This window comes from Chiloscyllium punctatum, chromosome 20 (assembly GCF_047496795.1).
Source record: "Chiloscyllium punctatum isolate Juve2018m chromosome 20, sChiPun1.3, whole genome shotgun sequence".
NCBI lineage: Eukaryota > Metazoa > Chordata > Chondrichthyes > Orectolobiformes > Hemiscylliidae > Chiloscyllium > Chiloscyllium punctatum.
In genome coordinates, this window is record NC_092758.1 from 10682198 (window position 1) to 10754286 (window position 72089).

The 72089-nt window shown below is 44.4% G+C and overlaps 1 protein-coding gene and 1 long non-coding RNA gene across 2 annotated transcripts in view; one reads left to right on the top strand and one right to left on the bottom strand.

The window, feature by feature from the left end:
- Nucleotides 1-13215: 13215 nt before the first annotated feature.
- Nucleotides 13216-38114, bottom strand: LOC140491877 (uncharacterized). Its single transcript, XR_011963445.1, has 2 exons — nucleotides 37449-38114; nucleotides 13216-15697 (listed from the first exon to the last, which is right to left on the bottom strand). It is a non-coding gene; the product is annotated as an uncharacterized lncRNA (long non-coding RNA).
- Nucleotides 38115-56520: 18406 nt separating this feature from the next.
- The window catches only part of dctn4 (dynactin 4), a 45326-nt gene continuing 29757 nt past the window's right edge, over nucleotides 56521-72089 (top strand). The window contains 2 exon segments of the mRNA XM_072590308.1: nucleotides 56521-56685; nucleotides 67527-67597. Coding sequence (XP_072446409.1) covers nucleotides 56551-56685; nucleotides 67527-67597 — 206 coding nt within the window. The 5' untranslated portion in view covers nucleotides 56521-56550.

Consider the following 72089-nt stretch of genomic DNA (forward strand, 5'->3'; position numbering starts at 1 on the left):
AGATGGGATTTTACAACAATGACGATCACCATCATTGCTTCGACTTGTAGTGTTTGTGAATTTAAATTCTATCAGCTGCTGCAGTGGGATTCGAACTCATGCCCCTAGAGTATTAGCTTGAGCCTCTGGTTTGCCATTTCCAATGTGATTAGATTCCCTACAGTGTGGAAGCAGGCCCTGTGGCCCAACAAATCCACTCCGACCCTCTGAAGAGTAACTCACCCAGACCCATTTCTCTCTGACTAATGCACCATGGCCAATGCACCTGAGCTGCACATCTTTTGGAGTGTGGGAGGAAACCGGAGCACCCGGAGGAAACTCTCACAGACACGGGGAGAATGTGCAAACTTCATATAGACAGTAACCCGAGGCTGGAACCGAACCTGGGTCCCTGGCGCTGTGAGGCTGCAGTGCTAACCACTGAGCCACCGTGCCACCCTGTATGCTACAGAGTTACCCAGACTACTTACATTTTATGTCTCCTTACTTATTAGAAGTTGTTTCTCCTCAACATTCAGAAACCATTGACATTTTTCTCAAGTACTGACTTGTCTGAGGTAGTGTTGTGCAAAACAGTTTTCCCCAAGCCCTGAGGCAACAATCTCTGTGAGAACATGTGATCAGGCAAGGAAACCTTCCAAGCAAGTGTACAGAGGCCGCTATCCGGATGTGGAAATATCTCGCTGATCCCTTCACTGTTGCTGGGTCAAAATCCAGGAACTCCCCTTCCTGAGCGCTCATGCAGCAGTTCAAGAAGGCAGCTTACCACCTCCTTCTCAAAGGGCAATTAGGGATGGGCAGCAAACCCCAGCCCAGTCAGTGACACCCAGAACCTGGGACAGAATTGGAAAGGAGAAATATTTGTACCTTGCTCAACCTGGGATGCCCTGAAGGACTCCACAGGCATGGAAGGGATGTTTGAAATGTAAATTCCAGGAACAATTCCTAATACATAAGAGCAGGAGTTTAGGCCATTCGGCCCCTTTGAGCCAGTCCTATCATTCAGTGGGATCATGGCTGATCTGGTGGTGGTGTCAACTGCATGGTTCTCTCTGGTCTGATAACCAGTGAGGCCATTATTTGTCAAGAATGTATCTATCTTGGTGCTGAGCCCGAGTCGGGGGCTGGGGATTTTTTGATTTGAGTTGAACAGTACAGTGAAAAGTTTTGTTTTGCACACGCAAGCCACACCAAACTGCATTAGGGTAATAGAACAGAGCGAGGAACACCATGTTATAGCTGCAGAGACATAGCGCAACATTAAATTAAAAATTTGAGAGGTCCATTCGGAAGTTTAATAACAGCGGTGAAGAAGCTGTTCTTGAATTGTATTTTTGTGTGTTTGAGGTTTTGTATCTCCTGCCTGATGGTGGAGGTTGGAAGAGATTTTAACCGGAGTGGGGGAGGTCTTTGATTATGTTGGTTGCTTTCCCGAGACAGTGAGAAATGTAGATGGAGTCAGTGGGTGGGAGGTTGGCTTGTGTCATGGTCTAGGCCGCATTCACAACTCTCTGTAGTTTCTTCCAGTCCTGGGCAGAGCTGTTGCCATACCAATTCATGATGCATCCAGATAGAATGCTTTCTATGGTGCATCTGTAAAAATTGGTCAGTGTCTTTATGGACGTGCTGAATTTCCTTAGACTCCTGAGGAAGGGAAGGCATTGTTGTGCTTTCTTTACCATTGCGTCAACGTGGGGTTGGACCAGGGCAGATTGTTGGTGAGCTTTGCTCCTAGGAACTGGATGCTGTCAACCATCTCCACCTCAGTGCCATTGATGTAGACAGGGGCCTGTCATCCTTCTTGTTTCTTGAAGTCAATGACCAACTCCTTTGTTTTTCTGACATTGAGGATCATGCAGAAAGATCCAGGCTAGAGGAAAGGCTGTAAATATTGTAGATGACACCACGTCCAGTCTAGAGGAAGCAAAGCCCTTTGTACACAAGTGGTTAACTGAAAAGAAACCAGTCCAGCTATTTTCAAGTCAATCTCGGCAGACATGTTTCGTCACCACCCTGGACCAAGTGTGACTCAAATCCAGGCCTCCTGGCTCAGAGGTAGGGACACTGCAAGCCCATTGTACCTGTATTCCCAGGTGGTCTCCCACCCCAAGTACAAACCAGAATCAAGCACAGAGAATGCTGGAGAAACTCAGTAGGTCAGATAGAGAGAGAAACAGAGTTAACATTTCAAGTCTGGCTATGACCCTTCTTCATAATTTATGTACTAACCAGGTTTACCTTGCTCTCAGAGGAGAGGACCCATCCTGATGAAGGGCTTTTGCCCGAAATGTCGATTTTCCTGCTCGGATGCTGCCTGACCTGCTGTGTTTTTCCAGCACCGCTCTAATCTTGACTCTAATCTCCAGCACCTGCAGTAGCCACTTCTGCCGAGGACCCATTCTCTCCCATTCACACCTTTGTTTACACCCATTTGACATTACTTTTCTCTTTTGTCACCATTCTGTTCAGAATTAAGAGGCTACTAATGACCATGAATATATGGTTGATTATTCAAAAAATAATCATCAGGTTCACTCAAACCTTTAGCAAAAGTAACTGCCGTCCTTCCCTGGTCTGGCCTCCATGTGACTCCAGACCCACAGCAATGTGGTTGACTCTTAACTGCCCTCTGGGCAATTAGGGATGGGCAATAAAGGCTGACCCAGTCAGTGACAGACATAACTTCTTTGTCTTCTGCACTGGGAATCTGCACTATCAGTTCCCTTAGTCTCTATACTGTCTCCGTCATTAATATTAAAAAAACCCATTTAACAGCTCCTTTCAGTTTTGAAGAAAAGTCACATTGGACTCAAAATGTTAGCCCTATTTCTCTCTGCACAGATGCTGCCACGCCTGCCGAGTTTATCCAGCACTCCCTGAGGTTGTTACAAACCAGGCCTGGATCTGCTTCGCCTCCGAAATCAGACATTTTCAGACAATGAGGTCCACAGTCTAGCACGGGGATTACAGCAATCCCTCAGACTCCCACCTTTGGGATTACAGCAATCCCTCTGTCACCCCACACTGAGATCACAGCAATCCCTCAGATTCCCAGCATTGGGATTACAGCAATCCCTCAGATTCCCAGCATTGGGATTACAGCAATCCCTCAGACTCCCAGCATTGGGATTAGAGCAATCCCTCAGATTCCCAGCACTGGGATTACAGCAATCCCTCAGATTCCCAGCATTGGGATTAGAGCAATCCCTCAGACTCCCAGCATTGGGATTAGAGCAATCCCTCAGATTCCCAGCATTGGGATTACAGCAATCCCTCAGACTCCCAGCACTGGGATTACACCAATCCCTCAGACTCCCAGCACTGGCATTAGAGCAATATCTCAGTCTCCCTGCATTGGGATTAGAGCAATATCTCAGACTCCCTGCATTGGGATTACAGCAATTCCTTGGACTCCCAGTATTGGGATTAGAGCAATCCCTCAGTCCCAGCAATGGGATTACATCAATCCCTCAGACTCCCAGCACTGGGATTACAGCAGGTTGAAGCCAGCAGGTCTCAAGGTGATCACTGCTTTGCGACTGTAACAGTGCTGCCTGCAGATGGGGTGTATTGAATGAAGGTGGGGACATTGACGTTTCACACAACAAAAAAACATGACCTGCGCTGACCAGCTCAATGTGGCTCAGAACATCACATTAAACCAAGGGTATGGTATTGGTGGGAAGGTAGGATGGGGCTGAGCCGGAGCGGGCAAGAGGGCTGGTTGGTGGTCAGTGATTATCCTTGCACTGGGGTCTAAGAGAGACAAAGTTGTCCTGCTCCCATGCAGAGTCTGCGGTTACGGTCAGATGACAACATTCAGTGCTGGTGCGAAGCCTTTGACAGACCAATAGCTCTCTGCCAGCAAGAGGCTGTCTATCCCAGGAATCCACTTACACACATTGAACCGGCATCTTGGTAAGGTGGTGGAGAAGGCTGGGGCAATGAATGCAGTAGAGCTTACATTGCTGTAGCGCCAGTCACCACCTCAGCATGTTCCAAAGTATTTTCCAGCCCCAGTGGAGTTGTTTTTTAAAGGTTTCGCTGCCATTCTAATGTCGGGAAGGGAGCACATCAATTACAGACAGCAATCCAGCAAGAGCCGAGACTTTAAAAGGCACAGGCAGTGATCCAACAGTCACAGGAATGCTACATTGTGGAAACACCGATGAGTTATTCCTAAAGCCCAGGGAAAATATTAATCAAAGGTATTATGTGACTGGCTGTGGGAGCTTGCTGTGCGACACTGTTATTTATGTTATAACAGTGACTACCCAGCAAAATGATAGCGTTGGCTGCAATGTGATTTGGGAGCATTCTCCATTCATGTCAGCTGCTATACAAATGCAGCCATTAGATTTCTCTCCAGCCAAAGAGAGTCTTGTGGTCAGTGTGAAACTGATTAATCCAATAAGCAGGTTACTGCACGGACTCTGGTTTCTAATTGAAAGGGGCCACTTGGGGGAAACTACAACTAAACAGAGCAGCTCTCTGTCAGATAAAACTGTGTCTCCAATCATGCTTAAAACTGTTAAACGACATATCTGGAATTTTGAAAGGGTCAGGAATTACAATTGGTATCCACATGCATTGTGTGTTAAGGTCCTAAAATTGTGGCTGTGTCAGAGATAGGAATGGTGGAAACGTCAGATATTGCCAGGTCAGAATGACAGTGTGAACCAGCACCACTGGGGATTACAGGCCTGGTATCCAACTGGAACTTGGAAGTGTGTTTGGAAGGTGCTATCAAAGCAGCTTTGGTGAACTTCTGCAGTGCATCTTGTAGATGGTACACACTGCTGAGTGTTGATGGTGGAGGGAGTGGATGTTTGTCGATGTGGAGCTCTGGGAAGCAGGGCCTAAACCACAACACAGCTGCTGGGTTTAAAACCTAACCAATAAATCTGGAACCTAAAGCTTGCCTCAGTGTTGGTGAGCATCATGCTTCCACTGATTATCACCAAAACCCATCTGATCCACTCATGTCCTTTAGGGAAGGAAATCTTCCATCCCTACCTGGTCTGGCCTACATGTGACTCCAGGCCTCCAGCCCCCAGCAATGGGATGGACTCTTATCAGTCATCTCAAACAGCAAATAGGAATGGTCTTATCAGTGTTAGCCACATTATATGACGGAAGGATTTGCCACTCTCCCCATAAGAGTGGGGACATTATTGTATGGGACTACTCAAAGGGCAGGGTGTTCCGGACTTTCCCATGAACACTGTGTGTGTGTGTGTGTATATGTGTAGATGTGTGTGTATATGTATGTATATGTGTGTATATATGTGTGCGTGTGCATATATGTGTATGTATATGTGTTTTGTGGTCATGTTTTGTGTATATTTGTATGTGTGCATGTGTATATTTGTATGTGTGCATGTGTGTTTTGTGTGTATGTGTGCGTGTGTGTTTTGTGTGTATGTATGTGTGCGTGTGTGTTTTGTGTGTATGTGTGTGTTTTGTATGTGTGCGTGTGTGTTTTGTGTGTATGTGTGTGTTTTGTATGTGTGCGTGTGTGTTTTGTGTGCGTGTGTGTTTTGTGTGTGCGTGTGTGTTTTGTGTGTGCGTGTGTGTTTTGTGTGTGCGTGTGTGTTGTGTGTGCGTGTGTATGTTTTTGTGTGCGTGTGTATGTTTTGTGTGTGCATGCGTGTGTGCGTGTGTGCGTGTGTGTGTGCATTTGTTTTGTGTGTGTGTGCGTGTGTTTTGTGTGCGTGTGTGTTTTGTGTGCGCGTGTGTGCGTTTTGTGTGTGCATGTGTGTTTTGTGTATATGTGTGTGCGTGTGTGTTTTGTGTATATGTGTGTGTGTGTGTGTTTTGTGTATATGTGTGTGCGTGTGTGTTTTGTGTATGTGTGTGTGCATGTGTGTTTTGTGTATGTGTGTGTGCGTGTCTGTTTTGTGTATGTGTGTGTGCGTGTCTGTTTTGTGTATGTGTGTGTGTGTGTTTTGTGTGTGTGTGTGTTTTGTGTATGTGTGTGTGTGTGTTTTGTGTATGTGTGTGTGTGTTTTGTGTGTGTGTGTGTGTTTTGTGTGTGTGTGTGTTTTGTGTGTGTGTGTGTTTTGTGTATATGTGTATGTGTGTGTGTGTTTTGTGTATATGTGTATGTGTGTGTGTGTTTTGTGTATATGTGTACGCGTGTTTGTGTTTTGTGTATATGTGTACGTGTGTGTGTGTATTTTGTGTATATGTGTACGCGTACGTGTGTGTTTTGTGTATATGTGTACACGTACGTGTGTGTGTTTTGTGTATATGTGTACGCGTACGTGTGTGTGTTTTGTGTATATGTGTACGCGTACGTGTGTGTGTTTTGTGTATATGTGTACGTGTGTGTGTGTATTTTGTGTACGTGTATATGTGTACGTGTGTGTGTTTTGTGGATATGTGTACATGTGTGTGTTTTGTGGATGTGTGTACGCGTACGTGTGTGTGTTTTGTGGATGTGTGTACGCGTACGTGTGTGTGTTTTGTGGATGTGTGTACGCGTACGTGTGTGTGTTTTGTGGATGTGTGTACGCGTACGTGTGTGTGTTTTGTGGATGTGTGTGTGTTTTGTGTACGTGTGTGTGTTTTGTGGATACGTGTACGTGTACGTGTGTGTGTTTTGTGGATACGTGTGAGTGTACGTGTGTGTGTTTTGTGTGTACGTGTGTGTGTTTTGTGTGTACGTGTGTGTGTTTTGTGGATACGTGTGTGTGTTTTGTGTATGTGTGTGTGTGTTTTGTGGATACGTGTGTATGTTTTGTGGATACGTGTGTATGTTTTGTGTATACGTGTGTGTGTTTTGTGTATACGTGTGAGTGTTTTGTGGATATGTGTATGTGTGTGTGTGTTTTGTGGATATGTGTATGTGTGTGTGTGTTTTGTGGATATGTGTGTGTGTACGTGTGTGTGTTTTGTGGATACGTGTGTGTGTTTTGTGGATACGTGTGTGTGTTTTGTGGATACGTGTGTGTGTGTTTTGTGTATGTGTGTGTATGTTTTGTGTATACGTGTGTGTGTTTTGTGTATACGTGTGTGTTTTGTGTATACATGTGTGTGTTTTGTGTATACGTGTGTGTTTTTTGTGTATACGTGTGTGTTTTTTGTGTATACGTGTGTGTTTTTTGTGTATAAGTGTGTGTTTTTTGTGTATGCGTGTGTGTGTTTTGTGTATGTGTGTGTGTGTTTTGTGTATGTGTGTGTGTGTTTTGTGTATGTGTGTGTATGTTTTGTGTATACGTGTGTGTGTTTTGTGTATACGTGTGTGTGTTTTGTGGATATGTGTATGTGTGTGTGTGTTTTGTGGATATGTGTACGTGTGTGTGTGTTTTGTGTACGTGTGTGTGTTTTGTGGATATGTGTGTGTGTACGTGTGTGTGTTTTGTGGATACGTGTGTGTGTTTTGTGGATACGTGTGTGTGTTTTGTGGATACGTGTGTGTGTTTTGTGTATACGTGTGTGTGTTTTGTGAATATGTGTGTGTGTGTTTTGTGTATGTGTGTGTATGTTTTGTGTATATGTGGGTGTGTTTTGTGTATACGTGTGTGTTTTTTGTGTATACGTGTGTGTGTTTTGTGGATATGTGTATGTGTTTTGTGGATATGTGTATGTGTGTGTGTGTTTTGTGGATATGTGTACGTGTGTGTGTTTTGTGTACGTGTGTGTGTTTTGTGGATATGTGTGTGTGTACGTGTGTGTGTTTTGTGGATACGTGTGTGTGTTTTGTGGATACGTGTGTGTGTTTTGTGGATACGTGTGTGTTTTGTGTATACGTGTGTGTGTTTTGTGAATATGTGTGTGTGTGTTTTGTGTATGTGTGTGTATGTTTTGTGTATACGTGTGTGTGTTTTGTGTATACGTGTGTGTTTTTTGTGTATACGTGTGTGTTTTTTGTGTATACGTGTGTGTTTTTTGTGTATGTGTGTGTGTGTTTTGTGTATGTGTGTGTGTGTTTTGTGTATGTGTGTGTGTGTTTTGTGTATGTGTGTGTGTTTTGTGTATGTGTGTGTGTTTTGTGTATACGTGTGTGTATGTTTTGTGTATACGTGTGCGTGTTTTGTGGATACGTGTGTGTGTTTTGTGGATATGTGTATGTGTGTGTGTGTTTTGTGGATATGTGTACGTGTGTGTGTGTTTTGTGTACGTGTGTGTGTTTTGTGGATATGTGTGTGTGTACGTGTGTGTGTTTTGTGGATACGTGTGTGTGTTTTGTGGATACGTGTGTGTGTTTTGTGGATACGTGTGTGTGTTTTGTGAATACGTGTGTGTGTGTTTTGTGTATGTGTGTGTATGTTTTGTGTATACGTGTGTGTGTTTTGTGTATACGTGTGTGTTTTTTGTGTATACGTGTGTGTGTTTTGTGGATATGTGTATGTGTTTTGTGGATATGTGTGTGTGTGTGTTTTGTGGATATGTGTGTGTGTACGTGTGTGTGTTTTGTGGATACGTGTGTGTGTTTTGTGGATACGTGTGTGTGTTTTGTGGATACGTGTGTGTTTTGTGTATACGTGTGTGTGTTTTGTGAATATGTGTGTGTGTGTTTTGTGTATGTGTGTGTATGTTTTGTGTATACGTGTGTGTGTTTTGTGTATACGTGTGTGTTTTTTGTGTATACGTGTGTGTTTTTTGTGTATGTGTGTGTGTGTTTTGTGTATGTGTGTGTGTGTTTTGTGTATGTGTGTGTGTGTTTTGTGTATGTGTGTGTGTTTTGTGTATACGTGTGTGTATGTTTTGTGTATACGTGTGCGTGTTTTGTGGATACGTGTGTGTGTTTTGTGGATATGTGTATGTGTGTGTGTGTTTTGTGGATATGTGTACGTGTGTGTGTGTTTTGTGTACGTGTGTGTGTTTTGTGGATATGTGTGTGTGTACGTGTGTGTGTTTTGTGGATACGTGTGTGTGTTTTGTGGATACGTGTGTGTGTTTTGTGGATACGTGTGTGTGTTTTGTGAATACGTGTGTGTGTGTTTTGTGTATGTGTGTGTATGTTTTGTGTATACGTGTGTGTGTTTTGTGTATACGTGTGTGTTTTTTGTGTATACGTGTGTGTGTTTTGTGGATACGTGTGTGTGTTTTGTGGATACGTGTGTGTGTTTTGTGGATACGTGTGTGTTTTGTGTATACGTGTGTGTGTTTTGTGAATATGTGTGTGTGTGTTTTGTGTATGTGTGTGTATGTTTTGTGTATACGTGTGTGTGTTTTGTGTATACGTGTGTGTTTTTTGTGTATACGTGTGTGTGTTTTGTGTATGTGTGTGTGTTTTTTGTGTATGTGTGTGTGTGTTTTGTGTATGTGTGTGTGTGTTTTGTGTATGTGTGTGTGTTTTTTGTGTATGTGTGTGTGTGTTTTGTGGATACGTGTGTGTGTTTTGTGTATGTGTGTGTATGTTTTGTGGATACGTGTGTGTGTTTTGTGTACGTGTGTACGTGTACGTGTGTGTGTTTTGTGGACGTGTGTGTGTTTTGTGGATATGTGTTTTGTGGACGTGTGTGTGTTTTGTGGATATGTGTTTTGTGGACGTGTGTGTGTTTTGTGGATATGTGTTTTGTGGACGTGTGTGTGTTTTGTGGATATGTGTATGTGTACGTGTGTGTGTTTTGTGGATATGTGTGTGTGTGTTTTGTGTGTGTGTGTGTTTTGTGTGTGTGTGTGTGTTTTGTGTGTGTGTGTGTTTTGTGTGTGTGTGTGTGTTTTGTGGATATGTGTATGTGTGTGTGTGTGTTTTGTGGATATGTGTATGTGTGTGTGTGTTTTGTGGATATGTGTATGTGTACGTGTGTGTGTTTTGTGGATATGTGTATGTGTACGTGTGTGTGTTTTGTGGATGTGTGTGTTTTGTGGATGTGTGTGTTTTGTGGATGTGTGTGTTTTGTGGATATGTGTGCGTGTGTGTGTTTTGTGGATACGCGTGCGTGTGTGTTTTTGTTTTGTGTATACGTGTACGTGTGTGTTTTTGTTTTGTGGATACGTGTACAGGTGTGTTTTGTGGATACGTGTGCGCATGTGTTTTGTGGATACGTGTGCGCGTGTGTTTTGTGGATACGTTTGCGCGTGTGTTTTGTGGATACGTGTGCGCGTGTGTTTTTGTTTTGTGCGTGCGGGTAGTGTGTGTGTATGCGTGTGTGCGGGTAGTGTGTGTGTATATGTGTGCGCGTAGCGTGTTGTGTGTATATGTGTGCACGCGTTGTGTGTATACGTGTGCGCGCGTTGTGTGTGTATACGTGTGTGCGCGTTGTGTGTGTATACGTGTGTGCACGTTGTGTGTGTATACGTGTGTGCGCGTTGTGTGTGTGTGTGTATACGTGTGTGCGCGTAGTGTGTGTGTGTATGCATGTGTGTGCGGGTAGTGTGTGTGTGTATGCGTGTGTGCGCATAGTGTGTGTATGCGTGTGTATATGTGTGCGCGGGTAGTGTGTGTGTATATGTGTGCGCGGGTAGTGTGTGTGTTTATGTGTGCGCGGGTAGTGTGTGTGTATGCGTGTGTGCGCGGGTAGTGTGTGTGTATGCGTGTGTGTGCGGGTAGTGTGTGTGTATGCGTGTGTGCGCGTAGTGTGTGTATGCGTGTGTATATGTGTGCGCGAAGTGTGTGTGTATATGTGTGCGCGTAGTGTGTATGTGTGCGCGCGTAGTGTGTGTGTATATGTGTGTGTGCGGGGCGTGTGTGTGCGTGCGCGTGTAGTGTGTGTGTATATGTGTGTGTATGTGTGCGCGTGTATATGTGTGTGCGTGTATATGTGTGCGCGTGTATGTGTATATGTGTGCGCGTGTATATGTGTGCGCGTAGTGTGTGTGTATATGCGTGCGCGTAGTGTGTGTACATGTGTGTGCGTAGTGTGTGTGTGTACATGTGTGTGTGCGTAGTGTGTGTACGTGTGTGTGTGTACATGTGTGTGCGCGTAGTGTGTGTGTACATGTGTGTGTACATGTGCGCGCGCATAGTGTGTACGTGTGTGCGCGCATAGTGTGTGTACGTGTGTGCGTGCATAGTGTGTGTACGTGTGTGCGCGCATAGTGTACGTGTGTGCGCGCGTTGTGTACGTGTGTGCGCGCGTAGTGTGTGTGTGTACGTGTGTGCGCGCGTAGTGTGTGTGTGTATGTGTGTGCGCGTGTAGTGTGTTGTGTATGTGTGTGCGCGTGTGGCGTGTGCGCGTGTATGTGTGTGTGTATATGTGTGCGCGTAGTGTGTGTGCGTATATATGTGCGCGTAGTGTGTGAATATGTGTGCGCGTAGTGTATGTGTGTGTGTACGTGTGTGTGCACGTAGTGTGTGTGTATACGTGTGTGCGCGTAGTGTGTGTGTATACGTGTGTGCGCGTAGTGTGTGTGTATGTGTGTGCGTGCGCGCGTGTAGTGTGTGTATATGTGTGTGCGCGTGTAGTGTGTGTATATGTGTGTGCGCGTGTAGTGTGTGTGTATATGTGTGCGCACGTGTAGTGTGTGTATATGTGTGTGCGCGTGTAGTGTGTGTGCATGTGTGCGCGCGTGTAGTGTGTGTATATGTGTGTGCGCGTGTAGTGTGTGTGCATGTGTGTGCGCGTGTAGTGTGTGTGCATGTGTGCGCGCGTGTAGTGTGTGTGCATGTGTGTGCGCGTGTAGTGTGTGTGCATGTGTGTGCGCGTGTAGTGTGTGTGTATGTGTGCGCGCATAGTGTGTGTGTATGTGTGCGCGCGTATTGTGTGTATATGTGTGCACGCGTATTGTGTGTATATGTGTGCGCGCGTATTGTGTGTATATGTGTGCGCGCGTATTGTGTGTGTATGTGTGCGCGCGTAGTGTGTGTGTGTATGTGTGCGCGCGTAGTGTGTGTGTGTATGTGTGCACGCGTAGTGTGTGTGTATGTGTGCGCACGTAGTGTGTGTGTGCGCGCGTAGTGTGTGTATGTGTGCGCGCGTAGTGTGTGTGTGTATGTGTGCGCGCGTAGTGTGTGTGTATGTGTGCGCGCGTAGTGTGTGTGTATGTGTGCGCGCGTAGTGTGTGTGTGTGCGCGCGTAGTGTGTGTGTGTATGTGTGCGCACGTAGTGTGTGTGTATGTGTGCGCGCGTAGTGTGTGTGTATGTGTGCGCGCGTAGTGTGTGTGTATGTGTGCGCGCGTAGTGTGTGTGTGTGCGCGCGTAGTGTGTGTGTATGTGTGCGCGCGTAGTGTGTGTGTATGTGTGCGCGCGTAGTGTGTGTGTGTGCGCGCGTAGTGTGTGTGTGTATGTGTGCGCACGTAGTGTGTGTGTGTATGTGTGCGCGCGCGTAGTGTGTGTGTGTATGTGTGCGCGCGCGTAGTGTGTGTGTATGTGTGCGCGCGCGTAGGTGTGTGTGTGTGCGCGCGCGTGTAGTGTGTGTATATGTGTGCGCGTGTAGTGTGTGTGCGCGCCTGTTGTGTGCGCGTTCGCGCGTTTTGTGTGTGCGCGCCTGTGGTGTGTGGTGTGCGCGCCTGTGGTGTGCGGTGTGTTATGTGTGTGTGCGCGCGCGCGTGTTGTGTGTGTGTGCGCGTGCGTGTGTTGTGTGTGTGTGCGCGCGCGCGTGCCTGTTGTGTGTGCGCGCGTGTAGTGTGTATATGTGTGCGCGCACATAGCGTATGTGCACGTGTAGTGTGTGTATATGTATGTGCGCGTGTAGTGTGTGTATACGTGTGTGCACATGTAGTGTGTGTGTATACGTGTGTGCACATGTAGTGTGTGTGTATACGTGTGTGCACATGTAGTGTTGTGTATGTGTGCGCGTGTAGTGTGTGTTTTGTACGTGTGTGCATGTGTATGTGTGTGCGCGTTTTGCGTGTATATGTGCACGTGTTGTGTGTGTGTATTGTGTACGTGTGCGCGCGTGTTGTGCATGTGTGTGTGCGTGTATGTGTGCACGTGTTGTGTGTATTGTGTATGTGTGTGTACATGTGTGCGCGTGTTGTGTGCATGTGTGGTGTGCGTGTGTGTATTGTGTACGTGTGTGCGCATGGGCGTGCGTGTTATGTGCAAGTATGCTTGTGTTGTGTGCACGTGTGTATGTATTGTGTACATGTGTGTATGTGTGTGCACGTGTTGTGTGTGCGTGTTGTGTGTATGTATGTGCGTGTGTTGTGTGTGTTGTGTATGTGTGCGTGTGTGTTGTGTTGTGTGTGTGTGTAGTTTGACCTGTAATGATTAGACAGATTCACAAACTCATTCCAGGCACAGTGGGGATCTCTCCCACAGAGCAGGGAAAGGGAGCTCAGCTGTTGAAACCAACATAAACACAAGAATATATCCAATGTTTATTTGCTGAACATTGATTTTATTGAACACACATTTTCCAGAATCACATACAGGATGATCTTAGACCATGGACGCTTTCCAATACAGGCTCCCAGTGTTCCCATCAAACACTCCCAGGAAAGTTACAGCACAGGGTTAAATACAGAGTAAAGCGCTCTCTATACCGTTCTCATCAAACACACCCAGGACCGGAACAGGTTGGGGTTAAATATAGAGTAAAGCTCTCTCCCTTTACACTTTCCCCGCCAAACTTTCCTAGAACAACAACCAGACTGGCTTAGATAGAGTACAGCTTACTCGATAATGACCCAGCCAATCTTCTACACTTTTAAATGCAAAGTAAAGCTCCCTGTAACCTTTAAAATTGAAAGTAAAGCTTTCTCTACACTGCCTCATCAAATATTCCCAGGACAAGAGCCACTTGGAGATAGATAGAAAGTAAAGCCTCTCAACATGTCCCCTTCACTTTCTCCACAATAAGTACAACACCAGGTTAGATACAGGGTAAAGCTGCTTCTACACCATCACTATCAAACACTCCCAGGACAGGGACGGAACAAGGTTAGATACAGGGTAAAGCTGCCTCGACACCATCACTATCAAACACTCCCAGGACAGGGACAGAGAAAGGTTAGATACAGAGTAATGCTGCCTCTACACCATCACTATCAAACACTCCCAGGACAGGGACAGAACAAGGTTAGATACAGGGTAAAGCTGCCTCTACACCATCACTATCAAACACTCCCAGGACAGGGACAGAACAAGGTTAGATACAGAGTAAAGCTGCCTCGACACCATCACTATCAAACACTCCCAGGACAGGGACAGAACAAGGTTAGATACAGAGTAATGCTGCCTCTACACCGTCACTATCAAACACTCCCAGGACAGGGACAGAGAAAGGTTAGATACAGAGTAATGCTGCCTCTACACTGTCCCCATCAAACACTCCCAGGACAGGGACAGAGAAAGGTTAGATACAGAGTAATGCTGCCTCTACACTGTCACTATCAAACACTCCCAGGACAGGGACGGAGAAAGGCTAGATACAGAGTAATGCTGCCTCTACACTGTCCCCATCAAACACTCTCAGGACAGGGACAGAGAAAGGTTAGATAACAGAGTAAGGTTCCTTTGACACTTTAAAACTGAAACTAAAGTTCCCTTGATACCGTCCATACCAAACAATCCCAGGACAGGGTTAGCACAAGATTAAATACAGAGTAAAGCTCCCTCTACTCCTTTAAACAGAAAATAAAGCTACACTGTCCTCATCAAACAATCCCAGAACAGGTACGGCATGGGGTTAGATATAGAGTAAAGCTCTCTCTACATTTTTTAATCAGGAAGTAAACTTAAAGTTAAGCTCCCCTGATACTGTTCTCATCTGTAAACACTGTGAGGACAGGTACAACATTAGGTTAAATAGGGGTAACGCTTCCTCGGCTCTTTTAACTGGAAAGCAAAACTTCATCTACTTTTTAAACTGAAAGGAAATCTTCATCTACACTGTCTCTATCAAACACTCCTGGGCCAGGTACAGTACAGGATTAGGTACAGAGTAAAGTTGCCTCTACTCGATTAAACTGAAAGTAAAGTTTCATCTACGCTATCCCCATCGAACAGTTTCGGGCCCGATACCCCACAGGATTGGATACAATGTAAAGCTGCCTCTACACTGACAAAGGGGATGAAGCTTACATTTAGTCTGAACAAGTGCCTGCAGTGATCTTCCATACAATTTCCATTGTCCTCAATGCCTGACAATGAGGATTCAATTCAGACTCATGAAAAACTGGAAGCTGATGGTGAATGGTCATTAGGAGCTCAGCTGGGACTCTGGACTAGTGGTAACTCCAAGTCTGCAGGTAGCTCTGTGAAGAGACTGAGTGAGCTCCCAATTCAGGCCCCAAGAGATTGACCAGAGAATGCAGACGCACCATCTCCAAGCGTTTGTCTTTCTTCAGTTGAGGAATTCAGCTGACTAAGTCAGGAAAGCAGAAAGTCGGGGCACAGCAGGGAGATCAGGCTTGGCAAACAAATACTCAGTGGAACATTGTCTTCCCAAGATTCTTGCATTAATCAACAAAACATAGTTCTTTGTCTTGAGATCATCGACTGTCAGAAATGTTGTGCAAAGAGTTCATGCTTCCTCAAGCTCACCCAGTCTGAATGGTCCGCAGGGTCACAGGTCATGTTGCTGAGGTCATAGGTCACGGTGCTGCCAACACCAGTGCCTTGGTGGTTATGCCTCATTCCTTTGTGCTGGGTAACGCCAGACTCGGTAGATGATGATGGACAAGGCAGGGCCAAACATGAGGAAGCTCATCAGGATGACCGTTCCCAGGATCACCAGCACAATTGCCCAGATCTCCAGTACGTGTGCGGATATGGCATTGACCATTGGAGAGGTCACCAACTCGTCCATCGTTCACACCGACTTGTTCAAACCAACCTGACAGAAACTTCTTTCACCCCTGCAGATAAAGGAGAGAACATAAGTAAACAGGAAAGGTTAGTTATTCCCAGTCTCAACACTTGGCTCAACACCTACCCACCATCTCCAACCTTACTGACCCACTGCCCCAGGATCCAACTTCCAGAACTGGCCTTGCAATCTCCAGTAAGTGCGGATTCATCTCCAGGTAAAGGACACATACATATATATTGTTGGACTATCGGATTCTTGTGAAATAGTGGCAGTGCCCCCACCTCTGAGCCAAGAGGGCCTGTTTCAAACCCCCCCCAAAGAAGTGTGTAATAGCATCTCTGAACAGGTCGATTTGGAAATATCTATGTCGAGGGACTATGAAAAACTGGAATATGGAACTGCTTAGACATTGCTGAGTTGAAGAGGGTTGATCATGTGAATTCTTGGTCAAAGTTGACTATGGATTATCTGCTGTTTCCTGGAAAAGCAAGTAATCTTGGAGACCAAAGGGTTTTTTCAGAGAGATAAGGGGTGAATATTATAGCTCTCAATTACTAGTCAGACTTGGGAAACCCTTTGGATTTATGCTGTTCGCTGACTACTGGCAGTATCGAAGATCAACTTGGGTGATTTCCCAGATCGAGGTGTGAATTGTCATGGATGCTGACAACAGAAATCCCTCTCTCAGAAAGTGAGGGACAAACCTTAAAGCCAAGCCCCAGAAAGTTCTCTCTCTCTATCAATGAAGTAACTTGAAAATTTGATAGTGATTCAAATATCAAGACTACCACAGACAGAGTTGAGGGACGGACAGGATTGGCAGCTTGATATTCCAAGATATCCCATGATATAGAATCTGTTCCTAACTTGGAATGAGAGTTGGTTCAGTCTCAGCCTATAAATATCTCTTAAAGAGCTGGTTTTGTGCTATGTTTATCATTCTTTCATCAGACGTGGGCATCACTGGTAAAGCCAGCAAGTACTTACTATCCATGTCTAATTGCTCCATTCTGTGTGGTGCAGGTACATTCCCAGTGCAGGTATATTGAGGGGGAGTCCCAGGATTCTGACTGAGCTAATCTGAGAAATGGTGAAAATCATGGGGTGTGCAAGAGGCCAGAATTGGAGAAGGGCAGAGATCTCAGAGGTTGGAGAGCTGAAAGATGTCACAGAAATAGAAAGCGATGTTCTATGTCGGGCTCTGAAGAGGAGGGATAAGAATTTTAGAACTCAGGCTATTTGTAAAAACATTGAAACTCTGAGCAGGAGTTGGCTCCATCCTACAACGTGATCATGGCTGATCCTCTGTCTCAAAGCCGCATTCCTGTTTTGTCTCCATTAGCCTTTGAAATCTCTCTCTGTCCCTCTTCAGTGAAGTAACCAAAAACTGGAAGATAGTTATCTATCCTCTCCCGTCATTCACTATGAATGGAAATGAAACAAGGAACTGGAGATCCAAAACAATCAAAAACGAGTGCTGGAGAAACTCAGCGGGACTGCTGGGGAGAGACAAACATCATTAATGTTAAATCTTCTTGAGAACTACAGCAGCTAGGAAATGGTGTCATTAATGGTCATGATGGAGAGGGAGAAGGGTGGGAAAGAGTGAATGGAGAGACAGAGAGGGGAAGAGAGAGGGGAAAGTGAGTCAGACAAAGGGATTGTTGATTGTAAGCCAGGGAAGAAGGGAAGCGAGATTGGGGATAATGGGGACGATGAGTGGGTGAAAGTGGTTTGGCAGTGTTGAAAGTAACCCATGTTGTGGGAGAACCTGGGCTGTAGGGATGGTAATAGACATTGAAGGAGGTGCTCATGCTTGAAGCAGAAGGTGAGATCTTGTTATTCCACACAATACTGAGCCTCACTGAAACACTGTGATATGAATTGCATACTTATAACTATACAACCTAAACTCTATCCCTTCTTAAACTCCTTCTCCACAAACAGATACAGAAAGACTGACGGGACACTAAGAGTGGATTAAAACAAAAAATCGGGAAACACAGTTCAATAGCACCAGTCTGGACATCAAAATTCAATGAGCCACTTTCTTTCTCTTTCCATTTCATATTTTTGCTGTTGAGATAAGGGTGCTTGCACACTGATGCTCTCCTTCATTCGCTGGCTGGGAATGTGTCCTCCCACTGCCTTTAAATGCATTCTATTCCCCCACCAATTGGGGATTTGCAGAGGAAGGTGAGTGGAAGACAGCTAGCTGTTACTGGAGACGTTCCACACAAAGCAGAGAGACACAAAGAGAGAGAGAGATTTTAAACGTCTTCTCTTTGCAGGCTAGGTATTTCTGTGCTGTACTGGTTCCACACAAGCCACTGTTAACTGGTCAGGAGTCAATCAGAATATCGCTGCCAAACAGTTTTACTTCAGTTCAGAAACCATTGGTTCCATGGCTCTACTTCTACTCTCAGTGTTTCAAGAAAAACATTGTGAGTTGTAAACAATATAGTCGAGTGAACACAATTTTTAAAACTGCAGCTAACTCTTGAGTGGCTGAGTGGTTAGTACTGCAGCCTCACAGCACCAGGGGCCCAGGTTCGATTCTAGCCTCAGGTGACTGTCGGTGTGGAGTTTGCACATTCTCCCTGTGTTTCCTCCCTCAATCCAAAGATGTGCAGGTTAGCTGAATTGGCCTGAGGAAATTTCCCATAGTGTAGGCTATTAGTCAGGGGTAAGTGTAGGGGAATGAGTCTGGGTGGGTTACTCTTCAGATGGTCAGTGTGGACCTGTTGGGCTGAAGGGCCTGTTTCCACACTATAGGGAATCTAACTCTTTACAGTCTCCTTGGTGTAAAGCAATGTATTTCCATTTTTAAAAAACTCTGGCATCCAAGGCAATAAAAAGATGTGGTCCTTACAAGATGTTGCTGGACAGATCAAGAACCTTTGCAGTTACTGTATGAACCACAGGGGGTGACTAATACAGCTCCAAATCCAAAGAAAAGTCCAATGCCCCAGTTTTGAAGGGGAACAGAGGAATTCTCTTCAACTTATGGAGGTCAATATTTATCTCCCAGTCTTTGTAAGAGAGCAGTGGAAATGGGATCACTGAACAATTTAAACAATGAGGTTGACAGAATTTGGATTAACAAAGGGAGTGTAGGAGAATCAGGGGTAGGCAGGAAAATGGAGTTGAGGGCATAATCATATCAGTGTTATCACAGTAAATGGGGCAGGCTCAAAGGGCTGAATGGCCTGTTCCCGCTCACAATATCTATGTTCACGTAAAACATCATGAGAAAGATTATCTGGCCATTATTGTTTTGCTGCCTTGGGATCTTGCTGTTCAAAATTTGGCTGCTTTGCTTTCTACATTACAGCACTGACCAGAGGGGCTGAATGGCCTTCTTCTGCTCTTAATTCAGACGCTTGCACTTCTACATTTGAAAAGTATATTTTTAGCGACGTAGATGGGTGGGAGAAGCTCCAAGTATCAGGAAGGTGTTGTTACACTGACAAATCCCACTGTTACTTTTCCCCTTTCGACGGTGGGAAGATTTTGTTCAATGTAGAGGTTACTGGGCTGGAAATTCACTGAGACGGTCCTGAAGGAGATCCCGTGGAAAACGAAAGCATCGTTTTGTATACATTAGACGAGTTTTAAGTAGAAACGCAGGACTGAAGACAATTTGAGTAAATCTTCATAAAGACCAACAGCTAAACTCTGCGTCAGACATGCTCCTGAAGCTGTTGTGTTAACATTTATTGCTGCACATTTACAAACATAACGACAAGATTTATATTCTTTACACCCCTGTTTAACAAATCTTGTTCACCCACCAACCACATGTTCACTGAATCAATTTGACTCAGGCTCCATCAATGCCTTACTTGGAAAATTTTCATTTTCCTATTCAAGTGCTATCATGACCTCATTACTCGCTATCTCTGAAACCTTCTCCAGTCCGTTGACCCTCAATCCTAGCCTCAATTCGCAGTTCTAATTACTGCATATTTAGCTGCCTTTTCCCCAAACTCTGGTATTCCCTGCCTAAACCTTTCTACATTTCCACCTCTCTTTATTTAAACTTCCTTTAAAATGGACTTTTGGACCAATTTTCTACCACCTTATGTAGCTCGGTATAAAAGTTGGCGTGCTTAAAGACATAACAATGCTGGAAATACTCATAAGGAGAGGCTGAATAGGCCGGGGTTATATTCCCTGTAGCATTGGAGGCTGAGGGGTACCTTTACAGAGATTTATAAAACCAGGAGGGGCATGGATAGGGTGAATAGCCACGGTCTTTTTCCCAGGATGGGGGAGTCCAAAACTAGAGGGCATAGGTTTAAGGTGAGAGGGGAAAGATTTAAAAGGGTCCTGAGGGATAAGTTTTTCACACAGAGGATGATGTGTGTGTGGAATGAGCAGCCGGGGGAAGTGGTGGAGGTTGGATCATTAGGTAAAGTGAAGGCTGAGATAGGCAGATTTTTAATCATTGAGGGAATCCAGGGTTATAGGGAGAAGGAAGGCAGGAGACTGGAATTGAGGACCATTAGATTAGCCACAATCACAATGATTGGCGGAGCAGGCTCAATGGGCTGAATGGCCCCTATGTGTTCTGGTTTTAGAGATGGTTGACCCCCTCATCATGAGACTGTGACCCAAGTTCTAGATTCCCCAACCAAGGGAAGACCATAAAACATCGGAGCAGAATTAGGCCATTCGGCCCATCGAGTCTGCGCAACTATTTTCTCGTAGCTAATACATTTCTCAACCACATACTACTGTTTTCTACCTGTAACCCTTGATCCCTTTACTAATCAGGATCCTATCTATCCCTGTCTTAAATACACTTAGTGACTTGGCTTCCAAATCCTCTGTGGAAATGAGTTCCACAGATTCCCCACCCTCCAGCTGAAGAAGCTTCTCCTCATCTCAGTTCTAAAGGGCTGTCCCTTCACTCTGAGGCTGTGCCCTCGGGTCCTAGTCTCTCCGACTAGTCAAAATATCTTCTCCACGTCCACTTTATCCAGGCCTCTCAGTATTCTGTAAATTTCAATTAGATCCTCCCTCATTTTTCTAAACTGCATCGTACACAGACCCAGACTCCTCAACTGTTCCTCCTATGACAAGCTCTTCCTTCCCAGGACCACTCCTGTCAATCTCTTCTGGACCCCCTCCAACGCCTGTACATCCTTTCATGGACACAGGGAAGTATTCACCCAATACCTAACCTAACAAACCTCTGAACAAGGTTTGTTTTCAATGAGCTTATCTCTCATTCCCCTAAATTCCAGCCAAACAATCTCCTCTCTGGAATTAATCTCACTGCACTTTGGAAAAAGGCCAATCTATCCTTCCTTAGGTAAGAGACTAAAAACTCTATTACTGGAGTCAGATGTTGCCTGATCATTTGTCATTGGTGTGAAGCCATAAATTGTTGTAACTTTATATTTTTGTGCTTAATGCTTGTCTAATGGATGTGCCTGTATGCCAACGTTGTTAAGATCTTTTTGATGGTTAATAGAATCATTTAAGTGTGGTCACATTAACTCCGTTCTTTCCTGAGTCAGAATTTTCATCTGTTGGCAGTGCCTCAGAGATAGGAGGGTACTCCCTGTGGAGTATAGCCTGGGACAAGAACCTCATGTGGAGTCTTTTTAACGTGGGGAGGCTCTTACAGTACAGCTAGCAGAGTTCTGGCTGAGCAGGAACCTATCACTCTGTGAACTCAGACCTAAGTTGATCCAGATCTCCTCTGGTCACATCTTCTGTGACCATCAAGACCTGAAGTAGGACTGGAGTGCTTGGCTCAGAGACAGGAGTACTATGCACTCTGTCACAATGATGGTGGGGTATGTTAATGTCTGGTTAACAATCCAGAACTAAAAGGAGTGGTGCTGGAAAAGCACAGCCAGTCAGGCAGCATCTGAGGAGCAGGAAAATTAACATTTCGGCCATAAGCTCTTCATTAGGAATGAGGCTTGTGGGCCGGGGGGGCTGAGAGATAAATGGGAGGGGGTGATGGGGTTGGGCGGAAGGGAGCTGAGAAAGCAACAGGTAGATGAAGGTGATAGGTCAGGGGGGAGGATGGACAGGTCAGGAGGGCGGTGCCGAGTTGGAGGCTTGGGACTGGGATAATGTGGGGGGAAGGGGAAATGAGGAAGTTGTTGAAATCCATATTGATCCCGTATGGTTGCAGGGTTCCAAGATGGATTATGAGGCATCCTTCCTCCAGGCATCGGGTGTGAATAGTATCAAGGTAGCTTTATTCTGTATCTAACCCCTGTGCTGTTCCTATATGGGAGTGCTTGATCGGTCAGTGTAGAAAGAGTTTCACTCTGTCCCTGATCCTGTGCTGTATCTGTCCTGGGAGCTTTTGATGGGGACAGTATAGAGAGAGCTTTACTCCATATATAAATCCCTACTGCCTGAATAATAGGTGTGTTTTATACCCAAATTCTAACATGTCTTTGTCAGTGAACAAGGATGGCTAAGATCAAAAATGAATCCTGTATTTTCCTGTCTTGCAAACAAACCAGACTGGTAATGATATAGCGTAATGGTAATAGGTATGTAGCCTTAAGATCACTTAACAGATGGCTACTGTAAAAGTATTCAACAATCAACACTAAATATTTTGGGTAAATACAATCAGCTAAAAAAATTTCTTTATCTGCAATTAAATTTACCAGGGAGGTAAATGATATTTGTCTGATATTTAAGAATACTCCACCCAAGTCAGCCATGCGATTCTGTACAGGATTTTACAGACCCTCGCTGGCAGCTTTGTAGGACCTTGGAGTGGGGGAGGTTCTCCCCTCAACCCCACCAAGACCTTACTTCCATCTTCTGTCAGCCCTTTGTCCATCAAGATCAGTTCTTCCCACATCCCCACTCTTCCAGGTGAAGAAAACAGATTGGGAATACTGGAGGTTCAATTGCTGGACCTGATCCCATCCAGGAAACTGATCTCCACCTCCACGAGGAAACAAAAAAATAGCAGGACTCTGTGTTCATGGTTACCCACCACAAGACTGTGCGAAGATTCCTTAATAATGGGATCGCATGAAATTGCACTTCCCCAGCAATCGATCTGACCCTTTGGATGCTTTTGTAATTTATTATCATTTCTTCCTTTCATTCATGGGATGTGGGTATTGCCAACTGGGCCAGCATTTATTACCCTTGAGAAGGTGGTGGTGAGCTGCCTTCTTTCAAGATAATCAGAGGGTTAGATAAGGTGGACAGTGAGAGCCTTTTTCCTCAGATAGTGATGGCTTGCACTAGGGGGCATAACTTCAAACTGAGGGGTGATAGATATAGGATAGACGTCAGATGTAGGTTCTTAACTCCGAGAGTAGTAAGGGCGTGGAAAGACCTGCCTGCAACAATAATAGACTCATCAACTTTCAGGGCATTTAAATGGTTATTGGATAAACATATGGATGATGATGGAATAGTGTAGGTTTCACAGGTAGGCGCATTATTGAGGGCCGAAGGGCCTGTTTTGCGCTGTAATGTTCTGTGTTCTATGAATTGCTGCAGTCCATGTGATGTAGGTTGACCCATAATACCCTAAGGGAGGGAATTCCACATTTTGACCCAGTGACAGTGAAAGTTGGTGATATATTTCCAAGTCAGGATGGTGAGTGTGTTGGAGGGGAATTTGAAGGTGGTGGTGTTCCCATGTATCTGCTGCCCTTGTCCTTCTGGGTGGTACTGGCTGTGGATTTGGAAGGTGCTGTCTAAGAAGCCCTGGTGAATTTCTCGAGTGTGTCTTGGAGATAGTAGACACTGTTGCTACTGAGGGTTGCTGATGGTGGGCATGAATGTTTGGGGATGTGAGACCATGCAGGGGGACTCTGTCCTGGATGGTGTCAAACTTCTTGAGAGTTATTGGAGCTGCATCCAATCAGACAAGTAGGGAGTATTCCATCATACTCCTGACTTGTGGCTTGGCTTTGGGAAGTCAGGAGATGAGTTACTTACCATGGAATCTTCCGTTAATCAAATTTTCAGATGAGCTGCTGATTCTGTGAGGTAAAAATCATAGTTTCCATATTCCCAGCTGAGGTGGGATTGAAAGGCTGGGGCTATAGCACCACCTGCTCATTCACCCAACTGCAGCTTGACCAAGCCATGGCTCATTGTGGCGGGGGAATGGGACGGGGAAGTCAGTCACGTCCCAGTGTGGGGTCAAGGACCCTGCTCTTTGCTGGAAGAACATTGTGTTATTGACACACACCTTTCATCATACCCAAATCAGCTGGAGTATTCTGAACTGTGTAAAAGTCGGAATGTTCCAGAACTCACTGGTGTATTTAGTGACTCCCTCTTCATTCCACTGAAGTTAAAAATCACACAACACCAGGTTATAGTCCAACAGGTTTACTTGGGGGCACTCGCTTTTGAAGTGCTGCTCCTTCATCAGGTGGTTGTGTACCTGCTGAAGGAGCAGTGCTCTGAAAGTGATTGCTTCCACATAAACCTGTTGGACTATAACCTGGTGTTGTGTGATTTTTATCTTCATCCCGAGACCACCATCAGCATTTACCTGCTCTGGTGGTGACTCTCCCTCAGCCCCTCCCAATCCCCTGCCCCTCTCCACCATTGTTTTTATGGACTTCGTGGATTTGAACATTTTCCTTGTCACAGAAAACTAGGCCAGTGTAAGTTTCTTCAGAATGACACAATATTTCCAGTGCAACATTCTTGTTGCAGGAAGGCAACAACATGAACTGTTCAGTCCCATTCACAGTTTGAGATTTTAAGTATACTTACCTCTTAATTTTTTTAATATATTAACACACTTTTAATTACTTCTACTTTCTGCCTCTTTTTTTTAATTCAATATTTCATTCTATTTCTGCAGCTCATTTAATTCTCAGTTCACTGACCTCTTTCTCCATTTTCCCTCTGTTTCACCCTCAGTCCATGGTGAATTAAACAGACTGCTGTCCTAATCATTCACTGAGCTCTCACCTTCCCTATTGTTCTGCTATACTGTGACCAGCTTGCGCGCTCAGCCAATTACACTGCAAATTCTATTTAATATTCATTAAAGGCTGAGAGAAAGTGTCTAACTCAAGGCACACATTACAACATACCTCACGCAATCAGGGTGTTAAATTGCAAGCAAAATAAAACTGACATAAATGCTGAAGTACAGGACAGATTGAACAACAGTGTACGTGAAAGTTTGATGCTTGACAGATGCTGACACAAAGTCAGTCTGAAACTTGCCAGATCCTCAGTACACACAGAGAAAAGTTACTTCAGCTACACACTATTTCTGTCCACTGGCCAACATCAGGCAGGCATGGAATCTGAGAATTCATACAAGATCAACAAGAATGTTGGTTGTAAGAGGTCATTACCATATCTCTCAGGAATAAGTCAATGAATTTCACTGAATTCCAGAGTACACTCATATATTCTTACTTTTGCACTCTTGCTCAATCTTCCTCAAATGAGTAAGGAAATTCAGCATGTCCATAAAGACACTTTACCAATTTTCATTGATGCGCCTTCGAAGGTACTTTATCTGGATGCATCCTGGCTTGGTATGGCAGCTGCTCTGCTCAGGACCGTAAGAAACTACAAAATTGTGAATACAGCCCAGTCCATCACACAAACCAACCTCCCATTGACTCCACCTTGCTGGCTTGGGAAAGCAGCCAACATCATCAAAGACCCCTCCCACCCGGTTATAATCTCTTCCAACCTCTTCCGTCAGGCAGAAGACAGAAAAGATTAAACACACGTACCAACTGATTCAAGAACAACTGCTTCCCCGCTGTTATTAGACTTCTGAATGGACCTCTCAAATTTAAAATTTAATGTTGACTCGCTGTTTGTGCACCCTCTCTGCAGCCATAACATTGCATTCCTCCCTCTGTCTTTTATCCTAATGCACTTTGTATGGTATGATCTGCCCGTACTGCACGCAAAACAACATTTTTCACTGTGCTGAGACACATGACAATAATAAGTCAAATCAATCATAGGGAAATACCATTTTGCACAGAGCAAGCACCTGAAATTGCACAGAATGAGGTGAAAAATATCCATTTAATACTTCACCCATGTCTCCTACCTCCATGTGTCAATTCCTTGCTTAGTCCCCATTCAGCCCCACTTCTGCTTTTACTATTATTAACACTTATGATTCTTTTTCTCTTTTTTTCACTGTTAATATGCCAAAAGAAGATTTTTGGATTCCTATTTATATTAGCTGCTTTTCTCATAATAGTTCCTTATTTGCTTTCTCATCTCCCTTCTGACCGTTTGGTATTCTTCTTGACCCTCAACTGCATTTTCTACCTCACACCTGTTGGAAGCACATTAATTTTTCCTTTAATATAAATTTCTACCTCCTTTTACATCGGATCCCGTGGATTTGTTTGCCTTTCCACGGGAACGTTCATTGACCAGCCCCACTCTGAAGGCAGAAGGTAAACATTGTTAAAAAAAGAGACATGAACGTGAAACCTTTCCTCTTGCATTTCAGATCAGACAAGAGCAAGAAAAACAACTTTGTGAAGGAATCAACTATTGATCCAGCTATGAGAACAGGTTGCTGATTGGTTGGAATGGAGATGTAGCAGGAACTGTTTTCTGTCAATCTCAGTTTACTGATTAAGTTCAAACCAGGCAAGTTCACTTTAATTTCATTGGTGTTCAATTCCAACACACTCGACCCTCCCGCACTCAGGTTTCTCTATGACATTCCTCCCTGACATTAATTCTGGCATCCCTGTCTTGGATGGCTGCATCAAACAAGGCCGTAACATGGCCTTCGAGCATTTCCCTCAACCCCAGTTAACAGCAGCTGCTCTGCAGAACCCCACACGGATTACTCAGCACTGAGCTATCATGGACCCAATGCCGAAGACACCCTGGCCAGCTTTCTCAGAGTTGGAGATGAGCCAGCTTTGGCATCAAAGATTTCTGTGAACAGCCTGGTCAGTCTATACTCCTGACTTCAAGGCTTTGAGGTAAATCATTTGTTAATCAGCCAAGAGTCCCTCAGGAGGAACTGTCTGATAAGGAGCAAAACTGTCAGAATGACTTCTCAAGTCTCCCGCACCTTGTGAAACCAGTCCAGACACCGTGTGCGGTCTCCCAACGTTGAAATAATGATTCACCAATTCACTTTATTTCTACGTTGCCACACAACCATTGTTCATGGTTCCTTTGGCCATTCACAGGTGGACTCTCCTGCACAAGTCTTGACCAATATGAAGCCAAACAACTTGAGAAAGAGAGGCAGCAAGATCTCTTTCAGGCCACCAGTCTGACCCACGGTTCAATAAGGCTGAACCTCTACCTAAACCCCACCAGATGGATCCTACTCTTAATTTCCTTCACTGTGTGTTTTATTCACTTGTGGAATGTGGGTGTTGCTGGCCAGGCCATCACTGATTGTCCATCCCTTGAGAAGGTGGCGATGAGCTGCTTTCTTGAACCGCCACACACTCTATGCTGCACATACAATCCCCACAGAATCCATTGATCTCAGCGATGGAAAGAATCAACGCTGGGGTAGTGAGTGAGGTAGTGGGGGCAGGATTATGTGGCAATGGGATGAGAGTGCAGGGTGTTAGTGATGGCTGTGAGTGGGGGGTTATTGGTATGGACACATGGCACAGTGTGGGTGCACGGTGTGGGCATAGGTGAGGGGCTCAGAGTGTGAATGACATTGGTGGGGTGTGTACAGGGTTTGGGTGACGGGCACAGAGTTAACTGAGGGTAAGAGTGAGCGGTGTGTATGAGGTGTGTGACCATTCAGAACCACCCAACTCCTGGCCTTAATACAGCTTTGTTTCCATACATGGTCAGAAGGGCAAAATCCTAGACCTTCAGTGAGAGTGATCGCTATTGACATCAAGACAGCACTTGATCACCACGGAGTCCAGTGAGCGTGCTCAGTGGGGATCAAGGGGAACAGTCCTGGAAGGTGCTCAGTCTCTTGGGTGTGCTTGGACTCATCCAGGCAAGTGGGGAGCATTTGATCCTGATTGGAGTCTTCTAGATTGCAGACAGGCTTTGTGGAGCAGCTGGTGAACTACTTGCTGCAAGATTCTTAGCCTCTATCCTACTCTCATTACCAAGGCTCTCACCTACCTGATCCAGTTGGGTTTCTGGTCAATGGTGACCTCCAAGGTGGTAATACTGGGGGAATTCGGTGCTGGCAATAACACTGAATGTCAAGGAGAGGTGGTTGAACATTTGAATGAGATGCTAAACTGAAACCTGGCGTACCCTCTCAGATGAACCTCAAAGATCCTATGGAACTTCCAAAGAAGAGCAATGGAAATCTTCCTGGTTGACATTTAACCAACTTAAATCCTGAGACAGATGATAAGGTATGAAGCTAGATGCAAATTCTTTCTTGACAATTGTTAATATCTGTTATCTACTGACTCACCCATTGTAGCAGTCATCACTCTTTGTTTCCAAATGGAATAGATCTTCAAGTTTACAAATGTAAGAACCACTTCTTATAGGATTACTATTACCAAAAAGAATGGAAACCGGAACATGTAACACACTCCTGTCCCTGTGCTGCAGAGGGCATTGAGTGTAGCAGTGGGGATTTTGCATGCTCTGTCTCAAGTCACAGCCAGACATGGACGTACCCACAAACAGGAGCAGGCAGTCAGACAAGATCATTCTCTTCATCACCTGGATCTGTTAATATCCAACTTGGCCAGATGGCAAACCCAGGAAGGTGCTAATGATGAGGCATACTTTATACATTTTCAATTAATTAAAATAAGCAAAGTAACCAAAGAGTGACCCGTTAAAGGGTATTTCAACTAAAACTAAACAAACTTTGAATAAAGCAAGAACATTAATGAAATCTTGAACTAAAATACCATTCCTGGGGCTAATGAGGTTCCTAAGATGCTTCCCCCCCCCGGTTGTGGAAGGCAGTCACTCTTTAAGTGCTCAATATATTTGTAAGCAACGTTCAGGGATTGTTAGAACACATCTCTGGAGCAGAGATGTCTCCTGGGTCAAAGGTAGGGACCCCACCACTGTGCCAAAATTGCCTCTCTAAATGTGGATGGTTTAGGCATTTTCCTCATCAACCTGTTCACAGATGTTATTAAACATGCTCTAGACCAGATGGGGCTTGAACCCAGGCCTCCTGGTCCTGGTCCGGAGATAGGGACACTATCACTGTGCCACAGGAACCCTATATGTGCTCAAGGCACCTGCAGTAGTTCCACTCTCCCACTGTAGAGAGATGACTGGTGGTGGTTTAACCTGAGGATCAGTGCCTCAAGTGAGAGGAATGAATGAGAAGGAGAGACCGTCATGGTAGCCTCAGCTGGTTTCTGAAATGAACTCATGCTGTTGGAGACACACTGCAACACAAACCCAGCCGTCCAGCCAACTGAGCTAACTGACCCCATAACAGAACATGGACAATTGTCTATCTTCTGTGGTTTATGGGACCTCTTCCCCATTTTGCTGTATCATGAGACCATGATACGTGCATCCTAAATGTTTTTTTACACGTCATAACTGTCTCCAAATTTAGCTTCTTTACTTCACAGGTCTACACTGAGGTTTTCAGGTTCTTTAGGCAGAATTCTTTCTGTGGGTAGTTATTACCCTTTTCCTGTTTTCTTCTCAGTACAGAAAGTCTAAACACTGTGTGCAAAAAAAGATCAACTGTTAAATTGCAGGGTTATTGTGGTCAAGTTGTTTGAAACCTAAGAAAACAGCAGAGGAACTTGGAGCACCACCTAGGCCATTTCACACCTTGAGCCAACATTAAATTGAATTAAACCCTGAGAGAGGTTCATGGCCTAGTGGTATTATCACTATAACGTTCATCCAGAGAGCCAGGTCATGCTTTGGGTATAAAACAGAAATTGCTGGAAAAAGGTTCGGCAGGTCAGGCAGCACCTGTGAAGAGAGAAAGCGGCGCTAATGTTCTGGGTCCAGTGTGACTCTGCTTCGGAACTCAGGAAGGGTCACTGGACGCAAAATGTTAACTTTGCTTTCTCTCTTTACAGGTGCTGCCTGACCTACTGAGTTTTTCCAGCAATTTCTGTTTTTGTTTCTGATTTCCAGCATCCACAGTTCCTTGTTTTTATTATTGAACGATCTGAGGACCTGGGTTTGGCAGATCGTGGAATTCAAATTCAATAAATATCTGGTATTCAGAGGTCTCAGGGTGACCATGAAATCATTGTCAAGGCCAGACCATCTGGTTCACGAATGTCTTTCAAGGGTGGAAATCTGCCATCCTTATCTGGTCTGGCCTACGTATGACTTCAGACCCACAGCAATGTGGTTGGCTCTGAACTGCCCTCTGGGTAATTAGGGATAAGCAATAAATACTAGCCTAGCCAGCGATGCTCACATCCTGTGAATGAATCCAAAAGGCCACAACCGGGTTGGCATCAGCAGCTGAGTCCTCTTAGAATCCCTACAGTGTGGAAACAGGCCCTTCAACCCAACAAGTCCACACTGACCCTCTAAAGAGCAACCCACCCAGACCCATTCCCCTACCCTATTACTCTACATTTCCCCTGACTAATGCATCTAACCTACACATTCCTGACAATCTGGGGCAATTTAGCATGGCCAATACATCCTAACCTGCACACCTTTGGACTACGCGAGGAAACCAGAGTACTCTGAGGAAACCCATGCAGACACGGAGAATGTGCAAACTCCACACAGACAGTCGCCCGAGGGTGGAATTGAACATGGGTCCCTGGCGCTGTGAGGAAGCAGTGCTAACCACTGAGCCACCGTGCTGACTCCATCTGGAGATACTGGGCAAAAATTGTTTCAGAGAGTGGGAAAGAAGGGGACCATTATCTTCACCAAGATGTTCTTCAATCATCAGAGGCAAACCCCACCCACCACCACACTGGATATAATACCTTCCCTCCTATCTGCCATCTCTCCAGTACCCATCTCCTCACACTCCACCAGCCTATCCAGTCAAGTTGGCTGAACTCTCCACATCCAACACACAAGACGTCTCTCAGCCCGGGATTCATTAGGTCTTCTCTGAAGGACTTGTGGCATCTCCAGGGGGTGGCACTTCCTGTCACTGAGAGCTGGACATCCCACTCTCCGTCAACTCAGACCACCAACTGTGCACTACTGGAGGCAGGCACTTACTGTCTAGAGGGCAGTTTAAGAGTAGACCACACTGCTGTCCAGACCAGGTAAGGATAGTTTCCTTCCCCAAAATACATTCATGAACCAGATGGGTTTTTCCTGACAATCATCTACCGTTTCACAGTCATCATTAGACTTATAGAATCCAGATTTTTTTATTGAATTCAAATTCCACCATCTGTTGTGGCTTGACTCGAACCCGGGTCCCCAGAACATTTTCTGGTTCTCTGGATTAACAGGCCAGCGACAATACTTGATAACACTGTTACCTTCCCCTTTCCTTTGGTTAAGGGGGTGCAGGGAGCAAGTGATTTGCCCTCACCATAATATTCGACCTATGGTTTGACCAATGCTGTTTGGAGTCAGATTTCCTTCCTCTTGTTCTCTAATGCCGGAGGGAAGCATATCATTAGAGTCTGAATTGTTTACAGACCTTCTGCTATTAATGTATACAGATCTTTTAATCTGTCTGAACACAATTTCTCATCAATTAAGAAAGATTTGGCTTTTCTATTTTTCATATTTATTTGTGGTCAAAACATTTAATAGAACATAGAATAATACAACGCTGAACAGGCCCTTCGGCCCTCGAAGTTGTGCTGACCTGTGAACTATTCTCAGCTCGTCCCCCTACACTATCCCATCATCATTCATGTGCTTATCCAAGGATTGTTTAAATCTCCCTAACGTGGCTGAGTTGACTACATTAGCAGGTAGGGCATTCCATGCCCTTACCACTCTCTGAGTAAAGAACCTGCCTCTGATATCTGCTTTCAAGAAGGAGTTGGATATAGTTCTCAGGGCTAAAGGGATCAAAGGGCATCAGGGAGAAGGCAGGAACAGGAGACTGAGTTGGATGTTCAACCACCATCATACTGAATGGCAAAGCAGGCTTGATGGGCCGAATGGCCTCCTCCTGCTCCTATTTTCTATGATTCTATACCAAAGTGAATAACTGATCTAACAAACAGGTTTGTTTTTAAATAGAAACAGGATGTCTTTATCTGTTGGTTAGCATTTTGAACTCAGCTGATTGAGTGACAAGGGAGATAGCACGCCAGCTGCCAACTATACATTCCACCCACGTCATCAGTTTGATAATAGAGACATGGAGACGGTGTAGCCTTGAAATACTACATGAATGAATTTGAGAACAGTGCAGTCCAGTGCTGGTGAAGAGCAAGGAAATGGGGCTGTAATAGCAATGTCATTGATTCCGCAACCCAGGGAACCTCACCACAGCAGCTTCTGAAATTTAGTTCAATCACACGTAGCACATGGTGTCCTTAAATCAACGATTGTTGTGAAAAATCATCTATTGCCCCTTATGAAAGGTATAGCTGAGATAGATAGATTCTCAAACAATCAGGGCATCAACTATCACGGGGCAAAGACAGGAAAATGGAGCCACAGATTATCAAATAAGTCATGATTTGGAGATGTCGGTGTAGCACTGGGGTGTACAAAGTTAAAAATTACACAACACCAGATTATAGGCCAACAGGTTTCATTGGAAGCACTAGCTTTTGGAGTTATGGTATCATGAATTACTTATGTGGATGGGAGAAAGTGAGGACTGCAGATGCTGGAGATCAGAGTAGGAAAGTGTGGTGCTGGAAAAGCACAGCAGGTCAGGCAGCATCCAAACAGCAGGGCTCTCTTGCTCTTTGGATGCTGCCTGAACTTTTTTTTAACACTTACTTGGATGATCAGCCATGATGGTGTTGAAGGGCTGAATGGCCTACTCCTGCTCCTGTTCTCTGGGTTTTGAATGGCAGAGCAGGCTCTGAGTTGAATTCCTACTCCTGCTCCCACCTCTTATGGTCATGACTCCAGAACCACAGCAATGTGACTGACTCTTAGGTCTCTCAACTGAAACAGTTCAACAAGCAACTCAATTCCAGGGCATTTAGAGTCGGGTAACAAATGCTGGCCTTGCCTGTGATGCCCCCATCCCATGAAAGAGGAAAGAAGCCCCTATTCGGTAACCCATGCACCAGGTCTTTGGCGAATGTATTCAGTTAACCATGTAATGTTTCCCTTTGCAAGTATCTTTTGAAACTTTCCATTGAATCTGCTTCCACCACCTTTTCAGACAGCACCTACCAGATCATAACAACTCAGTGCGTTAAAAACAATCTCCCTCATGCCACCTCCAGTTGCTTTGCCAATCACCGCAGATCTGGTGTCCTCTGGTTTCTGATTTTTCCACCACTGAAAACACTTCTTTAACAAAAACACTCATGTTTTGAATGTTTCCAGTAAATCTCCTCTTAGCGCTCTCTGATTTGTGAGGAATGACTCCAACATACTGAGGCAGTGCTGCCCTGTTAAAGGTACCATCATCGGCACAATGTGAGGCGCTGCGCAGGTAAACATGGTTACCACTTGTAGCAGAGTAGGACAGTCCATGCTGAGAACCAATATCACTGTGGTTTGCCAGGCGACTAACAGAGGGAGTGTTGTGGGAGCAGAGGCAGGGGAAGGGAGGTTTGAGCAGCACCTTTGGAGTTGGGAGCTCTTGTGATTAGAACTCCAGGAATATACACCCCCCCCCCCCCCCCCCCCCCCCACCGGCAATCTTGGCACACCAGAATGCCCACCAACATGGTTGGGTGCTCAAGAGGTAAAGTCAATCCGAAGAGCACTAGACTTAAGGAAGGCAATGGCCGAGTGGTATTATTGCTGGACTGAAACCCAGGCAATGTTCTGGGGGTCTGGGTTTGAATCCTGCCATGGCAGGTGGTGGAATTTGAATCCAACAAAAATCAGGAATTAAAAGTCTCATGTTGAGTGCTGGGAAAACCTGTCTGGTTCATGGCTGTAAAGAAAACTTTCTTCAGAAAAAGAAACTGTCATCCTTACCCCTTCTGGCCTACATGTGACTCCAGACCAACAGCAACGTGGTTGACTCACAAGAGCCCACTGGGTAATTTGGGACGAGCAATAAATGCTGGGCCTGACCAGAGATGCACTTATCCCGTCAATGAGAAAAAGAGTGACCTCTCCAGTTATTCAAAATGTTGCTCACACTGTTCATCTGAAAGATTACTCACTATTTCTCTGTTACTCACAATCTCTACCCCTGTCTCATAAATTACTGGCTTTCTGCTTTGTTTATATGTTGTGCAATCGGAAAGAGTTTTTGTGGTCATCTTGTAAAAGCAAAGACTTTGGGCAGTGTCTAACTCACTCGCCTCTGAGTCAGAAAGTCGCGTGCTTTCAAACCTCACTTCACAGGTTCCAGCATCAAGTCTAGGCTGATGCTCACAGTGCAGTACTGAGAGAGTGCTGCACTGCCTTTTGGAAGATACATGAAATATAAGACTTAGGAAAAGAGCAGACTATTCAGCCCTTTGAGTCTGCTCCACCACTGAATAAGATCTGGTTCTGTTCCCAGCTTCAATTTCCTACATGAACCCAATGACCCTGCACTCCCTTATCTGTCAAAAATTTATTGAATTCTGCCTTGAATAAAGTTAAACCTGCACTATCTTCTGAGCAAGAGAATTCCACACTCTAAAGAACCTTACAGAAAATATTTCTCTCTGCTTTTTGTTGAAAAAGAGACTCCTTACTCATAAACTGTGTCCCCCAGTTGTAGTGTCCCCCATAAAAGGAAACATTCTCCTGTATCCATTGTATCTAGTCCCTTCAAAATCTTGCTGATAAAATAATAGGTTCACATTTACCCATGTTATAATCCATCTGCCAACTTTGTACCCATTCACTTCAGACTCTCTGCCTTCTCTCAGCAATTTATTTTCCTAACTATTTCAGTGTCATTGACATATTTAGCAACTGTACAGCATTCCTCCCCCACCCCCTCCAATAATGTATGAAGGTTATAAATAGTTGAGGTACCAGCACTAATCCAGTGGCATTCCATTAGTGACAGCTTGTAACCTGAAGATACATAACGGAGTGCTGCATGTCACAGGCATTGGACTGAGGGAGTGCTGCACTGTCAGAGGGTCAATACTGAGGGAGTGCTACACTGTCAGAGGGCCAGTACTGAGGAGTGCTGCACTGTCAGAGGGTCAGTACTGAGGGAGTGCCGCACTGTCAGAGGGTCAGTACTAGGGAGTGTTGCACTGTCAAAGGGTCAGTACTGAGGGAGTGCTGCACTGTCCGAGGGTCAGTGCTGAGGGAGTGCTGCACTGTCAGAGGGTCGTGACTGAGGGAGTGCTGCACTGTCAGATGGTAAGTACTGAGGGAGTGCTGCACTGTCAGAAGGTCAGTGCTGAGGGAGTGCTGCACTGTCAGAGGGTCAGTACTGAGGGAGTGCTGCACTGTCAGAGGGTCAGTACTGAGGGAGTGCTGCACTGTTGGAGGGGCAGTACTGAGGTAGTGCTGCACTGTCAGATGGTAAGTACTGAGGGAGTGCTGCACTGTCAGAGGGTCACAACTGAGGGAGCACTGCACTATCAGATGGTCAGTGCTGAGGGAGTTCTATAGTGTCAGAGGGTCAGAACTGAGGGAGTGTTGTACTGTCAAAGGGGCAGTGCTGAGGGAGTGCTGCACTGTCAGAGGGTCAGAACTGAGGGTGCACTGCACTGTTCGAGAAGAAATCGAACCACCTCTCCATCTGCCAATGGCCTGGGTCAATAATTGACCCTCACGAGCAATATTGAGAAAAATAGATTATCAGCTTGTCTCAGTGCTCGCTGTGGGACCTATCTGAAAAGCTGCAACATTCAGCTGCGAATGCTGGTGGACAATTGAATAACTAACAGGAAATGGTGGCTCTAAAAATATCCTCATTTTCAATCGTGGTGGGGCTCAGCACATTAGTGCAACAGATAAGAATGCAGCATTTGGAACAATCTTCAGTCAGAGTACCAAATGGATGATCCATATTGGTACTTGCCAGTCGTCTCCAGCCAAATCAATTCACTCCAAATGATATCAGAAAGGATTTAAGGCACTGGATAGTGCAAAGACTATGGGCCCTGACAATTTTCCAGCAATAATACTGGGGTTTTGGACTCCAGAACTTGCCACTCCCCTAGCCAAGGTCTTCCGATACACTACAACACTGATATCTGACCAACAATGTGGAAAATTGCCCCAATCTGATCACAAAAAGCAGAATGAATCCATTGTAGACAATTACCGCCCCATTGCTTCACAAGAAACGACAGCAATGAATTGGAAGGGATTTTTGCCAGCCTCAGAGACACAGGAAGGCCGGGAAAGAGAGGTGGGCATCTAGGATTGCCTAAAACGTCGATTCTCCTGCTCCTTTTCCAGCACCACCCTAATCTTGATCCAGGATTGACAATCCCTTCTCAAGCCCTACTAGACAAAACCATGTCAAATACTGACCTGTGATTCCACCTCCATGTGATCAATGGGGGGGATCCCCCGGTTTTGTATCAGTCTTTCTCAGGCAAGGTACAGAACAGCAATTCAGACAGAAACAAAAAAAAAACAGGAAATGCTGAAGAAACTCAGCAGGCCTGGCAGCATCTGTGGGTATAGAGTTAACATTTCGGGTCCAGTGACCTTACGTCAGAACTGAGTGTAATTAGGAAAGATGATTCAGATAAGAGTCTGTAATGTGAAAGGCACATGTTGCTGGATCAGCAGAAAAGATCAGGCCAATGTAACCACTGGAGCGTAAGTGCTGAAAACCCATCATATTCATGTTGTTGGCACTCTGTGGAGGAGATTAAGAGTCCTTTCATCATCCAGTTGGGGCTCACTGTGTAACACTACCCACCAGTGAATCTACCAGTTTGATTGTGAGGGAAAGCTCTCAATTTAAACTCAGCCTTCTTTAGGCAAATCAGCAAGGATTTGGAGGAGCTGGTGTCGGAATGGGGTGGACAAAGTTAAAAACCACACAACACCAGGTTATAGTTCAACAGGTTTGCTCGAAATTCTGTGTCTTACAATCCTATTCTCCACAACCACCTGATGAAGGAGCAGGGCTCTGAAAGCTAGTGCTTCCACTTGGACTATAACCTGGCGTTGGGTGATTTTTGACATCAATCAGCAAGTTTGACTTACACCACACTTTCCCAAGTAACTGATGCCTGAACACGATTAAAATTAGTAAACATTTCATCGCAGATCACAGTTTTAGTGATTTAAAACCACGAGCAAACTATCAACTACTAAACAAAAGAAACGATGAATTCAGAAGGCGGTTCCCCGGACCCATACATAAACCCTGCTTTCCCTCTTCCCAGACGCTGCCAGACCTGCTGAGTTTTCCCAGTAATTTCTAATATCGAAACCATGAGCTGCATTCTTCCGAGTGCTCCGGGAACTGATCATTCTTAAATACGGCAGAGAATACCTTTTGTTTTTGACCTGAAATGGTGGAAACATCCGAAGTGATCGCTGTCTAATTGAACACGTCTCGCAGCAGTCAACAAAGCCCCGGGGCAATTTCCAGCGCGTTTTGCGACGGGTTTTCCGATAGCGCTCGAAAAGCAATGCCTTTGGCGGACAGTTAGGATTATTATATCCACCCTCCGCTTTGAAAGCCACCAAGCAGGACCCCCCCCCCCCCTTTTGTCTTTCAGTCACTTCATGGCTGGCTTTACAGAGGGGCTCTCGGGGAAGGGGGTGGGAGCTGGGTTTGTGGGGGAGGCAGGGAAAGGGGATAAAACCTGTTGGTTCTGCTGGAGACACATGGAGTGATTTGTGAAAAGCAGACACATTGTACTTACACAGAGAGAGTCCAGCCCCAGCGCAGCTCCTCGATCCTCCCTCCAGCCAGCTCCTGTCTGACCAGTCACTTCGGGACTAAACCTTACGTTTCACGGACACTTTTTCCAGCAGAAAGTATCTTTTCGACTTTTCTCCCCTCCCTCGTGAGAAATGACAGTGGAAAGTGCGATAGCAACAAACGTCACATTCCTTTTGTGTTTCAGCTGCTGCGGCTCCACCAGTTTTAACAACGCAAAGTCGCCAAATTAAAATGTAATTTTTAACAAACTTGCCCCGGCCTTCAAACATCCTAATTTAGAATATAATTGATGGGGGAAGGAGAGATGATCAGGGATATGCAGGAATGTATACTAAGGTTAAAATCTGATCGGTCATGATTTTATTGAATGGCAGAACGGGATTGAAGGGCCGATGTCCTCTTTTTGAGACGAACAGCACAGGGTTTCACTATGATTAGGTTACCTACAGTGTGGAAACAGGCCCTTCAGCCCAAGCTGACTCTCCAAAGAGTAACCCACCCAGACCCATTTTCCCTCTGACTAATGCACCTAACACTATCAGCAATTTTAGCATGGTGAATTCACCTGACTGGCACATCTTTGGACTGTGAGAGGAAACCAGAACACCCAGAGGAAACCCACGCAGACACGGGGAGAATGCGCAAACTCCACACAGACAGTCACCCAAGGCTGGAATCGAACCTGGAACCCTGGTGCTGTGAGGCAACAGCGCTAACCACTGAGCGATAGCCAGTGTGCCACCCCATATTGTTAATCTCTGTGTGATTTTTAACCTTGTCCAACACTGGCACCTTCACATCATAAGCTTTAACTGTATTGAGGAAATTTTCAATCATGAGACTTTATATTCTTTCATCAGCCTGTTCAGAGATGTTATTACACACCTCTTTGTCAACTCGAACCCACGTTTTCTGGTTCAGAGTTAGGGAAAATACCATTGCACCACAAGAACTCATGAGACTCCAGTTAAGAATTAACTCACTCAGTTATGGTTAAAATTAGATCACAGAATCTGAGTGGTAAAGCATGGACACAAACCCTTTGGCCCAATTCATCCATGCCGACCAAATGTCCTAACCTAATCTAGCCCATGTGCTAGCATTTAGCCCATATTCCTCTAAACCCTTCCTTTCCAAGTACCTATCCAGATGCCTTTTAAATGTTGTAATTATACCAGCGTCGGCCACTTCCTCTGGCAGCTCATTCCATACATGCACCACCCTCTGCATGAAAAAGTTGCCCCTTGGGTCTCTTTTAAATCTTTCCCTGTCTATTCAGCCTCTCCCTATAGCTCAAAACCTCTAAGGTTGGCAACATACTCATAAATCTTTTCAAATTTCGCAACATCCTTCCTATAGAAGGGAGACCAGAATTGCACACAATATTACAAATGTGGCCAAACCAATGTCCTCTACAGCCACACCGTGACCTCCCAACTCCTGTACTCAATACTCTGACCAATAAAGGAAAGCATACCAAATGCCTTCTTCACTATCCTGTCTACCTGTGACTCCACTTTCAAAGAACTATGAACCTGCACTCCAAGGTCTCTTTGTTCAGCAACACTCCCTAGGACCTTACCATTAAGTGTATAAGTCCTGCTCTGATTTGCCTTTCCAAAATGCAGCACCTTACATTTATCTAAATTAAACTCCATCTGCACTCCTCAGCCCATTGGCCCATCTGATCAAGTTCCTGTTGTACTCTGAGGTAACCTTCTTTGCTGTCAACTACATCTCCAATTCTAGTGTCATCTGCAAATTTATTAACCATTCCTCCTATATTGACGTCTGTCTGTCCATAAAAGGCTTTGTATTTCAAGTTCTAATTGGCTGCAAGGGTGATTACTGATGCCAAACAGTTTTTAAAAATGCCTAGGTGATTTGTTGGTGGGGAAGTTGTTCAGTTGTGTGTGATAACACTTCAGATCTAAAAATAAATCAGATCAGCCATGATTTTATTGAATGGCAGAACAGGCTTGAAGGGCGGAATGGCCTATTCCTTGTTTGTATGTTCTTGAAACAAATTAACTTAAAAAATTTACCAATGGGGTCATGACTGGGTCTTTGGTAAAACAGAATCTGCAGGAGTGACCTGGCATCATTAAAATTATAACTGAAGTTCCATTCTTTATGTCTTGAAGCCAACCAAGTTTACAAGAATCTCTGAGACACACAACAATCCTCAGACTGCTATTCAGTCAGTGCCATGCACTGCCACATCCATATTCAGAATCACAGAAATGTTCATGTGCAGAGAGAGGGTATTCACCCATTGGGTCTGCACCGGCTTTATTATCCAGTACCAAATTCACTGAGCTGGAAGGTTCATTTCCAGACGTTTCATCACCCTACTAGGTAACATCTTCAGTGGGCCTCCGGGCAAAGCAACGCTGATGATTCCTGTTTTCTCTTTATATGTTTGGGTTTCTTTGGGTTGGTGATGTCAATTCCTGTGGTGATGTCATTATTTTTTCTTTTTCTCAGGGGGTGGTAGATTCGATGTGTTTGTTGATAGAGTTCCAGTTGGAATGCCGTGCTTCTAGGGATTCTCTTGCATGTCTCTGTTTGGCTTGTCCTAAGATGGATGTGTTGTTCCAGTTGAAGTGGTATCCTTCCTTACCTGTATGTAAGGATACAAGTGAGAGAGGATCATGTCATTTTGTGGCTAGTCAATGTTCAACTTCGACAAGGACAACACATCCATCCAAGGACAAGCCAAACAGAGACATGCTTGAGAATTCTTAGAAGCATGGCATTCCAACTGGAACTCTATCAACAAACAGATCAAGTTAGATCCCATCTACTACACTCTGAGAAAAAGAACGGGAAATGACATCACAACAGGAAATGACATCACCAACCCAAAGAAACCCAAACATATAGATAGAAAGCAGGAATTATCAGCAGTGCTTTGCCTGGAGACCCACTGAAGATGTTATGTAGTAGGGTGACAAAATGTCTGGAAATGAACCTTCCAGCTCAGCGAGCAAACCTACATCCAGAACCTCAACCTGAGCTGCAAATCTGCTCAAATCTCATCCAGTACCAATCTTCTTACTTTTCCGCATATCCCTGCATACTATTACAATCCAAATAACTATCTCATGCACTCTTGAATGCCTTAATTGAACCTGCCTCCACCACATTTCCAGGATTCTGGATTAGTGGTGCTGGAAGAGCACAGCAGTTCAGGCAGCATCCAAGGAGCAGTGAAATCCCCCACTTCCAGGCAGTGCATTCTATATCCTGTTGTGTGACGGCACGTTTTTCTCACATCACCTTTAGCCTGTTTGCATATCATTTTCAAGCTATTCAATCTTGCTCGTTTTTCTTGTACCAGAGAGTTCAGCTTCTCCCTATCTACTCTCTCCAGCTTGCCTCTGCCAAATCTCCACAAAGCTGCCTTCTCTCCAAGGTAAACTGTCCCAACTTCTTCAATCTATCCTCATGACTGAAGTTTCTTATTCCTGGAGCCATTCTTATAAATCGCTTCTGCACTCTCTTTAATTCATTCACATCTTTCCCACAATGTGGCACCCACATCTAAATACAATACTCCAACTGAAGTCTAACAGGTGTCTTGGAAAACTACAACATCATCGCCCTGTTCTTTTACTATATATCTCTAATAATAAAGTTGTGAACACCGTGTACTTTATTAACTGCTCTCTTCAGCTGTCCTGTTACCTTCAATGATCTGTGCACACACACTCAGCTCCCGCTGTTCCTTTCAAATTGTACACCCTGTTTTAACTTGTCTTTCAATGTTCTTCCAACCGAGATCCATCAGCTCACATTTCTCTGCATTAAACACCATCTGCCATCTATACGCTCAATGAACCAAATTTCAATCTCCTTCTGGACTGTCCTTCTGACAATTATAATTCTTCCAAGTTTAATGTCACCTGTAATCCCCTGCACACCAAAATTCAGATTGGTAATATGTACAAGGAAAAGCAAGGATCCTAATACAGAACCCTAGGGAACTCCACTAGAGAATTCCAACAGCCTGAAAAATATTCATTGACTATTACTCTCTGTTTCCTCACTCAGCCAATTCTGTATGCAGGTTGCTTCTATCCCTTTTATACCATGATCAATGCCTTTCCTCACAGGTCTGTGGTGTGGCACTATATCAAATGCCTTCTGCAAATCTATGTAAACTACATCCACAGCATTACCCTCATCAACCTTTTCAGCTACCTCTTCAAAAAACTCCAGCAAATTGATCAAACATGATTTCCCCTTTGGAAATCCATACCAACTCTTAGTAATCAAGCCACTTTTTCTTTCCCCCATGTGATTACTAATTCGATCCTGAACAATTGTGTTTCCCCACCATTGAAGTTAAGATAACTAGGCTGTAATTGCTGGGATTATCCTTATAAACTTCCATGAATAAGACCAAAATGCCTGCAATTCTCCAGACTTCTGGCACTCCTCCTGAGTCCACGGAAGACTGAAATATTGTAACTTGTGTCCCTGCAATTTCTACTCTCACTAACTTCAAAATTTATGGGACCATCTCATGCAGTCTTAATGCCTTGTCAACTTTAAGAGCCTGAGCAGCATCACCTTATAAAGAGAGATGCAATGTGTTCATTTAACACCTCATCCATGCTCCCTGCTTATACACACACACACACACACACACACCCTATGGGATGAACCATTTCATCCAAGATGTTTGTTTATTTGCAGAAACATTTCAATTCTTCAAAAAAAACACAGTTTGTAGTCACAGTCAGTCAATGTGGCACGTTATGAATTCTAGCTTTTGGAATAAAACCAACAAAGCGACTGTGTTCCAAAAGCTTGTGTGATTTCAAATAAGCCTGTTGGATGATAACCTGGTATCATATAACATCTGACTTTGTCCACCCTCAGTCCAACACTGACAACTCCACGTCCATGTGTTAATCTCCCTTTTGGTCTTTAACTGGCTTTACTCCTCGTTTGACTACTCTCTTTCTGTTCACATGCAGTTAGAAGTCTTTGGAATTTCCCCTTTGTGTAAATCTTCTCTCAAAGTTCACTTTCGCTTTTCCTTATCTGCATTTTCACCTCCTCCCTTAAACTTTTAGTTGATTCTCAATTGTATTTGGTGGTGGCATCCTGCTGGAGGTGGCCAGAAGAGCGCAAGGTGACAAGGCTGGGGATGGAAAGTGAGGACAAGGATAACCTTAACATTGTTCTGGAAGGGTTGATAGAAAGGCAGAAGTGCGGGAGATGGATTGGAGATGGCTAAGGGCCCTGTCAACTACTATAGCTGAGGGGGGGAATCCTCAACTGAGGGGGGAAAAGGAAGACATCTTGGAATGTGACACCATCAGATACAACAGAGAGGGAGAAACTGGAAAAATAGAACGGAATCTGCATCACGCAAGCTAACCTCCCATCCATGGACAAAGAGAAAGTGAGGACTGCAGATGCTGGAGAGTCAGAGTCAAAATGCATGGTGCTGGAAAAGCACAGTGGGTCAGGCAGCACCTGAGGAGCAGGAGAGTTGATGTTTCAGGCATAAGCTCTTCAGAATCCTGATGTCATTGATGAATCAGAGAAAGTAATGGGTGGGCGCCCAACAGGGACTGGAGCAAGGAACGTTCCACATACCCCCAAAGTAGGCAGGCATCTGAGACATCTGAGTACCCATAGCCATCCTTCTGACTTGAAGAAAGTGAGACGAGCTAAAGGAAAATTATTTTCAAAATGAGAATAGGCCAGAGAAAGGAGGGTGGAGGTGGATGGGGACTGTTCAGGATGCTTTTCAAGGAAGAAGCAGAGAGACCTCAGACCAAGCTTATGGGGGATAAACATGTTGACAGTTTGCACATCCACGGCAAATAGGAAGTGGCTGGTGACAGGAAGCAGGAAATTGATACAGAGCATCAGAAGAATCACAAACGTGAGTGGGGAGAGACTGAACAAGGTGGCGGGGGGGGGGGGGGGGGGGGGGGGAGATCGAGTCAAGGTTGGGAGAAATAAATTCACCGAGGCATGAGCAGGCTGAAACAATGTGTCTGCCAGGGCAGTGAATTGTTGGAAAGGAAATAGAATCAGGCTGTTGAGTATGATGTGGTAGACTGGAGAGGAGAGGTCCTCAGAGGGGATGAGGTCTGGAACCTGTAACCTGATGTGCAGGAGCAGAGAGACCTGGGTATATCTGTGCACAGATCATTGAAGGACAGGCAGAGAGTGCAGTAAGCAAAGTATCCAGAGTCCTTGGCTTTATTAACAGGGCATGGAGTACAAGAGCAAGGAGGTGACCTTGAACTTGTACAAGACACTCGCTAGAACCTCAGACAGAGTTTCCTGTAGAGGTCAGTAGGATAGGTCAGTTGGAGAGAGTGCAGAAGCGATTCACAAGAAAGGCCCCAAGAATGAGAAACCACCACAGGGAGAGGGGACTGTTGTGAGCAGTTAATAAAATTGACAAAACTGAAAAAAAATGTAGCTAATTCATCACTTCAAATAGCTGGAGTGTTTGGGCCATTGGATGGTGAGGAGGGAGGAGATTAAAGGAACGAGATGTTAAACAAAAGGTCGAGGAGCATGAGTAGGCTATTCAACCCCTCAAGCCATTTCATACAATTGTGGCTGAATTCATTTCAGTCACAGCTCCACTTACCTGCCCACTCTCCACAACTCTTCAACCCATTACTAATTAATAATCCATTTCCTCCTTAAATTTAAATGTCCTAGCAACCACCACACTCTGGGATAGTGAATTTCATAGATTCACGACCTTTTGAGAGAAGTAATTTCTCCTTATATCACTTTTAAATCTACTACACCTTAGTCTAAAATTATGACCTCTCGTATTAGATTGCCTAGAATGAGGGAGCATCCTCTCTACAATTACTTTGTCAATCTCCTTTAGCATCTTATACACCTCAATTAGATCTCCTCTCACTTAATGAAGGTTGAGGAAGCAAGCCGAAGGGTCTGTTTCCATGCTGTACATCTCTGTGACAAGAAGATAGCTAGAGTGAGGGTAGAGCTGATCAGGGGTAGTGGAGGGAACTTATGCCTGGAGTTTGAGAAGGTAGGGGAGGTCCTTAATGAATACTTTGCTTCGGTATTCATTAGTGCGAAGGACCTTGTTGTTTGAGAGGACAGCGTGAAATAGGCTGATATGCTCAAACAGGTTGATGTTAACAAAGAGGATGTGCTGGAAATTATGAAAAACATAAGGATAGATAAGTCACCTGGGCCAGGGGGATATACCCTAGGTTATTACAGGAATCAAGGGAGGAGATTGCTGCTCCTTTGGCGATGATCTTTGCTTCCTCGCTGTCCACCAGAATAGTACCAGATGATTGGAGGGAGGCAAATGTTATACCCTTGTTCAAGAAAGGAAATAGCGATAATCCTGGGAATAACAGACCAGTCAGTCTTACGTCAGTGGTGGCCATATTATTGGACAGTATTCTGAGAGACAGGATTTATGATTATTTGGAAAAGCAAAGTTTGATTAGAGATAGTCAGCATGGCTTTGTGAGATTAAAACTCACACAACACCAGGTTATAGTCCAACAGGCTTAATTGGAAGCACTAGCTTTCAGAGCGACGCTCCTTCATCAGGTGGTTGTCAACCAGAATTGCACGCAATATTCCAACAGTGGCCTAACCAACGTCCTGTACAGCTGCAACATGATCTCCCAACTCCTGTACTCAATACTCAGACCAAAAAAGGAAAGCATACCAAACACCTTCATCATTAACCTATCTACCTGCGACTCTATGTTCAAGGAGCTATGAACCTGCTCTCCAAGGTCTCTTTGTTCAGCAACACCCCCGAGGACCTTACCATTAAGTGTATAAGTCCTGCTAAGATTTGCTTTCCCAAAATGCAGCATCTCGCATTTATCTGAATTAACTAGTGGGTAGAGAAATCCCACTGGTAGAGAGCACACCTTGCTAGGAGGCTGCTACGGCTGTATAGATGGTGCTGGAACAGTATTATTGGCCAGCGGGCAAAAGAAGTCCCCATTGGTTAGGAACACTTTACTGTTGGTAGTATCCGGGGGGTACACAATCTGCGAGATGGCAGATTGGGATTTTAAAGGGAATATTGCAGGTTCCCTTATTGAAAAATACAAGATAGGCAGACTAGCGCTGACAGAACAGATGAAGAAAGGGGAAGGAAAATGCCATCCTCACCTAGTCTGGCCTACATGTGACTCCAGCCCCACAGTAATGTGGTTGACACTTAACTGCCCTCTGGGTAATATGGGATGTGCAATACGTGCTGGCCTGGCCAGTGATACCCACTGTGAGTGAATCTTTTTATAAAAAAGTCTAGTGGTTGCTGTCTAAAAATAAGGTGTCCCATTGAGATAAAGAGAATTTGTTTACTCATCCAGAGTCGAGAATTTTTGGAATTCTCTTTCTCAAAAGGTATTGGATGCAGAGCCTTTGAAACTTCTTAAATTGAAGATTGACAGATTCTCGATCAGCAAGGGAGTGAAAGGTTGTCGGGGAATTGGTAGGGATTGTGATATTGGGGCCTGTTTTAGTTCAGATGGCTGGATGGTTGGTTTGCAATGTGGAGTTAGACTAACAATTTGGGTTCAATTCCTGCATGAAGGATTCTCCTTCTGATTGATTGATTGATTGTCACGTGTACTGAAGCACAGTGAAAAGCTTTGTTTATGAGCAGTACAAGCAGATCATAGCAAGCAAGCATGTAAGATCAAAACAATTTAGACAGGCATATAGGTTACATTGCACAGAGCATGTGCTAGGTGAGATCAGCATTAACAGATCAGCATTATTTGAGGCTAGTCAGTCCATTCATCAGTTTGATAATGGCCGGGAAGAAGCTGTTACTGAACCTGCTGGTGCATCTGTTCAGGCTTCTGTATCTTCTGCCTGACAGAAAAGGTTGTAAGAGATCATTACCAGGATATGATGGGTCTTTGGTGAGGTTGGAGCCTTTCTGCAGCAGTGAACCTTGTAAATGGAGTCCATGGATGGGAGTTTGACTTCTGTGATGGTCCGGGTTGGGCACACCATCTTCTGTAGTTTCTTACAATCCTGGGCAGAACAATTGCTGTGCCAGGCTGTTATGCACGCAGGCAGTATGCTGTCAACAGTGCATCTGTAAAAGTAGATGAGGGTCTTTATGGACATTCCAAATTTCCTGAGGCTGAGAAGAAGAGGTGCTGTTATGCTTCTTGACCATCATGTCTATGTAGGAAGTCCAGGACAGGTTGTCAGTTATTGTCACTCCGAGTAACATGACTCTCTCCATCCTCTCAACCGCAGCTCCATTGATGTAGATGGGGGTGGGGGAGTGGGGTGGGGGTGGGGGGGATAGTTGGTCTCTTCCTTTCTTTCTGAACTCAATAATCAACTCAGATATGGTGACCCTCAGGTTAAACCATCACTTGTCGTCTCTATTTCTAATGAGGGAGCAGCCCTATGGTGTGGTAAGACTATAGTAGCACGGTGGCTCAGTGGTTAGCACTGCTGCCTTACAGCACCAGGGACCTTGGTTCGATTCCAGCCTCAGGCGACTGTCTGTGTGGGTTTCCTCCCACAATCCAAAAATTTACAGATTAAGTGGTTGGCCACAACAGTTTGCCATAATGTCCAGGGATGTATAGATAAAGTAGATTAGTCATGATAAATATAGGGTAGGGGGTGGAATGCTCTTTGGCGGGTAGTGTGGACTTGTTGGGCTGAATGGCCTGCTTCAAGATTATAGCGATTCTATGGATGCAACTCTAACTTAATCTTATTGAGTTATAGAGCAAGTTCAAGGGGCCAAATGGCCTATTCCTGGTTCTATTTTCTACATTTGTGTGTATGTTCATAACCAGAATTTCAGAAAGATCAGATCAGAAACTGAACACAGCCTTTTGTCACTCCCTAAGGAGCAAAGGGCACTTTCCAGATTGTTAATTGATTCTTGGAATAAAAACAACTGCACAGAGATGGCTTCAAAGATACAGAGCAGGAAATGGACAGAAGCCAATCAAAATACCAGCAATACATGCTGTTATGGAAGCTGCATGGAGAGTAGGACTGGTATAATTTTCTGAAATGAATCTTAAATCATGGTTAAGCTTCCATCAAACAAGTAGATTCCACCCATCACTTAGGGCTAGGATCACTGAATGAACTGTAAAGAATCATTTCTCTCTGTGTGGTTCCCACCACGTGAATCTTCATCATCAAGAAACGGGAAATCCAGCAGAGTAAGGAAAATGGATTTAAACATACGGAGTAGAGTATTCACAGTGCTGAATCTGGATGGAGAATCAACTGTTGAAAAACTGCAGGTAGCTGCAACAGAGAGGGACCTAGGCATTTTATTTTATTTATTGCCCATCTCTAGTTGCCCCTTGAGGAGGTGGGGATGAGCTCCCTTCTTGAACTGCTGCAGTACATGTGCTTTAGGTTGACCCACAATACCCTCAGGGAGGGAATTCCATGATATTGACCCCAGTGACAGTGAAGGAACGGTGATCTATTTCCAAGTCAGGATGGTGAGTGACTTGGAGGGGAACTTGCAGGTGCTGGTGTTCCCATGTATCTGCTGCCCTTGTCCTTCTGGTTGGAAGTGGTTGTGCCTGAGGTGCTGTCTGAGGATATTTAGTGAATTTCCACAGTGGAATCTTGTAGATAATACACTTTTCTGCTTCAGTGGTGGAGGGACTGGATGCTTGTGGATGTGGTGCCATTCATTTGAGTTGCTTTGTCCTGCCAAGCTTCTTGAGTGTTGTTGGGGCTGCACCCATCCAGCCATGTGGGGAGTATTCCATCACACTCCCGACTTGTGCCTTGTATATGATGGATAAGTTTTAGGGAGTCAAGGGGTTAGTTAATCTCTGCAGTATTCCTAGTCTCTGACCTGCTCTTGTAGCCACTGTGTTTATATCATAGAATCCCTGCAGTGTAGAAACAGGCCCTTCGGCCCAACAAGTCCACACCAACCCTTCAAAGGGTAACTCACCCAGATCCAGTCCTCTACCCTATTATCCCATATTCACCCCTGACTAATGCACCTACACATCCCTGAACATAATGGGCAATGTAGCATGGTCAATTCACCTAACCTGCACATCTTTGGATTGTGGGAGGAAATCAGAGCACTTGGAGGAAACCCACACTGACGTGGGGAGAATGTGCAAACTCCACACAGTCACCTGAGGCTGGAATCGAACCTGGGACCCTACCAGGCAGCAGTGCTAATCACTGAGCCACCATGTCACCCCAGTTGAGGCAAGTCCAGTTGAGTTTCTGGTCAATGGTAACCCCCAGTATGTTGATAACGGCAGATTCAGTGATGGTGATACCATTGAATGTCAAGGGGTGATGGTTAGATTGTATCTTTTTGATGATGGTCATAGTCTGACATTTGAATGGCCTGAAGATTACTTGTCACTTGTCAGCCCAAGCCCGGATATTGTCCTGCTCTTGTTGAATTTGAACATGAACTGCTTCGGAGTCTGAGAAGTCACAAATAGTGCTGAACATTGTGCAATCATTGGCAAACATCCCCACTTCTGGCCTTATTATTGAGGAAAGGTCATTGATAAAGTATCTAAAGATGGTTGGGCCTAGGGAACTACCCTGAGGAACTCCTGCAGAGATGTCCTGGAGTGAGATGACTGACCTCCAACAACCACAACCATCTTCTGATGTGCCAGGTATGACTCCAACCAGCGGAGAGTTTGCCTCCTTGTACCCATTGATTCCAGTTTTGCTAGGGCACCTTGACGCCACACTTGGTCAAGTACAGCAGCCTTGATTTCAAGGGCTATCACTCTCACCTGATCTCTGGAATTCAGCTCTTTTGTCCATGTTTGAACCAAGGCTGTAATGAGGTCAGGAGCTGAGTGGCCCTGGTAGAACCTAAACTGGGCATCACTGAGCAGGTTTTTGCTGAGCAGGTGCTGCTTGATAGTAATGTTGATGACAACTTCCATCACTTTATTGATGATCTAGAGTAGACTGATGGGGCGGTAATTGGGTGAGTTAGATTTGTCTTGATTTTCATATACAGGACATACCTGGGCAATTTTCCATATTATTGGGTAAATGCCAATGTTATAACTGTATTGGAAGAGCTTGGCTAGGGGAGCGGCAATTGCCTGGAGCACAAGTCTTCAGTACTATTGCCGGAAAGTTGTCAGGGCCCATAGCCTGCGCAGTATCCAGTGCCTTCACCTATTTCTTGGGCAGGTTCAGTTGAGGCATTCAGGGGTCATTGGATGGCCATTTGGATAGAAATGGGGAAAAGGTAGGAAATTGGCACTGGGAAATGAAGGGCCGAATGATCTCCTTTTACACATAACAATTCTGCGAATCTGAGTTCCTCCTGGTGCCCTGACAACTGTTTCTATTTACTTATTGCAATGTTAATCATGTAGCTAACGTCAATGGAACAGATTAACTGGCCATTAATCGACTGCCTTAATTTAATATTGTTATATCCCTAGCATTTGGCATTTCCACCCTGAGAAAAATCTCTGACTATTATCTTAGAATTCCTGCAGTGTGGAAACAGGCCATTTGGTCCAACAGGCTAGCACAGTGGTGCAGTGATTAGCACTGCTGCCCCACAGTACTAGGGACCTGAGTTCAATTCCAGCCTTAGGCGACTGCTGTGTGGAGTTTGCGCATGCTCCCTGTGCCTGTGTGGGTTTCCTCCCACAGTCCAAAGATGTGTAGGTTAGGTGAATTGGCCATGCTAAATTGCCCATAGTATTCAGAGGTGTATAGGTTAAGTGCATTAGTCAGGGTGAAATGTAGGGGAATGGGTCTGGGTGGGTTACTCTTCAGAGGGTTGGTGTGGTCCTGTTGGGCCAAATGGCCTGTTTCCATGCTGTTGGGATTCTATGATATCCAACCCTAAAGTTAAACACTGAAGATGTTGTAAATCTCAAATAAAAACAGAAAGCACTAGAGGAAACCCAGCAGGTCTAGCAGCACCTGTGGAGAAAGAAACAACTCTGATCTCTCATGAAGGGGCTGTCTGTTTTTGCTGTTCCACGTGCCCATTAACAATCAGCACAATCCTTCTGATTTTCTGGCAGAAGCTGACTAATTTTCAGTGTGAATGGCCTTATTTTACAGCAAAGGCAACGTATGGTTTGCAACAGGCTATCTTTCACTTCTGATCTGATGTTATAAGTGTAACTGCAGATATGTGGATGGAACATGTCCATAAGACAATAAGATAAATGATCAGAATCAGGCCATTCAGCCCATTGAGTCTGCTCCACCATTTGATCAGGGTTGATATGTTGTTCAACCCCATTCTCCTGCCTTCTCCCCATAACCCTTGATCCCCTTACTCATCAAGAACATATCTATTTCTGTCTCAAATACGCTCAATGACTTGCCCTCCACAGACTTCTGTGGTAATGTGTTCTACAGAGTCACCACCCTCTGACTGAAGAAATTCCTCTTCATCTCAGTTTTAAAGGGTCATCCCTTCACTCTGAGGCTGTGCCCTTGGGACCTACTCTCACGATGTCTACTCTACCCTGGCCCCTCAGTATTCTGTAAGTTTCTCGTCCTTCCAAACTCCATCAAGTACAGACCCAGAGTTCTCCTGGATCATTCTTGTAAACCTCCTTTGACCCCCTCCAATGCTGGCACATCCTTCCTTAGATATGGGGCCCAAAACTGCTCACAATGTTCCAAATGTGGTCTGATCAGTACATCTCAGCTGTTGTGTCCTAGCCCTCTTGAAATGAATGTTAACATTATATTTCCCTTTCTAACTGCCAACTGAACTTGCATTTTAACCTTAAGAGAATCCTGAACTAGGGCTCCCAAGTCCCTTTGTGCTTCACATTTCCAAAGCATTTCCCTATTTAAAAAATGATCTGTGGCTCTATTCTTCCTACAAAAGTGCAAAATCTCACACTTTCCACATTGTATTCCGTATGCCATTTCTTTACCCACTCTCCTAGCCCTTCCAACTCCTTCTGCTGCCTCCCCACTTCCTCAACATTATCTGCACCTCTACTTATCTTTGTGTCTTCTGCAAACTTAGCAAAATATGACCTCAATTCCTTGTTAGTGTATAAAGTGAATAGTTGTGGTCCCAACACTGATCTCTATGGAATTCTACTCATCACTGGCTGCCATCCTGAAAAAGACCCCTTCGTCCCCACTCTTTGCCTGCTTCCAGTCAGCCAATCCTTTATCCATGCCAGCACTTTGCCCCAACACCATGGGCTGTTCTCTTATTTAGCAGCCTCCTGTGTGGCACCTTGCCAAAGGCCTTCTGGAAATCCAAATAGATCCTGTTTACTGGCTCTCCTTTGTCTAACTTGTTCGTTAACTCCTCAAAACATTCGTACAGATTTATCAGACATGACCTACGCTTGACAAAGGGTGCTGACTCAGTCCTATTTTACCATGCACTTCCAAGTACTATGCAATCCCATCCTTAATAATGGACTCTAAAATCTCACCATCCATTGAAGCGAATCAACCTTTAATTTGCTGTCATTTGCCTCCAGGCCTTCTTAAACTGACATTGTACATTAGTCATTTTCCAGTCCTCTGGTAGCTTCCCTGGCTCCAGTGATTCCTGAAAGGTCACCACCAATGTCTCTACAACCTCCACAGTTATCTCCTTCAGAACCCTGGGTGTGGTCCATCCAGTCTGGGAGATTTGTCAATCTTCAGACCTTTCAGCTTCCCCAGCATCTTTTCCTTGTGATGGCCACTACACCCACCTCTGCCCCCGACTCTCTTGAAGTTCTGGTGTGCTGCTGGTGTCTTCCACTGTGAAAATTGATGCAAAGTACCTATTCAATTCTTCTGCTATTTCTTTATTTCCCTTTACTACTTCTTCAGCCTAATTTTCCCAGCAGTCTGATGTCCAGTCTTACCTCACTCTTACCTAATATGTAAGTTTAAAAAACTCTTATAATCTTCTTTAATATTACCAGCTGGCTTACCCTCATATTTCATCTCCTCCCCTCTTATTGATTTTTTTTAGTTATCCTCTGCTGGTTTTTGAAGGCTTCCCAATCCTCTGGCTTCCCGCTAATCTTCACCATATTGTACACTTTTTCTTTGCTTTTATGTTGCCCCTGACCTCCCTTGTCAGCCTTGAATGCCCCCTCCTCCCTTTAGTATGTTTCGTTTCCTTGGGATGAATTTTTGCTGTGCCTCCTGAATTACCCCCAGAAACCCTCCCATTGCTGCTCCAGTGTCCCTCTTGCTAGGGTTCCCTTTCAAGTTAATCTTGCTAGCTCTTCCCTGATGTCTTTGTAGTTATCTAACTCAATTGCAATATCATTCCATTGGATTCCAACTTCTCCTCTTTAAACTGCAGGGTGAATTCTGTCATACTGCAGTCACTGCACCCCAGGGATTCCTTCACCTTAAACTCCATAATCAAGTCAACCTCATTACACATCACCAAATCAAGAATTGCCTTTTCCATAATGGGGTCTACCACCTGACTTTCCCAGTTCACCTGCACATTGAAGTCCCCCATGATTATTGAAGTACTGCCTATCTTAAATGCCTTTTTTATCTCCTGATTTATTTTCTTTCCCACTTCCTTACTACTGCCAGGAGGTCCGTACGTAACTCCAAATGGGGTCTTTTTCCTTCGCATTTCCTCAACTCTATCCACACAGATTCTATGCCCTCCAACTCTTTATCACTTCTTACATTTGAGTTAATTTCATTCCTTACCAACAAAGCAGCCCCTCCCCCCTCTGTCTAACTTCCTGTCCTTTTTGATGGGATGGATATTTAATTTTCTCCCTGATCCCCTTGCTGCCACGTCTCTATGATAATGGTGGACCTTTTTAAGGGTGGCATTCCATCTGATGTATTGGGGAGGGACACTCCGAGATCCAAATTGGCTGCTGCACTTCCCAAAACAGTGATGACTATGCAACATAGCAAAACTGGAGTCCATGGGAATCAGGGACAAAGTCTTTATTGTTTGGAGTCATAGGAAGATGGTTGTGGTTGTTGGAGGTCAGTCATCTCAGCTCCAGGACATCTCTGCAGGACTTCCTCAGGGTAGTGTCCCATACTCAATCATCTTCAACTGCTTCATCAATGCCAAGTGATATCAAACCATACAAGGCTGGAAATTAGAATAGCTAGATGGTTGTTTTTGACTGGCAAAAATACAATGGGCTGAAGGGCCTCTCTGCATTATAGATTTCTATGACTCTATGGCCTTCCCTCCATCTTAAGGTTAGAAGTGGAGATGTTTGCTGATGATTGCAGAAAGTAGATAAGTAAGGGGCTGGAAGAACACAGCAAGCCAGGCAGAATCGGAGGTGGAGAAGTCGATATTTCAGGTATATTTCTTCAAGAATTTCTTCAAGAATTGGAATGTGGAGGTAGAGGGAGCTGCAGATAAAGTCGGGGGGGGGAAGGGTTATTCACTTGTATTCACCTATCACTACCTCACTACTACCCCCTCTCCCCACCCATAACCCTTCACCTCCCACACCCCACACCCCCTTATCTGCAGCTCCCCCTACCTCCATCCTAGTCCTGAAGAAGGGTTATACCCAAAACATTGACTTCTCCATCTCCTGATGCTGCCTGCCTTGATGTGTTCTTTCAGCCTCCTACTTGTCCATATTGGATTCTAGTATCTGCAGTTTTCTTTTGTCTCTAACGATGATTGCAGAAAGTTCAGCACCACTTGTAAATCCTCAGACACTAAAGCAGTTCATATTCAAATGAAGCAAGACCTAGACAAAATACTGTGTTGGAATCCACAGAAAAGTGACAAGAAACATTCATACCGCAAAAATGTCAAGGAACGATCATAGAGTCATAGAGATGTACAACACGGAAACAGACCTTTCGGTCCAACTCGTCCATGCCGACCAGGTATCCCAACCCAATCTCGTTCCACCTGCCAGCACCCGGCCCATATCCTTCCAAACCCTTCCTATCCATACACCCATCTGGATGCCTTTTAAATGCTGCAATTGTACTAGCCTCTACCACTTCCTCTGGCAGCTCATTCCATACACGTACCACCCTCTAAGTGAAAACGTTGCTCCTTAGGTCTCTTTTATATCATTCCCTCTCACCCTAAACCTATGCCCTCTAGTTCTGGACTCCTCCCCCACCCCAGGGAAAAGACTTTGTCTATTTATCCTATCCATGCCCCTCATGATTTTATAAACCTCTATAAGGTTACCCCTCAGCCTACGATGCTCCAGGGAAAACAGCCCTAGCCTATCCCAGTAGCTCAAATCCTCCAACCCTGGAAACATCCATGTAAATCTTTTCTGAACCCTTTCATGTTTCACAATATTCTGGACAATCTAACTACTGTCCCTTGACATTCACAATACCAACGATGAGTTTTCTGACTATCAACACCCTCGGGGCTACCATTGGTCAGAAATTCAATTGGACTCATCAGATAAAAAACACTAGCTGCAAAACGAGGTCAGGGGATAGGAATACTGCAGTGAGTAACTCTCCTCCTGACTCCACAAAGCCTGTCCACCATCTACAAGGCACAAGTCAGAAGTGTGATGGAATAATTCTCATTTGCCTGAATGGGTGCAGCTCTAACAACACTCAAGAAGCTTGACACCATCCAGGCCAAAGCGGCCTGCTTAATTGGCACCACATCCACAAGCATCTACACCCTCCATCATTGATGCTCAGTCACAGCAGTGTCTACTATCCAGGAGGTGCACGGTAGAAAATCACCAAATTTCCTTCAACAGCACTTTCCAAACCCACAGCTGCTACCATCTAGAAGGACACGGGCAGCAGAGACAAGTTCCCCTGCAAGCCATTTGCCATCCTGACTTGGAAATATATCCCCATTCATTCACTGGCACTGGGTCAAAATCATGGAATTCCCTTCCTAAGAGCATTGTGGGTTTACCTCCAACACATGGACTGCAGTGGTTCAAGAAGGCAGTTCACTACCACTTTCACTAGGGCAACTAGGGATGGGGAGTCCAGTGATACTGATGTCCTAGGAGTGAATTTAAAAAATATATACTCACAACTTCTAAGTGATCGTGGAATTTTGAAGTCAGTAAATATGTCATAGAAATGCAAATTCTTGCTTAAACATCAATACCCAACACAGTCTGGTCAGAATCTTGCTGCTCATTATGAAAAGAGTTAATGGGTATGCTGCTCACTTTAAACTGCAATTGCATGGAGGCCAGAGTCTTTGAGTTGGACAATTGGAATAAACTCTGACTTCTCATTGCATCTTGTGTGGCAAAGCTTCACATTTCACTACTGCATTCTAGTGGTGGCAAAGTCACCCCATGCCCAAATATTCTTTGCTCTGCTTAACATAGGGGATTTCTGTGATGATTGGATAATAAAACATACTTTGGAGCACTTAATCAATTGTTTCCAGAGCCCCTGTACGGTATAACCCATCATGGATTCTGTCACTGTCCTCTCACAGTCCACAGACAGTTCAAAGAAAAAAATGCTGACACATCAATGCAGTGCCACGTGAGTGCACAGCACTGGAGCAGGTCGAACTTCAACCTGGATCCTGTGGCTCAGAGGTCAGCATAGTACAATTGTACCACCCCTAATGTCACTCAGTAAAAACAGGAATTTCGGGAGAAACTCAGCATGTCATGTCTGGCAGCATCTATGAAGAGAAAAAAAGAACTTTTTGAGTGTTATATGACTCTTCATCAGAAATGGAATAATTTTATATCTGAGATTTTGTTTGTTAAGCAAAGGTATTATGAGGTATATGCCAAAGAAAGTTATATGGAGATAGACCACAGATCAGACCTGATCACAATGAATGGCAGAGGGCTAGAGGGCTCCTGTTCCTACATTCTATCCCCGGCTGGGATAGTATTCTTATCTGGGGGTAAGGGCCTACTCTTGTTTCTATGTTCCTCTATTCTATCCTTGCCATTAAATGGGCTGAATGGCCTACTTCGTATCCTATACTCTTTGTTTCTGTAGTGCACCTTGTTCCATCTCAGTTACTGAACGGGCTGAGTGGCCTTCTCCTTAAGGGAGGGCTGGCGGTGACGTCACTACGTCGGACGTGGCGATGACGTAGAGCCCGCTGGGACGTCATTGCGCCGGTCATGTGACCCGGGAAGATGGCGTCGCTGCTGCAGCTCGAGCGGGTGGTTTACCTGGTTCACGGCGACAAGAAGCTCCGGCTCCCGCTCTCACAGCTTTACTTCTGCCGTTACTGCCATGAGCTGCGCTCGCTCGAGTGCGTTTCCCACGAAGTAGGTGCCGCCGCCAGACTTTAAACCAGACTTTTGCAACCCGCCTCCTCCCTCCACCCACCCACCCGCCGGTTCAGCCCAGGCCCAGGCCCAGGCCCAGGCCCCGGGGGGCCTGGCATAGACTGCCCAGCCCGAGCCCCGGTCTGACCCCAGTCCCAGGGGCCTGGCAGGAATAGCCTAGCTCTAGGCCCCAGCTTCAACCCCAAGGCCAGCCCCAGGCCCAGGCCCAGCCCCCATCCATCCACCCGGTGCCCTCCTGTCAGTCAGTGCTCTCCATTGCGGTGGGGAGGGGGGAGGGGGAGGAGAATGGGTCCTGGCCTTAGGGTGGTGGGAAGAGAGAGAACTCAGGCCCAGGCCGTGAACTCCAGAGCCCCATTCGCTTCCCCCTTGCAGCCCATTAGACCACATCCCACCCCTAACATGAACGGTGGGGATGAGGCGCTGGCTGGGAAACAAATGACAGAAGTTGCTGGAAAATCCCAGCAGATCTGTGGAGACGAATCAGATAATGTTTCGTGACCAGTGACCCTTCCTCAGAACAGAGCTGACTCAAGCCTGATCTGGCCTTCCCATCTTTCCCAGGCCACGCCTATGTTTCCCTTCTCCCCCTAATTCACCCCCATGCTCAACGTCTCTCCACGCCCTCATCGATGCCAAATTTGTCATCATCTCCCTTTGGCCTGATGTCTAACCAACACCCACCATGGTCTCCCAATCTCACATAGCACCCCCTGCCTTCTCTGCCATATGTCCAAACTGTTAAAAGGAAGTGGTGTTTTAATTTTCTTATGACTTTGCTGTTCATAAAGTCAAGCAAAATTTTAATTATTCCTACTCCTCCGCAAAGCACCGAGTGGCAATATGCTTTGTGTTGGAAATTTATTTTGGAAATGCTGTAATGGTTCAGGCTTGAGTATTATATTTGATAAAAGGCAGGATTCACATGTATTTGGAAAGGCAAGGATTGATTAGGGATAGTCAGCATGGCTTTGTGAATGGGAGGTCATGTCTCACGAACTTGATTGAGTTTTTTGAAGAGGTAGCAAGAAGGATTGATGAGGGTAGATCAGTAGATGTGATCTATATGGACTTTATTAACTTGACAAGGTTCCCTGTGGGAGACTGGTTAGCAAGATTAGATCTCATGGAGTAGAGGGTGAAATGGCCATTTGGATACAGAACTGGCTTGAAGGTAGTGGTGGAGAGTTGCTTTTCAGACTGGAGGCCTGTGAGCAGTGGTGTACCACAAGAATCGGTACAAGGTCCACTACTTTTCCTCATTTATATAAATGATTTGGATGTGAATTTGGGGGGTATGGTTAGGAAGTTTGCAGATGACAACAAAATTGGACATGTAGTGGACAGTGAAGAAGGTTACCTCAGAGTACAATGAGATGTTGATCAGATGGGCCAATGGGCTGAGGAAGATGGAGTTTAGTTTAGATAAATGCAGCATACTGTATTTTGGAAAAGCAAGTCAGGACTTATACACTTGTAAGATCCTAGAGAGTGTTGCTGAACAAAGAGACCTTGGAGTGCAGGTTCATAGCTCCTTGAAAGTGGAGTCGCAGGTAGATAGGATAGTGAAGGCGGCATTTGGTAGGCTTTCCTTTATTTGTCAGAGCATTGAGTACAGGAGTTGGAAGATCATGTTGTGGCTGTACAGGACATTGGTTAGGCCACGTTTGGAATATTGCGTGCAATTCTGATCTCCTTCCTATCGGGAAGATGTTCTGAAACTTGAAAGTGTTCAGAAAAGATTGACAAGGATGTTGGCAGGTTTGGAGCATTTGAGCTATAGGGAGAGGCTGAATAGGCTGGGGCTGTTTTCTCTGGAGCCTCGGAAGTTGAGGGGTGACCTTATAGAAGTTTGTAAATCATGAGTGGCATGGATAGGATAAATAGACAAATCTTTTCCCTGGGGTGGGGGAGTCCAGAGCTAGAGGGCATAGGTTCAGGTTGGGAGGAGAAAGATATAAAAGGGACCTAAGGGGCAAATCTTTCACTTAGAGGGTGGTGTGTGGATGGAATGAGCTGCCAGAGGAAGTGGTCGAGGCTAGTACAATTACAGCATTTAAAAGGTATCTGGATGGGTATACAATAGGAAGGGTTTGGAGGGATGTGGACCAGGTACTGGCAAATGGGCCTAGATTAGGTTAGGATATAGAGTTGGCATGGACAAGCTGGAGCAAAGGGTCTGTTTCCATGCTGTATGTTTTTATGACCCTATGTATGCCAGAAAATAGAGTAAAATAAAATTGAGCTTGTGGGCAGAGTAAGCAGTCGAAAGAATACAGACAGAAAAATCTTGGATAACTTCAGTGTAACGCCGCAGACCACCATGAGGATAGTTTCCTCTTCCTGATTCTCATGTTCCTGTTTTTAAAAACATTATCTGAATGGGAGTCTTCACTCAACAAACTATGAATCTGATAAAAACTTTGGTTTAGAATCATATTTGGTGAGCATAGCACATGACTGATTCACAACTTTTCTTGACCAGGTGTATAGAATGTTACAGTACAGTACAGGCCCTTCAGCCCTAGAGTAGTGGGGGCATGGAATGCGCTGCCCGTGGGAGTGGTGGAGTCAGAATCATTGGCGACCTTTAAGCGGCATTTGGATAGGTACATGGATGGGTGCTTAATCTAGGTTAGAAGTTCGGCACAACATCGTGGGCCGAAGGGCCTGTTCTGTGCTGTATTGTTCTATGTTCTATGTTGCACTGACCTGTGAAATTAATCTGATGTCCATCTAACCTACATTGTCCCATTATTATCCATATGTGTGTCCAATACCCATTTAAATGCCCTTAATGTTGACGTGTCTACTATTGTTGCAGGCAAGCCCCAACTACTTTGAATAAAGAAAGTACTCCTGATATCTGTCCTAAATCTATCGCCCCTCAATTTTAAGCTATGTCCCCTCATGTTAGCCTTCACCATCTGAGGAAAAAGACTGTCACTGTCCACCCTCTCTAACTCTCTGATTATCTTTTCCATCTTGATTAAGTCACCTCTCAACCTTCTCTCGAATGAAAACAGCCTCAGTTCCCTCAGCCTTTTCTTGTAAGACTTTCCTTCCATACCAGGCAACATCCTAGTAAATCTCCTCTCAGCCCTTTTCAAAGCTTCAACATCCTTCCTATAATGTGGTGACCAGAACTGTACGCAATACAGTAAGGTGCAGCCTTACAGCTAAAGCATGTCCTTGTGGCTCCGAAACTCAATCCCCCTACCAATAAATGCCAACATACCATATACCTTCTTAACAACCCTATCAACTTGGGTGGTAACTTTCAGAGATTTATGCACCTGGACATGTTGCCGCACGGTGGCTCAGTGGTTAGCACTGCTGCCTAACAGCACCAGGGTCCCAGGTTCGATTCCAGCCTCGGGCGACTGTCTGTGTGGAGTTTGCGCCTTCTCCCAATGTCTATGTGGGTTTCCTCTGGGTATTCCAGTTTCCTCCCACAGTCCAAAGATGTGCAGGTCAGGTGAATTGGCCATGCTAAATTGCCCATAGTGTTCGGTGCATTAGTCAGAGGGAAATGGGTCTGGGTGGGTTACTCTTCGGGGGTGGGGGGGGCCGGTGTGGATTGGTTGGGCCAAAGGGCTTCCATACTGTAGGGAATCTAAAATGTAGGGAATCTAAAAAATGCAATACCAAGATCTCTGTTCATCTACACTGCCAAGAATTTTATCATTAGTTCAGTACTCTGCATTTCTGTTCCTTCTTCCGAAGTGAGCTACTTCACACTTTTCCACATTAAACAGCATTTGCCACGTCTCAGCCCAGCTCTGCATCTTATCTATGTCCCTCTGTAACCCACAACATCCTTCGGCACTATCCACAACTCTGCCTACCTTAGTCTCATCCGCAAGTTTACTAACCCATCCTTCTATGCCCACATCCAGATCATTATAAAAATGACAAACGACAGTGGCCCCTTGGGTTACACCACTGGTAACTGAGCTCCAGGATGAACATTTTTAATCAACCACTGCCCTCTGTCTTTCAGCTAGCCAATTTCTGATCCAAAACGCTAAATCACCTTCAATCCTGAAACTCCGTATTTTGTGCAATAGCCTACTGTATGGAATCTTATCAAACGCTTTACTGAAATCCATATACACCACATCAACTGCTTTACCTTCATCCACCTGTTTTGTCACCTCGAACAACTCAAGATTAGTTAGGCACAACCTACCCTTCACAAAACCGTGTTTACTATCCCTAATCAGAGTATTCCTTTCCAGATGATTATAAATCCTATCTCTTGTAACCTTTTCCAACACCTTACCCACAGTCAAAGTAAGGCTCACTGGCATATAATTACCAGGGTTGTCCTGACTCCCCTTCTGATACAAGGGAACAACATTTTCTATCTTCTAATTTTCTGGCACCATTCCTGTCAACAGTGATGACATAAAGATCAAAGCCAAAGTCTCTGGAATTGCCTCCCTGGCTTCCCAGAGAATCAGAGGATAAATCTCATCTGGCCTAGGGGTCCTATCTATTTTCAGATCTTCCAAAGTTGCTAAAACCTCTTTGTCAACCGCAATCCCATCTGATGTTGTAGCCTGTATCTCCGTATTCTCACTAACATTGCTCTTTTCCAATGTGAATACTGAGCAAAAGTATTCATTGAGCACTTCCCCTATGTCCTCAGATTCCACACACAACTTCCCACTGCTATCTTTGATTGGCCCTAATCTTACTTTATTTCTTTTATTCCTGATAAAGCCATAGAAGGCCTTAGAGTTTTCCTTGATCTTATCTGGCAACAACTTCTCATGTTCCCTCCTGACTCCTCTTTGCCCTCTCTTTAGATCTTTTCTGGCTAACTTATAACTCAAGGCCTTCATGCCTCATCCTCTCATAAGCCGCCGCCTTCATCTTGACAAGAGCTTCAACTTCTTTAGTATCCCATGGCTCCCTCACTCGACAACTACCTCCCTGCCTGATAGGTATATATTATCAAAGACCTGCATAGCTGTTCCTTGAATAAGCTCCACATTTCAAGTATGTCCATCCCCTGCAGTTTCCTTCTCCATCCTATGCATCATAAATCTTGCCTAATCGCATCATAATTGCCTTTCCCCCAGTTATACCTCTTTCTCTGCAGTATATACCTATCCCTGCCCATTGCTATTGTGAACATAACTGAATTGTGGTCACTATTGCTAAAGTGCTCACCTACCTCTAAATCTTAACACCTGGTTGGGTTCATTCCCCAGTACCAAATCCAATATGGCATCGCCCCTTGTTGGCCTGTCTGCATACTGTGTCAGAAAACCCTCCTGCACACATTGAACAAAAACTGATCCATCTAAGCTACTTGAACTATTCGTATTCCCAGTCAATATTGGGGAAATTAAAATCCCCTTTAACAACTACCCTGTTACTCTCGTTCCTATTGAGAATCACCTTTGCTATCCTTTCCTCTACATCCCTGGAACAATTCGGAGGTCTATAGAAAACTGCCAACAGGGTGACTTTCCTGTTTCTAACCACAGTCCAAACTACCTCAGTGAATGGGTCTTCAAATGTTATCTCAGCTGCTGTAATTCTACCCTTGATTAACAATTACCTCCCCTCCCCCACATCTTTTTTTAACCATCATCTCTACTCTTACTGAAACATATAAATCCCAGAATCTGCAACAATCATTCCTGTCCCTCCTCTACCAATGCCTCTGAAATGGTCACAACATTGAAATCCTAGATACCAACCCATGCTGCAATTTCACCCACCTTATTCCAGATGTTCCTGGTATTGAAGTACACACATTTCAAACCAACATCCTGATTGCCATTGCTCTCTTGCGACCTTGTAAACCTATCCCTGACCTCTCTACCCTCAACCCCCTTTACACTGGAGCTACAATTAGGGTTCCCATCCCCCTGAAATTTGTAAATTGTAAATGACCAACATAAGATGATGAAATCGAAGATGTGGAGCAGTGAGAAAAGACAGAATAATCCAATATGAAGTTGTGAGATTCAATTGCACCAAAATTCAGGAGTCAGGATGATAACTCACAATCATATGGTGCAGCAGGGGTGCTTGGACTCATTAAATAAGTACTGCAAACAATACACTAAATCTCACTAGTCCCATTTTCCAGCAATAGGCCTATAGCCTTGAATGCTCTGACGCTTCAAATGCACATCTTTTTAAACGTTGAGGTTATCCATCTCACTACCTTTCCAGGCAGTGCATTCCAAATTTCCACCACCCACTATTGGGAAAAAAACTTTCTCAACCTGCTCCCCACAACCTTCTGCTGCCATAAAATCATGCCCCCTCATTATTGACCCATTAACTAAGGAATAGCTGCTTTCTATCCATCCTGTCCATGTCCCTGATAACCTTATACGCCGGTCAGCTGACCCGTCAACCTTTTTTGTCTCAAAGATAACAACCGACACTTATCCATTCTGTCTTTGTAGAAGGTGCTCCATGCTAGGCAACATTCTGGTGAATCTTCTCTGCACTCCTTCCAGCGCAATAGCATCCTTCCTATAATGGCTGATGAGAACTGCACACACTACTCCATTTGTGGACTAACTAAAATTCTGTACCACTCCAACAACCTTTATCAATGGCAAAATTTGCAGGGAAGAAGGAAGAATGAAAACAAACAATTTGAAGAGGATGTTGGTTGACATTTCGGTAGAGGATAAATGGAACACATTTAAATGAATAATGCTGAGCCTGAAGAGCAAACTTGGCTAAAGTAAATATGACCTCCAGATTGACTGACAAAGGGAAAAACGAGTTCTGTGGATCGTCTGGGCTGTAAGGAGGGGGGAGTTTGGTTGAGTACTGTATTGTGCAGAAACCAACTAAAAATAGATGTCAAAAAGGGATGTAAAAAGAAAAATATAGATTCAGAACAAGGTACAACAGTAAAATGTTCAACTTGCTGTGAATGCCAGAAATCTGAAATAAAAACAGGAAATGTTAGAAATACCAGGTCGTACATTCCCTGTTTAAGGGAAACAGAGTTAATGTAATGGGTCATTACCTTTCATTTAAAAAAAAGACAGTTTTGCATTTGCAATATTTTTGATTTTTAAGACTGTCCTGTACCTCCATATCTCCTCGAAATTAATACGGACACGGCTGCTGCCTGGCTAAATGTTGGCCCTTGAATTGGTGATCAAAATCAGCATGAACTGTTTGGTCTGAGAGAGAGAGATGAAGTCTTAAGACTTTTTTTCACTGGGACAAGGTGGATAAGAGGAAATTTAGGAATTCATTAAATTAGTAAGAACATCCATCAGAGATTGGGGAAGAGTTTCCCGAGCCTGGTTAGTCAGTGACAGGATTGTGAGATTCCAGAGTGAGAGAATGGTGGGGATTATTACTTCTCATGAGTGCGAATACTGGCAATTACCAAACCTGTCTGTAAGAGAGTGACTGGGATTATTAATAGTCATTAGATAGTCAATGACAGGGAAGCGATGGTATTGTGATAATATCACTGAAGTAGTAACTCAAGAGTCCCAGACTATTGTTCTAGCACCAGGTTTTGAATCCCACCATGGCACATTTTTTAAATTGATTCAAATTTCACCATCTGGAATTAAAACATGTAACCATAAAGTAAAACACAACTGCACATGTTGGAATCTGAAGAAACTCAGCTGGTCTGATGCCATCTGTGAAGTGAGAGCAAAGTTAATGTTTTGAGCCTGGTGAACTTCCTTCAGAATGCATTCTGAGTTTCTGCTTTTGTTTGTAATGTATAACATTGTGACTTGTCATTAATATCGATCTGCTATACTATGGAAATCTATCACCCTTACCCACTTTGGCCTACATGTGACTCCAGACTCTCAGTAATGTGATGACTCTCAAATGCTTTCTGAAAGCCACTGAGTTCAAGGGCAATTAACGAAGGACAACAAATTGCTAGCTTTGCCGGCAATGCTCACTTCTCATGACTAAAAGTTTTTAAAAAGCACTGTTGGATCCGAGATTGCATAGCAGACGAGAGGAGAAATGGAGAAAGACCTTTGAGTTACCTGATACTGAGAATAGTGATCTTGAAAATGAGGATCAGGATCTTGAAATGATTTCACAGGAGGTCTGATAATTTGGTATATGGTTTTGTGTGTATCTGTTTATGTAGAATCCAATTTAAAGGCTTTTGATGTGTAGTAATTTGTTATAATTAAATGTGTGTAAGGGCAAAGTTGCACAAAAACCTATTTAAATAACCAGTTATTTTTGATTTGGTGAAGTTGATTTGGGGAAGTAATATCAACCAGACTAGCAGAATAATTTCATGGGATTTTTTACGCCTACTTGCAAGGGCTAGAGGAGCTGTAGCTTAAACTCCCACCCAGAAGAAGCACCACTTGCCATGCAGCAAGCCCTCAGTTCTGCACTGAAGTCACAATTAAACTTATCTTCTCCATCCCTAGGTTGGCATTTGAACCTGTGACCTCCTGGTTCAGGTAGGCAAAAGTGAGGACTGCAGATGCAGGAAACCAGAGTTTAGATCAGAGTGGTGCTGGAAAAGCACAGCAGGTCAGGCAGCATCTGAGGAACAGGAAAATCGACACTTCGGGCAAAAGCTCCTTGGATGCTGCCTGACCTGCTGTGCTTTTCCAGCACCACTCTGATCTAACCTCCTGGTTCAGTGCAAGATTGGCAGTCTTGCCTCCGGCCCATCTGACGTAGAGCACGGAAACAGACCTTTTGTTCCTTGGTCAGCGCCAACCAGACATCCCAGTCTGATCTAGTCCCGTTTGACAGCATTTGACCTGTTTTTCTCTCAACTCTTCCTGTTTATATACCCATCCAGATGTCTTTTAAATGTTGTAATTGTATCCACCTCCATCACTTCCTCTGGCAATTCCTTCCATAAACGCACCACCCTGTGCACAGAAAAAGGTCCTTTCTAAATCTTTCCCCTCTCACCTTAAACTTATGTTCTCTAGTTTTGGACTCACCCACCCTAGGAAAAAGACCTTGGCTATTCACCCTGTCCATGCCCATCAAGGTTTTATGAACCTCTTCGATGCTCCACGGAAAAAAGTCCCAGATTATTCAGCCTCTCCTTATAACTCAAACCCTCCAGTAACAGTATTCCAGATGATTTGCAGCTTGCAGTGACTAGTAGGTGGGAAAGCAATCTGTATAAAATTTGCAGAAACCGAATCATGATGTTATAAAGGCATGAATTGTGGATCTGAGCAGAGGGCAGGGTATTGGTGAGGAGCAACTCGCGTGCTTTGGATACATTGGTGTAAAGCAGTGGGATTCTACTCGTCTTTCACTTGTTGACCAAAAACCAAACTGATTTGGGTTGCAGTCAGCCTGCAACCAATGGTGATGTGATTAAGGCAAACCATATAAATGTAATTAAACATATGAAACAATGAACAGACTCAAAAGCATGATATGGAAATGGCAGTAATGTAAATATGTATGATTGGGTCCCTGATTCTTTCGAAATGACAGGGCTATTATAATTTGAGCAATTTCGTTTTTTCATTTTGGAAACAATTTTTGGATGAAGATAAAATCCTTTGGGCTGTCTTCCATACTTTTCAGCACCATTGGAAGGGTATTTTGATGCATCCATTGTTACCTGTGTTGAACAGCAAGCCCAGTGAACTGGTCTCACTTCTAGTCCTAGTTTGGCTGCTCACGAAGGGCAAAACTTGTCAGACTCCCAATCACAGAATAATCTACATTTTTCTGTCCAGTGAGTGAATGTTCATTTGCTCTCAAGCAAGTCCTTCTGCCAGTGTCCTTGATTGTGAATGGGTATGTTGATATTTGACTCAAGTTTATTGCCTTTTTCCACCTCAGTCTATCCATTGTTGAAATCTTGAATATATCTTGGGTGGTCTACTTGCCATCTTCCAACCTCTGGAGACTCGGCTCAACTCAAATTCTTCTGTTCTCATTCTTTACCAGGTGTATCACCTGTCATTGCTAATCTGCATTGACTACTAGTCTCCCAGTGTCTCTATAAATTATTATTCTTGTGTCTAAATGCTTCAATCACCTCCCTGTATCTGTAACCTTTCCAGCATTTCAGTCCTTCTGCCAACTCCTCCAACCTAACTTCCCTATGACTCTAGTTTCTTGTAAGCCTTCATTGCCCTACTGTTGGTAGCTATGCTTCAAGTGAATATGTGCCACTCCCAAGAGTTTTTTTCCCTGGTCTCCCTGGTTGTTTTTCTTCCTCAAAGTCATTGTTTCAACCAGAGCTTGGTTGATGCATGCAGTAGATTTTTCTTTAGGGCTCTGTGGCTGCATTTCATGTTCACTCTGACTTGCTTTTGGACATTTTCCTGTTAGGTGGGTGCCATGTAAATGTAAGTTATTGTTGCCTCATCTGTGAACATTCAGTCATAAGGAAAAGAAAGGAGAGAATTCATGCAATTCAGAATATCCCAAAGCATTTACAACCCATGGAGTACTTTGGGCATATAGTCAGCAATGTAATGCTGAAAATACTACAGCCATTATGTGCATAAAAAGCTCCAAGAGCAGGAATGAAATAACAAACAGATGATTTGCTTTTTAGTATGGGATAAGCCCCTTGAGGACTTCTTCCTCTCAATGCAATCTTCTCTGATAGTGCAGCACTTTCTCAGTATTGTCGTGAGGATTTATGTCTGGTATTTGGGCTCAGGTCTCTGGGGTTGGGCTTGAACTGACAAATTTCTGATTCAGGTGAAAGTGCCACCCATTCAGCCCCAGCTGCCACTGTATTTGTGGATTTTGTAATTCGTCGCTAAGCAGTTGGATTGCCAGCAGTTTTAGTTGGATGTTGTGCAACTGCTAATGGTCTAACTTATGGTTTCTAGGTGGACTCCCATTACTGTCCAAGCTGTCTGGAGAACATGCCATCAGCTGAAGCAAAGCTCAAAAAGAATAGGTAAGCAGCTTTGTCTGTTACCAGAGATTCCAACTATTGTAAAAAGTGTTTGATGTGACTGCTGCTGTCTGGGCTTGTGAAATTAATTGATGTCCCATTGGGAATTACATCCCATTTCCTTGAAAACTGTGCAGTTGTTTTCATCAAGCAATTCAATGCTTAAAGCTAGTGTCTAGATTCTATACATTGGGTAATGATGAGATGCAGTGATAATGTCAGTAGGCTTGAAATCTAAGATAACCAAGATTATATTCTGGGGGTATGGATTCAAATTGCACTATGGGCAGGTAGTAAAATTTGAATTCAATAACTATTGGGAATTTTAAATAAAAGCTAGCCTAAATCATGTAACCATTGTTCATTATCATTCAAGCCCATTTGGATCACTAATGTCCTTTGGGGAAGGAAATCTGCCACCATTATCTGGTCTGGCTTACATGTAACCCTAGACCCACAGCAATGTGGTTGACCGTTAAACTGCCCTCTGGGCAGTTAGAGATGGGCAATAAATGCTGGCCAGTTAATAATGGCAACATCTCACAAGTGAATTTTAAAATTGAATCTCTCCTGACATTAAATTTGCGTCCACTGGTCACAGACCCACTTGTCAGTAACAACAGTTTCTTCCTGATTGTTAGGTCTACAAAATCTTAACTTCAATCCTAGGTTTTCTATCCCAGTTTCCATAGCTCTGTCCACAGAGCTTGTAGAGTCAGGAGGTTATGCCTGAGTGGGATGTAGGTCAAGTTTAGTGGCAAATTTGGTTCACATTATAAAGTCTTAGAACCGTATTGCATGGAAACACACCCTTTGGCCCAACCAAAGTCTTTCCCAAGTTTAAATATGGATTGAGAGTCAGATTCTGACATAGAGCTATCAATTTAAAAGTAAATTAAATTGCCTTGTTATACAAGGGCTGCCTGCTAGGGGGAATTATAAGTTATTGGCTCAGTCATTGGTAATTTCTGAAGGAGAAAACTACGCGAGCAATGACTCATCAGAGACTAATTTTAAGGGAAAGGATTTTCAAAAGCTTAGTAAGAGGCATGTGGTCAGGAAACTTTGCTTGAGTGAAATGTAGATCAAGTATAAGAGTGCATATTGTTCATAAATCATGGGAAAAAGTGCCTTAAGTAAGAAATATATATAAACTCGGAAAATGTCTTGAGCGTTAGCCAGACATTTCAATACTAATAGGTTTTTATTAATATTTGTCGAGTTTATTAATATTGGTAAAGTTTCTTTTTAAGCAATGGTAAAGTTAAGTAATAAAAGCTTGACAGGGCTAGTTCAATCTCAAGTATGCACTTCCTTTGCTATCTGGGAACTCCAGAGTGTTTCCCGTGACCTTGGTTACCATTTGTAGTGAAAGAGTCATTGACAGCATCTCAGGCTCCAGATTTTGGAACTTGAACAGCAGCTGTGATGCACTGTGAGACTGACAGATAATGTGGAATGGATGATGCAATGGGAATGGGGAGATAGTGCAGGAGTCCCCTGAGTGCTTTCAGCTCTCCAACTAGTGTCTGCTCTGAATCCTACTGTGTGTGTTGGTCCATTTGGGTAATGCATTGGAGTCAAGTGGCTCAGAGGGGAAGTCTGGAAAATAAACCATCGAGATATGTAATTAGGGAAACAGAGATGTTTCTGTGATCGCAGGTATTATAGTCCAGGATGGTGCATTGTAATTTAGTGCCAGGATCGAGCCTGTTATTGAATGGCTGCAGAGCTTCCGAGGGAGGGAGGGAGGGTGAACAGCCAGTAGTCATGGCCCATATTAGAACCAATGGTGTTGAAGGACTGCAGTCCTGCTTTCATAATTTCAGGAGTTAGGTAGAAAATTAGCAAACAAGACTTCAAAAGTAGGAAACAAGACTTCAAAAGTAGGAATCACGAGATCACTTCCAGTGCCATGCGCTAGTGAGTCTAGAAATGGGATAAGGTAGATGATTGCATGGACAGAAAGTTGGTGCAGAATGGAGGACTTTAGATTCATAAGATATTGCTGTGAGGAAGATGGGATCTAGACAAGCCAGATGGTTTGACTGAACAGAGCCGGAAACATGTAATTTTTGAAGCATTTTAGTTGTGCTACTATGGGTGGGAACCTTAGGAGATGGTACGTTAGCACACTGCCCTGATACTAAGTGCTGGGAAAGAGAACTGGGATTGAAATAAAGAACAGTAAAGGGCAACCTCGATTATCCAAATGACACAGGCAGGGAGTGTTTTGTTTGGATAATAGAATGTTCAGATGACACAGTTTACCCAAGCATCGGGACCTTGAGATCTTGTTCAGACAATCCAAAATTCGGATAATCGATGTTCAGATAATCGAGGTTGTACTGTAACTTATTAGATAGGGTCACAGTAAGATAGAAAGTAATGAAGCCTAAATTAGGATTACTGTGAATGTATGAAAGCACATGGAATGTGGTATATAAGATTGAATTGGAAGTGCAGGCTGCCAAATGCCAAATGGCTAGAACAGAGACCTGGCACAAACAAGGACAGGATTGGATGTTAGATATTTCTGAAGATAATATGTAAAGGAAAGATAGGAAAGGAGGGAAGGGAGGGGTGACATTATTGAAAAAGGAGGGTATTGCACTTATGAAGACAGAATGTGCCCTGTGTGGATCATGACAGAATTGATTTGTCTGGAGCTAAGGGACAAAAAGGGTAGAATTATGTTGCTCAATGTAGTCTATGGGCAAGGACAAAGAGCCCCAAATTTGCAAGGAAATTGCAGAGAGGTACAAAATTGTTATTATAACTAACTTCAAGACTTTTTTTGATTGGGCTAATGCTTTAAATGTGGTGTATAAAGGTTTCTAGAAGGCATTTAATGCATGCCACACAACAGCCTTTTAACTGAAATTAGACTCATGGAATAAAAGAGACAGTAGCAAAATTGGTGCAACATTAGCTGAGTGAAAGGAAACAAAGTAATGGTTAATGGAATTAGTTCAGGGGAAGATTTGTAGTGGAGATTCTCAGACATTTGCTTTTCCTATTAATGATCTAGGGTATAAGGACACAATTTCAAAATTTGCAAATAATATGAAACTTGGAAGCATCGTAATTGTCAGGAGAATAGTGTTGAACTTCAAAAGGACTCTGGTAGGTTGGTCGAATGGGTGTTATGCGCTGAAGATAAATGCGTTTGAAAAATGTCCAAGTTCCCACTTCTTCGTGAGAGCTTAATTTCAGTTAACCACTCTCCATAAACCACTCAGCCCACTGTTTACGAGCTCACATATTGAGTCAACCATGTTGCACGTTCTCCCCGTGTCAGCATGGGTTTCATTTAGGTGCTCCAGTTTCCTCTGCAATCCAAAGATTGTGTAGATTAGGTGGTTTGGCCACACTAAATTGTTCATAGTGTCCAGGGATATGCAGGCTAGATGGAACAACCATGGTAAATGTGGGATTACTGGAATAGGGTTGGAGGGTTGTTGCAGATTTGATGGACCAAATGGCCTCTTTCGGCATGATAGGGATTCTATGAATTCATAGCCAATTAACGTTTAATTGATATGTCCATCACCTGTTCTCTTGTCCCATTAAGTCTCAAGGGTCCCGTTAGTCCATAGTAGATGATAACAGAGTGGATGAGTAGCACGTGGAGTTTAATGTGGAGAAGTGAAGTGTCATGTACATTGGTATTCAGAGCATGGAGAAATATAAAATAAAGGATACAACTTTAAAAGTGGACAAAGGAACCTGGACAACATGGGCATAAGTCATTGATGTTTGCAGGTTAGGTTGGGAGGGTAGTTAGAGTCATAGAGATCTATGGCACGGAAACAGACCCTTCAGTCCAACTTGTCCATGCTGACCAGATATCCCAACTCAATCTAGTCCCACCTGCTAGCACCAGGCCCATAGCCTTCCAATCCCTTTCTATTCATGAACCCATCCAGATGCCTTTTAAATGTTGCAATTCTACCAGCTTCCACCACTTCCTCTGGCAGCTCGTTCCATACACGTACCACCCTCTGTGCGAAAAAGTTGCCCCTTAAGTCTCTTTTATATTTTTCCCCTCTCACCCTAACGCTATGCCCCCTAGTTCTGGATTCCCCCGCCCCAGGGAAAAGACTTTATCGATTTACCCTTTCCATGTCCATCATTTTGTAAATCTTAATAAGGTCACACCTCAGCCTCTGCGCTCCAGGGAAAATAGAGACAGCATGGAAACAGACCCTTCGGTCCAACCCATCCATGCCGACCAGATATCCCAACCCAATCTAGTCCCACCTGCCAGCGCCCGGCCCATATCCCTCCAAACCCTTCCTATTCATATACCCATCCAAATGCCTCTTAAATGTTGCAATTGTACCAGCCTCCACCACATCCTCTGGCAGCTCATTCCGTACATGTACCACCTTCTGTGTGAAAATGTTGCCTCTTAGGTCTCTTTTATATCTTTCCCCTCTCATCCTAAACCTATGCCCTCGAGTTCTGGACTCCCTGACCCCAGGGAAAAGAC